General features: G+C 43.7%; 2 protein-coding genes, 1 long non-coding RNA gene and 1 pseudogene across 3 annotated transcripts; 1 reads left to right on the top strand and 3 right to left on the bottom strand.

The window, feature by feature from the left end:
- The first annotated feature begins 26,543 nt into the window (after nucleotides 1–26,543).
- On the top strand, nucleotides 26,544–27,068 carry LOC136488875 (putative serpin-Z5). Its single transcript, XM_066485663.1, has one exon. It carries the CDS (start codon nucleotides 26,544–26,546, stop codon nucleotides 27,066–27,068), a length of 525 nt encoding a protein of 174 aa, XP_066341760.1.
- Nucleotides 27,069–46,635: 19,567 nt separating this feature from the next.
- Nucleotides 46,636–47,504, bottom strand: LOC136488874 (serpin-Z2B-like). The gene is made up of 2 exons (XM_066485662.1): nucleotides 47,430–47,504; nucleotides 46,636–47,121 (listed from the first exon to the last, which is right to left on the bottom strand). The coding sequence occupies exons 1-2, from the start codon at nucleotides 47,502–47,504 to the stop codon at nucleotides 46,636–46,638; spliced, it is 561 nt and encodes a 186-aa protein (XP_066341759.1).
- A 9,676-nt stretch (nucleotides 47,505–57,180) lies between these two features.
- LOC136484901 (uncharacterized) lies at nucleotides 57,181–58,960 on the bottom strand. The gene is made up of 2 exons (XR_010766249.1): nucleotides 58,707–58,960; nucleotides 57,181–58,445 (listed from the first exon to the last, which is right to left on the bottom strand). It is a non-coding gene; the product is annotated as an uncharacterized lncRNA (long non-coding RNA).
- A 2,080-nt stretch (nucleotides 58,961–61,040) lies between these two features.
- On the bottom strand, nucleotides 61,041–67,707 carry LOC136486770 (disease resistance protein RPM1-like; annotated as a pseudogene).
- Between the last annotated feature and the right edge of the window lie 4,382 nt (nucleotides 67,708–72,089).

Raw genomic sequence — 72,089 nt, 5'->3', positions numbered from 1 at the left:
TAAGCATCGTGTTTATATTGTTCATCTGGTTCATAGCTCTTTGAGTGCTTTAATCTATAGGACCCTATAGGTTAAAGTAGCAATTGTAGGTGTAAACGTGGTGCTTAGACGGGGTTACCTGTGGATGTACCCTATATTCCGGATCGGTGGTAGCTCGCGAGGGTGACTCTTATAGCCTTATTGAATCCTCTGTAGTCCACCTCCCGTTTGTAGGCCTAGCATGACAGTTTTGCTATAGGAATCATACTCTATCTATGTTTTCTATAGTAATATCCCCAGTTGAACAATAGAAGACATAGCTTATTGAGATTAGAACTAGAAGACCTTAGCGATTTCCTCTACACTCCTGACTTTCTTAAGTCTTATTGCTACTTCGGGTTAAGTTGGACTGTAGTTAACCTCGCATGTTTCCCTGTAGATACGATAGTTGGAATACCTCCGGTTGAAAGCTACAACGGTATCCGTACGCTTGTGGATTTATCTGTGTGCATTAAATATATCAACATGGATCGTTTCACTTTTGATCCAGTTTATCCATTTGCTAGGAAACCCTTTATGCTACAAGATTTGAAGGATGAATTGAAGCTCAATTTTATTAAATGCTTTTTCAAAGTCTAGTTTCAGAATCGCTATCTCCTTTTTTGAGTGATGATAGAGGTGTAGAAATTGGAAAGCCCACCCTAAGCAGTCCTGGATGGTTCTACCTTTTATAAAACCATATTGGTTAACATGTATGAGCTGCTGAATGACTGACTGAAGTCTTAGTGATTGCCTTGAATGAGTAATTGAGGAGGGAGATGAGTCTGAAGTCATTAACAGTCTCTGGATTTGACTTTTTGGGAATGAGAGCTATGTGAGAGGCATTGATGCTACTGAGATCCAAGGTGGAGCTGTTAAAATCATTAAACAGCCTAAAAAACTCTTGCTTAGTAATCCCCCAACATTTTTTGATGAAGTATCCATTGAAGCCATCTGGACCTGGGGCATTGTTATTGGGCAAATTTTTTTATCACTAGAGCAATTTCATCAGGACTGAATTCATCATCAATATCATCTAAGTTCTAGCATTGAAGGAGAGAACTCAAGTTGTAGGATATGCCCTAAAACACTCTGACTCCAGGCCTGCTTTTGAAAGCCTCTAGGAGGATACCAGCTTTCTGATCATGCTTAGTGATAATTGTGTCATCAGATGCAACCAGAGCTGAAATGAAATTCCTGTTAAAGTTGTAGGTGGCCAAGGCCTGCAAGTAGCTGGTATTCTCATCCACCAAGATTCACCCACTGGATGGTGTTCCTCTATTGCTAATAAATTCTCTTGGATTCTAAGAGGGAAGCCAAATGATTCTTAACCAATAGCCTAAAAGAAGTTTCCAAGGGAGAAAGGGGCCTTTGATCTTCCAAGCCATCTAGGAGCCGAAGCACCCAATTGTTGTTATGGATGAGTTTGCTTAAGTTGGAAATATTTTTTCTCTAGGTCTTTAGTCCCTTTCTAAGCTGTTTGAATGTTGCAGAGAGAGTTTTTGCTGCATTTGCATAATAGGGATTGCTATGCCAGTGAAGGTCCACAATCTTGTTGAAGTCACAGTGTTCAGCCCAATAATTTTCAAACCTGAACCTTGAAGCTTTTGGGATGCTGCTACCAATATTTATGACAAAAGGCAGATGATCTGAAATAGGCCTGGATAGAGGTTAAACAGTCGTGGCTAGGAAGGACAGACCCGATGAAAAAGAAGTGGAGACCCAATCCAACTTGACAAGGAGAGGGTGCGTCTACATTTTACTCCATGTATAATTTCTGCCACCGAAGGGGATCTCCAAAAGATCTAAATCTAAAATAAGGTTGTTGAACATCTGCATCTCTGAGTGATCTCCTCCAGGTTTGTTTCTGTTCTCCACTATTCTAGTGAGGTTAAAGTCACCTGCTAATATCCACTCATCAAAACTGGATGTATCAAAATTCATAAGCCAAGTGATAAAAGCCATTTTTTCTGCAGAATGAGCTGGGCCATAAATGTTACTTAGAAGGAAGCTTTTATTATCTAACTTGCTGGTGAATTTCATAGAAATAACAAAGCTGTTAACCTGCACTGTAAAACTATCAAAAAGGTTACTGTTCCAAATCATGATAAGTCCCCCCCGATGCTCCAATTGAAGGAGAAAAAACAAAGGAGCCCAAATTTCTAGGACAGAACTTCTTTAAATAAAAGGGATCAAAGTGCTCTCTTTTGGTTTCCTAGAGGCAGACTATCTGACAAGAACTTTCAGAGATTTTTACTCTCAAGGCATCCCATTTTTCAGAAGAATTGATGCCCCTGATGTTCCAAATTAGGATGTTTGTGTTTCTATTGTTATTCATTGATGCTGCAGATCAAATAGGGGTTAGAGAATGACAAACAAGTTGCCAAACTTACCATCCAGTACTGTATAAAGGACATATAGCCTCCAAAGTTGATCTGTCTTTAGAGAAACTCCAAAATTGATGATGCAGTATGAGTATCAGGTGAGTAATCTGAGTAGTCTCCCCAAAGTGTTGATCAGAGATTGCTGAAAAAAGAGGTGAGCAGCAGCTAACCAGATTGGTTGAGTTTCCCCAAACATACAACAAAAAGAAAAACATGAAAGTGCGGGTCAAAAAAGTTCCAGGGGGCCAATGATAAACATTAATAAAGGGCTTCCTCGTTAGACTTGTAACAGAGATCATAGGCCCCCCCAAAAAATTGGAGAAAAGTGTACTCAGGTTTGGTGGACCAACAACAGGAGCACAGATAATGAAACCGATCAGACACACAGAGGGATTGCAGATAAGCAACATAACTTAAATAGAGGGTTTCAGCACAGCTTAAAAGGCAAACCACATGATGCTTGATAGACTTAAACTGTTTCTTACATCCAAAATATTTATTCCAGCTCACAGTCTAGGGGAAGAGGCAGTACGCAGACTGCAGATAAAGCAAATACCAAAAGCTAAAATACTCCTGAATGGGACTTGGAGTAGAGGGGCTTCTCTTCTTAAGCTTCACCATGGGAATCCTTCATCAGGATGGCTGTAGACACAGCCTTAGGCTAAATCTGAGAAAACCTATGGCAATGCCCTGCACTATCTCTAGAGTGAGGTGGGGGCTGGGAAGGCATTACCAACAGGGATGATGGCCAGAGGCTGAGGGGTCAGTGCTGCTTCTTTTACACTTGCCATGTCTTTGAAGCCATCGAGCTTCTCAGCGTTCCTCTTGCTACGCCTGAGAAATTGCTCGTCCATTGGCTCCCTAAGCTTCTTTGCCCTTCTCTTCCTAGGTGTGGCCATGGGTGGCTTGGAGATCTCAACCACATCGTCCTCATCATGATCCTAAACTTCCTCAACATTGATCAGATCCTTCCGAGTTTCCTTTGGGTTCAGGTCAGTGATCTATGGAGGAAGTAAATATTCCAGTCGAACCAGAGTAAGAGGGTCATTGAAATAACTAGGAATGAGAGTATAAGGATCCAAATCAAGTTGTGATAAAGAAGGAAGCAGACTATGCAGGATGGGTTTTGTGAAAAAAAATCTAGTACCTTGTTGAGATCCAGGACCAGAGGCTAGGTAGAGGAGCCAGGAGCATCAGCACTGATCACCACGGATTTGAGAACAGGCTTCAGCAGACCGGAAGGAAGCTAAACTTCAGAGGTAATTTGCATATGGATGGGCTGAATTTCAACAGCGACTGTTTTCTCTGGCAACTAAATACCCTGATTCTCAACTTCAACTTCTTCTACTCTGACAGCTGGTTCAATACCCTGAGCGGTAGCGTCCTCCATCTTGACATCAGTGGCGTTGTCGGCCTGAGATTCTGAGAACCAGCTGGAGATGTATCTGAGTGTCCCAGAGGGCTTGGTCCAGTCCAGCGAGGGGCTTGCACTGGCATTGGGTGCAGAACGGCCTTGGGTGCCAAAGGCCTCTTCTTCTAGTAGTTCTGGCCTCTGGGACACTCTTCTTGAGGACAAACACCGGAACAGTCCATGATCTGCCGTTGTTAGGGAGTCCAGCGTTAACCTTCACCGAGTCTGGGATTTTGGCATCGTCGTTCAGGTAAACCTTGACAACCACCCTCGCCAGGTTATTGTAACCGTGCCAATGCACCAGGATCCCAAAGGTGGAAACAACCTTGGCAATGATAGCACCATTGCGCAGATCTTCTAGAAACCCTACTAGCATCACCCATACCTCACGGTCTAGATCAAAAGCTCTTGCATTTTCAGCTTTGTCATGCTTGATCACAATCATACTGCAGCTATTGAACTTGAAGGCTGGACCTAGAAACTTCTCTCTCTAAGGGGCTCCCAAACCGAACAAAAGCATCACAAAGGGGACATGGCTAGATGCCAGTCACACGCACCTGATGAACATCTCTGAACAAGCTACGGATTTCTGTGGCCAGATCACCAAAGTCATCCTTGTGGACTTGGGGCCAGAGCTTGATAATCGCAAGGTCCTCGTTGCTCAGGGTGTAGAAACTTGTGACGAAAAATTCATGGCGAAGGGGAGGGTGGAGGGCTGGCTCCTCCAGGGTGAAACTGAGGGGCAGGTGCGGGGCGTGGATCAATTGCGAAGTTGGCCATCGACGTGCATGGAGAGCTCGAGGTGGAGGTTTGCATGGCGAAGGGGAGGGTGGAGCGGCGAAGGCGGATTGCTGCAAGTCTGAGTCAGGTACGGATGAAATAGCCCTAGCAGGTGAGACTACGTCTTCCAAGGAAGATTTGGGCCTGATTCGCCAGTGGTTGCGGGCCTTTGAAAGGCAAAATCTTTTCCTGTGTCCATAGTTGTAGCAGATTGAGCATCTTACTAAATCAGAGCAAGCTTTCCAAGTATGGCAATGGGCTAGACATTTGGAGCACCAGGGCCCAACAACTGCCGCTAATAAGATGATTGGGGGGAGTGGGCTGGGCCCATCAGCCAAAAACTGATTTGAATTCGAAAGGGGCTGAGGAGCTGGCGCCGATTCCGCCTAGGCAGACGCCCTTGGATTGCACGGATTAATGGCTTTGGGGATCCGGCGTCTCTAGAGAGCTTGCCTCATCAGCGGCGAGCTGGCCTTGGTCGGGACCTTGGCTGGGAAAGAAGACTAAGGTTGCTTGAGAAAATTTTTGTGATAATCTTTGTGAAAGCTAAGCCTCTTGAACACAGATAAGCTAGGCATACAAGAGGAAGCGCTGAATTTAACCACATCCGCGAAGGATTTCTTGCCCTTTGCACCAAACAGGGTCCATTAAGCTTCACACTCTCGAGTCCAACAATCATATAACTAGTCACAAGTAGTTGTGTGGTGTAGTGGCCTATATCCAGCCAATTGAGTCCAAAGGAGGAAGAAAACAGCAAAGCCTTTGCAAGAAAAACTCTTAAGCTTATAGATAAGAAGACCAACCTTCTTGCAAGAGACCGAGAAATGAAACATCCAGCCAGAGAGGTGGATGGCCCCGAAATCCTTAGTTGTGCCACAAAGACACGATTGGAGAAGAAGACTGACAGAGTCATCATTGAGTCTCACCGAGGAGCGGCCAAAAGAGGCGACCGGGGGAAAGCTTGAATCCAAGAGGGATGAGGAGGGACTAACCGTACATTGGAAGCAATTGGCTACCAACTTCTCAATCTCCAACCCTAGATGAAAGTCAAGGTTAGAGAAGCCAGCCATGACGAGGGATGACGGCACCACTAGAGGAGGCCATCACCGGCGGTGGGGGAGGCAGCGATGGAGGGGGAGGCGGCGGTGGAAGGGGTGGAGGCTCTCATGTTTCTCGGACATGGCTGATGGATCCATTTCTTAAAAACATGGTACCTGATCAATCGATCTAAAACTTTGTAGTCGATGAAAATTTTATTTGAGATCGTTTAAGAGCCCAGATATTTATATTAAGTTCTTAGATTTTAAATTTTTTATTTTTTCCAAATAATCTTGGATGGAAAAATGTCCTATATCAAAGTTGTAGTGCTCGATGAGATCTAAAACTTTGTAGTTGGAAGTTTTCTCATTTAAGATTGTTTACGAGTTAAAATATTGACTACAAGATTCGTACATATTAGTACAGATAGACAACATCATATAACTAGTCACGAGTAGTTGTGTGGTGTAGTGGCACGAAATGAGAGGTTGTGGGTTCAAATCCCCGGCGGGTGCGACTTGTCTAGGCAAGCGAAAAATAAATCTTGTGAGCTAGTTGGACCTCTTGGCTTTCGGCCACATTAAAAATATTTTTTTCTTATTTTTATTAGACTCTACATGATTTTTAAAAAGTTCTAAAAATTATTTTTATGGATGGTTGACTTGAGTCAACTGATACTGAAAATCGATTTTTAACTATAGTTGTCTTAAGAGAACCGTCCCTGAAAATCCATTTCTAACAACGGTTTTTAAACCGTCCATGGAAATCACTTTTTTTTAAATTATTTTTAGGGGTGGTTGGCTTAAGTCAATCGATACTAAAAATCGATTTTTAAGGACGGTTGTCTTAATAGAACCGTCCCTGAAAATCGATTTCTAAAAACGGTTTTACAATATAGTAGCGGGTTTTTAAACCGGCCCTGAATATCGTTTTTGACCGTGAGCAAAAATCATTTTCATTTATGTACTAGTGTACTTTGAAAAATATTTTGTCTTTCAATTGTAGTAGGTACATCCATGTTAAGATGATGATCCTTTCGTTTATAGGGTTTAGTGCATGCTAAAGGAAAAAAAAAACTGGTTTTTTTAAATAGTTTTTTTACCAACACACGAGCGGCGTGAACCGGTCCCCGTCGGACATGGATGGATGAGGAGCAGCGCAGCCCCACCCGGATGCGCGCGGAGGAAGTGGCAGTGCGGCCCAACTAGCGCATTGAGGCGATAGCGGCCCCGCCGGATGGAGCACAACGAGGAGCAGTGTGACCCTGACCCCAGCCCTCGTCTTTGGGGCACCGCGGCACTAGAAAGCGCGAACCTAGCCAGCGTTCACGCTGTGGTGGCACGGCAACGCAGGGGCACGTGCACCTCCATGCGCTCGACGGCAGCGCGGCAGATCAAGGGCGCACGGCGCTGTGGCATGGCAACAGCAGCGCGGCGTCGCATCTTTCTTGGCTGCATCTGTGGCACGGGGGTGTAGCTCGGTGCTCGGATATGACGGGCTCAGCAAGCCGTACGTCGTGCCAGCCCGGCCCGGCTAGAATTTTTTTTAATTTTAACATTTTTTCGAAACTAATTTTAAATCTAACCCTCTCGGATTTTTTTAAACTAACACTTTTGGCCGCGCCTATTGCCCTGGCACAGCCAAATGCCTGTGCCGCGCCATGCATGGTGGCACGACAGAGGGTTGACGTGGCGACGATCAGAAGCGTTGACCGCTGACGTGGCAGGGCTCTGCCGCGCCACCGATCTTGGCGTGGCAGTGCCGCGCCATGATCCATGGCGCGGCAGAGCCGGGTATAACCTCCGTCGTGGCCAAGCCCCTTGCCCGAGCAGCAAAGCGGCCTAGGCATCGCTCCCGCTCCCGCCCGTCGCCAAGCACGCCGGCCGCCGCTCCACGAACGGCGGCAGCCCGGCCCTCCATTGCTGCCTCCTTCCCTTTCCTTCCATTCCCCGGCCACCTCCCTCCCTCCTCGTCCTAGTTCAAGGTAATGACGTACATTTTATTTTCGTTTGAATGGTGGATAGGATATTATGAATGGGAGTTAAGGTTAGTAGGAAAATTATGTTTGGGAACTATGGTGAAGATATTAGTTTGATTTTGTCAATGTTAAAGTTAATTATGTAGTTAGAAGTATGTTTGCCATGTATATTTTTGTTGCTATAATTGTTGTTTACAATATTTTAGTTGCATTGCAAATGATTACATTTTACATTAATTTACGTTGTTTTGATTGATGTTTAATTTGAACCGTTTTATTAGATGAAAGACGTGTTTCAGGAGCAGTTATGGCGAAAACGGGATCGTCCTAGAGAAATGTACCCCGACAAGTCTAGCAAAGATGCCCCCGTCCCTCCTCAACTCCCTGTCCCTAATTCTGACTGTGGTCGTCCGGTCGACGTGTTTCAATCGAGACATCCAGACACAGCGGCTCGTTGCTTCTACACGTGCAGTCGTTTTAATGTAAGTAATTGTTTCCGTATATTTTTCTTCATTTGTATTACTAGGTTACTAATATTTTGTTGAATTTTTATTGTGTAGGCCCATGAGAGGTGTTTTTTCTTTCAGTGGATCGACGGTACAGACAAGTTTGACCCCAGGTACCTCCTTTTCGACGATTGGTGGAGAGGACAACATCCACGAGAGCACTTCGAGCGGTGGGTCCCACCTCCCCCTAACCCCCCTCCAATGACGGCTAAGGAGAAGCACTTAGCCACAGTTAGACGACTCGAGGAACCTCCTCTGTGCCATTGCGGAGACCGAGCCATGATAAACCCTGACAATACGTTGGAGTTTGTGTGTCCAAACAAGCATTAAGTAAGTGCAAAGTGTATGTGTTGAAATATTGAGCTATATGTGTCATGTACTAATGTCACGTTATTTAGGTGCATTCAATGGCGAAGTGTCGTTTCAAGGAGTGGTTGTATGGTCCTAAGAATAAATGGCCCGAAGAACCTCCAAAAGCAAAACAAAAGAAGAAAGAAAGGTTAATTTACAAAGCACCACCAGTCAAGTGTGAATGTGATGTTAATTCTAACTATGGCCTAGTCCCTTCGGAGCTTGGAATAGGCCATTATTGCGGCCATATGGTTGAGTACAAAGAGGTTCGTTATTTTTGTGGTAAACATGAAATCGTATTTTGTTTCTTTTGCTAAGACATATATGATATAATATTTCTTTTGAACAGAGCACTAGGAAATGCAGGTGGGAACATTACGATGGTCAAGCTAAGTTCTTGGATGAACTGAAGAAGAGGCAACTAATTGCAAGGAAGAGGGGATATGGACCTGACTACGTCAACCTATTCGTTAAAGATCACAAAGAAAAGATGCGTGAGTTTGCTAGACAGCGTGGTATTTGTAACCTGATCGATGTTAGGCTTAACAAATGGGGATTAAAGAGACGGATGACGTTAGAGGAGGAGAGGGCAAGGAAGGAGGCAAGGGAGGAGACAAGAGTACTGATGCAGGTCTTGAACGAGCATGTTGCTGTATTATGTGTCAGTGAGTGCTTGAACGCCTATTTTCGTTGCCTAATTTTAAATGTAATATAATCACGTTGCTAACTGATTGCATTTTATACATGAAGGGATTGGATGCAGCGAGGAACATGCTGCAGAGGTGGCTCGTGCAAGGTACGAGGAAAAGAAGTTAGATGAGCACAGAAAGCGAGCTAGTCGCACCGTTGAATCACCGATTGTGTTGTCTGATGAGGGGGACGAGGATGAGGACGACACTGCCAGACTTAGTGAGCTAATTGTTGTAGCAGAGGCGGGCTTGCAGGCGGAGGAGGATGAGGACGACATTGGCAGACTGGGCAAGCTCATCGCTCTAGCAGAGGCGAGCTTGCAGGTGAAGGAGGATGAGGACGACACTGGCAGACTGAGCGAGGTCATCGCTCTAGTAGAGGTGGGCTTATAGGCGGAGGAGGATGACGACGCGTTCTTCACTCAGACCGCAGCAGCCGCAAATGAAGCGGAGGCCGCTTACTACAAGCGACAAGCAGGTCAGAGCAACACAGGCGAGCCTAGCCACAGCAACAGGGTTGTGGTTGAGGATTGGTACTCGGACGACGAGTTGCTTACTTAGTATATTTCTGACTGAGGATTTTTTATTGCGCCGTCTGTTAGTTCCATGCTTTATTAATGATCAATGTAGCCATGTAGTAGAAATTCTATTGTGTTGTCTTATATTCCATTTGAACTACTAATGTATTTACCCATGTATCATGTACTCGGATTACCCATGATCGATCTTAAGTGATCACATCTATTTGTATCATGCATTCAAAATTTCTAAAACGAACGTAATCATTTGTCGCGCCATAGCCCACAGCGCGTCTGTGCTATACAAAACTATAGAACTACAAGCGGAGGTGGGCTTACAGGCGGAGGTGCTGTACAAAACTACAAGTGTTGTACAAAACGAACATGAAGCAAATAAATGGACGATAAGTTGCCATACAACATTTTCATTAGTTTATGAGTCTACAAGTTTCGACGACAATATTCGTTCGACATAAGTTTGACGTAATGAACTAAGTCCCACGACATAATGAACCTTGTCGTCCGGTACAAGAAGGGGGTCGTCGTACTCCACATCAAGAAGGGGGATCAGCTCGTGCAGCGTGGGAGGGGCCATCCTGTTATAAAATGATAAACAAAGGGTTGGAGTATTCAAATTAACAATTTTTAGATTAACATTATGTAGCATTGCAAAATTTGAACTACTTGTTATGCAATACGAACACAATATGAAATCACCTGTTGTCTTCTATGCCGGCTAGCCTTGTGGCCAGATTGTTTGCAAACGGAGCAAAGATTCCTACCATGGGTCTCGTTGAAGTCTCTCCCACCATATATGTCTTCGTCGTACCCTCTCATAGCGTCCATGTCCCCCTTCAGTCTCTTCTTCTTCCTCCTACCCTTCCCTACCTTTATTAGATCCGGATGCAGCACGTAGTCATAACCATTATAAGGTGGCCACTGTGTTGGGTCAAGGTATGGCTCGAAGCTCATCTCCCAAATACTAATGGTATTCGAACGGAGATACAAGGGTGACATATATGGCAGATCCTCATAGTTGTACCCACGAACCCTGCAGGCCGTGATCATATGAGAGCAAGGGGCATGCATGATCTGAGGGACGTTACAACTGCACTCTACATTTTCAAGATCAACTCGGTAGTTTCGTCCACCATAACGTTCGCCGCCTAGGCTTATGCCACCCTTGCCTCATACACTAAAGATATGGCGGCGGGGTCCATACGGCTCGGCGGTGTGCTGCTTGGCCAATTCCTCGGCCTCCTTCAAATGTTTAGCTCCGGCCATGCCAAAACGCCCCTGCTCAGCTATATTCCTCTGCGCAAGCTACCACCTCTTCACAAAATATTCGTTGCACTTATGAAAGGAGAACTCAACAATTCCAGACACAGGCAACGATCAAACTGTGGTGAATACACGGTTGAAGGACTCCGAGGAGTTAGTGGTCATGATGCCATACCTGAAATCCCCCTTGTCATATGTTAACGCGCACTGAGCCTTCTATTCCATCTGCGCCTCTAACCAAGTCTTTCCTGCTGCATTTACCATCTTGTCTAGTTCTCACTTTGTCTCCTTGAACTGGTGCTCTGTACATACACAACATAGAGCCTTTACCTTGTCACATACCTCCTGCTTCCGCTGACGCAGCTAGAAATTAGCGGCAGAGTGCCTCATGCACCATCTATGTACTAGAGGCAGGAACCCATCTATATGCTTAGCTGCAGCATTAAGAAGCCATGCGTGACGGTCGGAGATCAAACATATAGTGCGAGTTGGGCCAAGCACTTGCACATGTAGAAGCCGCATGAACCATGACCATGATTCATTGTTCTCTCCCTCTGCCAAAGCAAATGCCACGGGTACTATCTGGTCCTCAGGATCAACAGCAGCAACCATCATCAAGGTGCCCCTATACTTTCCTGTCAGGAAAGTGCAATCAACAAGTATGACTGGCTGACAAAACTAGAATGCATATTCCATTTGCGCAAATGACCTGAACACACGATAGAGGACATGCCACAATGGGTTCTGAAAAAACATCCCTCCGGTGTCCACAAACTATTTCAAGCTAGGGTTGTAATAATGCATTGCACATAAGATGCGGGGCACCCTGTTGTACGCTTCCTCCCAAGTACCCCATCGAATCGTCAGAGCAATTTGCTTAGCACGCCAAGCCTTTCTGTACATCACATCATACCTAACGAATCCAAATATGGACTGTTATAAAGAAGACACCGAGATGTCGTTATTGTCATCAATGAGCTCCAATATACGACGGGCAAGGTAACATACAGTGAGCTGCTGATGATTTTCCTTCCCCCTATTGTCTAGGCAAGTGTGGGGTTCAACAACTTTAGTTATCCTCCATTTGCCATCACGCTGTCTCCTTCGTGCATTTAACCTCCACAGACAACCATTTTTGCATATCAAGTGGTACCTCAACTCCTGGTCCGAATAAGTGATGGTGTACGGTCTATGGTGGCACACAGCATAGTCCTGAAGGAAGAGTTTCATCTCTGACATTGTGTTGAATATCATCCCCTTCCTAACGGTTTCTGTCTCATGGTTATACAATGAATTCCTACACATCTGGAGACCGATATCACAAACTGCCATATCCATCATGCTGACATCCCTATAGTTCGAAACACCCCTAAAAGGTATGTTCTTGGACCTTAGTTGCTCAAGCTTAGTCATTGTGTAAGGTGGTGGTGGAACATACTACTACGCTTTGCTAATTCTGGCCCATGAATCATAGGGGATATCATCTGCAGCCAAATCTGTGACTAGTCTACCCTGAGCATGGACACCTTGCAAAACCTTAGTTGGTACTGGTAATGGCATAGTATGTACCAGTACTAGCATGGCATCAGCCATTCTTGTCATAGCATATGTACCTCCTTGGTCATCATCAGAATCGTCTGAATCACTGCTAACAACATCACCGATCCTGTCCTCCTCCTCCTGCTCCTCCTCTTCCCATTCGAACTCATTCACATTGAAGTCATTGCTTATACAGCCTACTGAGTTGAATGAAACTGCCCCTACATCAACTAACCATCCAAATCCATGTTATCCTGAGTTGCTTTTCCTTTGACCCCTAATTCTTTTTCATTGCCTCCAAAACCATCAATGGATAGGCCGTCATGAACACCATGCATCCTGTACCCATTCTCCACCACCACCTCAGCCATGGGCACATTGGAACCTTGGAGAATCCTAGTGTAGCGGGACCAGTGATCAGGGTTGTGCAAAGGCATGAGGACATAGTGTGCCCTAGTCTTCCCAGTATCAAACCTCCCCTTTAGTGTGAAATCACCGCCAAACTTTATATTCAAACGGACACAAAGGTCGTTGAAGCTAGGAGGTTCATCAAACCATTCCAATTCTTCTTCCATATCCTCAAACATGCCATCCTCTCTCCTAACACTTCCTCCATACAAAACTCTAACACAACAATCCATCTGTAGAAGCATTTCAAGAAACTTCATTAAGTCGTCGAAATCATCGTACGTAATGTCCATACTAACATTAATATATTTTCTAACTATAACTATACTAACTAATCAAATATTAACATCTATACAAGGCATACTATAACTGTACTAACTAAACTACCTAACTTTACTACCTATACTAACTTATTATATTACATATACTAACTAAACTAACTAACTTTACTAACTATACTAACTATACTTTAATAATTTTACTAACTTTATTAACTGTGCTAACTATATTAGTGGATTACCTCGTTGCAGCGCGCAAGACCGGGCCAGGAGGCGCGGGCGCAGGGCAGCCGCCGTGCGTGACCGGAGGTTCTCGCTGGAGGGGGAGGCGCACCGGCATGCGGGTGCGGCGGCCGCACCCGGCGGCCGCTGGCATGGCTGCCTGGCTGTCTAGCTGGCGCGGGCGGGTGGACGCGGCCATAGCAGACGGCATGCACGGCGGCGGGTAGGCGCGGGCGAAGGCGAGCGCGATGGCTAGGCTGCCTTGCTGCGCTGCTCAGAGAACGGCGACTGCTCGGGCACGTGGGCCGCGGCGGAGGTTATACCCGGCTCTGCCGTGCCATGGATCAGGGCGCGGCACTGCCGCGCTAAGATCGGTGGCGCGGCAGAGCCCTACCACGTCAGCGGTCAGCGCTTCTGGTCACCGCCATGTTAGCCCTCTGTCGCGCCACCATGCAAGGCGCGGCACAGACATTTGGCCACACCAGGGCAATAGACGCGGCCAAAAGTGTTCACTACTACAGGATGGCCTTGTTGTCCCGGACGATAACGGCCTTTAGTCTTGGTTACCGCGCCGGGACAACGATCCCGGGACTAAAGGTGGAACCTTTAGTCCCGGGTCATCGAGCCAGGACTAAAGAGGGACCTTTAGTCCCGGTGGTGTTACCAACCGGGACTAAAGGCCCTCCAGCTGAGCAAACGTGGCCGCACCCTTTAGTCCCGGTTGGTAACCCCAACCAGGACTAAAGGTTCCTTTTCTTTTTCTTTTTTTTTTGTTTAATTTGTTTTCAGTTCAGTTACACATATTTGTTTAATATATAATATGTTTTTATGTACGTATTCTACGCTGCTAATATAAATACACGCACACATATAATTACATCTAATTCTCATCTCGAGCATTATTATATTCGAATAAAGTATGAAACTATATATATTATAGATATATGTATATATACAACACTTTCATAATCTTGTTCTCGAAAATAACGATATCAATAAACATTTAATTTACATCATTTATTCCTTAGGATCAAAGTAGAACTCGCCGTTGGGATTTAGCACTTTTTCTAGAAGAAATCCTGCTATTGACTCTTGAACTGCTTTCAGATGGTCTTTTTGCATGACCCTTTGTTTCAACCATTCAGTCTTGCATTTGAAATAAAAGGAAAAGTATTAATACATATACATATATATATATATATTCATTTAAAAATAAATAAAAAATTGATATATACGTACTCTGATGACATCTTCAGGAGTTCTTCTTATGTGTGCAGTGATAAATTCACAAACATAGTATCTACACAAGTTATTACTTGGTTGCTGCCGCAAACACCACTGTACGAGAAGAAGATTATTCTCATCATCTCACACGTAAATTGAAGTACGATATAGTAATTAAACACATGGGGAAGTATATATAGTACAACTTACTGGTATTTCAACTACATTAAGTGGTGCCTTGCAATCCTTGCGGTGTTGCCGAATAAACTCTTTCCAAACCCTGTGCGACCAATAATGTATGATCGTTAATAAATTATGGCAAAGTCTATTCAATAATAGTTGTGCGCGAGAGATCAAAATTACCCCTGGATAATATCTATCATATCTTGGTATAGTGCCCGCTCTTTTCTCAATGAGTCCAAGATTACTAACCGACTTGAGTTTAACTCAATGACAATGAGTATCCAGTGAAACCTGCATTGATTTATACACACACGTACATGCATATAAGTTGTATTGATATTACATAAAATGTGTAGACTACATTATTATTAACACTTACTCAAAGTTGTATGGAAAAAGTATTGTTGTCTTGTCGTGCTGCTTCACGAAGAACCTCATGGTATTCTTCTGTGCTTCAGATACCCACTGCTCCTTGACAATAATATTGGTTTTGAATACGATATATGGATCAATGAAGCCAACACTGGTGTCTTGTATTCTTTGCAGCTCTGACATCTGGAATCTGTATATAAATATAAGTTACATGTGAGGATAATTATATACACGTACGCATGGAAGTGAGTTTATTAAATAAAAGTAAGAATCACTTACAAACAAAAGCAGCTAATGATTGATTTGTCCAGAGCGTCCATGTGGTATAGTTGATGCAATTCTTCGAAACTAATATGTAAGATGTCATCGCCATGGAAGTAATGATGGTCTCTAATTCTGACAAAGATCCACTCCTCACCCCTGCCACACGCCTGCATGTACCACTTGTTGAGCAAGTATATTTGCGTACCCAATTCATTCAGAGCCGCAGGGTTGTACAGACTTTTGCCAAATTTATAAGTCTTCTAGGTATCAACTTCTAGGTTCTGGATTGGAGCTTTGCCCATCAATTGATCCAAGGTTAAACCAGTTAGTTCAAAAAAAGCATTAAGGTCTTGAACCGACACTTCTCTAGAGTTGTCTAGTCGATAGACTTCTATGTTGGAACCATATTCATTAGCAACAATAAGATTTTGCATTGGTTGCTTCTGTTGTCTGAGCTGTGGGACATCCTTCCCTGATGCTATTTTCCTTTTCTTATCTGCATCATATGACTTCACAAGGGAGCGGTCATAGTCTAATAGTGGTGGAGGCTTATGAACTTTAAGCATCTTTTTCTTGTGAGCTTCGACCTTCTGCCTCAGCAGATCTCGTGGTATGTAAAAGTACGGCTTCTCCTTAAGCTTCGCTTGTCTCTGCTTTTGGATATCTATAAAAAAAATCTTTCACTTTTTTGTCTTCTTCAGCTGCTATTTGCTCATCAGTCTTTTCAGGAAGTATTTCTTGAGAAATAACTCTTTTTTCGGGGTCTTCTTTGCTGCTGGGACCTTAGACATCTTTGTAGTGCGTCGCTGTGGAGGGGGTGGGGGTGGTGTTGGAGACTGGCGTGGAGGCGATGAGGCCGGTGTTGGAGACCGGCGTGGAGGCGTTGGAGCTCATTGTGGAGGCGGTGGGGCCGGTGTAGGAGTTGGAGATCGTTGTGGAGGCGATGGGGCCGGTGTAGGAGTTGGAGATCACCGTGGGGATGAAGTCATCTCGCCCCCCGCGACGCTGTGATGAGATGGGGAATGAATGATTGGGCTAGGCTAGGGGGAGACCCTACTACAAAAACAAGTTGTGAGTCAGTTATTTTTGAAGCCAATATAAAATTAATGGAAAATAATATTTCATTCACTTTCATTCGTACCTAGGGTGAGGTAGGGGAAGCGGTGGCACCCCAGGAATCATGATGAAGCGTTTGCGCCATTGAATAAATGTCTTCTCTGCTTCTCCTAGTGTCTTCTCCCCATCACCGCCTTCAATGTCAAGAGGAACATTGTTGTAACCTTTAAGCACTCTATCGACCGAGACGCTAGCATATCCAGATTGAATAACTAAACCATGGATTCTTAGTGTCTTCGTTCGGTCTATTGGAGATACAACCCCGACAGCCACCATGATTGATGTATTATTACCATCTGGAATGTGCAGCTCACATTTTGTTAGAGGCTCGGTAATGTCATCAATAGGGAAGTGCAACCCAGCGTCATCTTGAATAACTAGCAGCTCCGTGGAAGCACAACTGCTTTTCATCTGACCAACGGGGCTAATGGTGACTCCCGGTGTTGATTGCGATTGCATTTGACTCATTGCTAGCTACACTTGCCTCTTGATCTTCTCCTGCATTCTTGCCTCAAGAGATTTTTCTCGTTCATGTGATTCAAGCAATGTTTGTCGTGATTCATTAACAAATTGCTCCAATACACGGATTCTTTCTGCCTCCTCATCCTTCTTTCTCTAGCGGCTTTTGTAGGTATCCTTGTCTGCTAGGAATGCTTGTAGCCACGGAACCGCCCCATAGCCTCTTGTTCGACCACCATGTTCGGGATTCTCTAGGGCATATGTCAATTCATCCTTCTCTCTGTTGGGCTTGAAAACACCACTATCAGCTTCTTCCCTAGCACGAGCTAGTCTCTGTGTTGCTCTCTCAATTTTTTAGCTGAAAATTAGCTTGCCAGTGTCTGGGTCTAGGCTTCCCCCATGAGCGTAGAACCAATTCTTCGCGCGTTGAGGCCAGTTCTTCTCTATTGTTTCAGGTATGATTCCCTTGGCAGTAATATCTGCTTCTAGGTTCTACCACTTGGGAATAGCACTCCTATAACCACCTGATCCCATACGATGATGGTATTGCTTCTATCGGGCATTCTGCTGATTCCTCATCACACGTTCCTCACTCTCTTGAGATGTCTTGTATTGTACGAAGTCATCCCAATGGGACTCCAACTTGACAAACGCCTTAGCATTAAAATCTGACGTATCATTCTTCAAGATAAACTTTTATACAATGTCTTCTTCCAACTCTGGAACAATGTTGCCATCTTCTTCATTGTCCAATCCCTCACCAGCTCCTTCAAAGCATCATCTGCTTGTAATGTGAAATACTGAGTGATATCTCTCCAACCTAGGTTCTTATCATGATCAGATACAAAACTAACATTAGGAGCGGATATCTTCTGCTTCCATTCACGAGCACTAACTGGGATCCTATCCCTTACAATGAACCCACATTGATTGACATATGTCTGAGCATGTGGTCCCAATGGTTTGCTAGTGTCGGTGTCGAATTCTGATATTATGAAATGGCCCTCTAATGGCTTTTTTGGCCCTCGGACTTTCCTACTCTTGTCGGTGGTTGATGTAGATCCAGAGACCGGCTACATGAGTAGAAACACAACGATTAACAACAAATATACGTACACATGTATCTATAAGAGATGATAGATAATCGAATATACCTCGCCAGTATTTTCTTGTGCGACAATTTGTTGATCTTCAACCACCGGGATATTCAAGATATCCTCATAATCAGCAAAGTACTGACTCGTGTCATCTACATCCGCATTGGTGCCGACATTGATAATATCCGCCATTATGTCATCATTCAAGTTATCATCTGGAGCAGTCATTTGTATCTTCAAGATAACACATAGATAGAATTACTATGGCACATAACATAAGTACATGTGATAACACATATAGAATTACTAAATCCAATTAAATATAATAACACATAATATTTCATAAGGATAAACAATAATAAGGTATAGGCTTTGGAATCGAATCAAAAACACTTTCGATCCAAAAACATGAAAATAAGTACATGCATATATACACATAGAATGATACAATTTTCTCTCTCTCTCTCTCTCAACACATAGAAATAAGTGCATATGTATATATCTCTAGATATGCATGTGATAACACATAGAATGTCTCTCTAGATACAATTTTCTCTCTCTCTCAACATATGTATACATATAGAATCTCTCTCTAGATATGCATGTGATATAGATAGAATTACTAATAAAATATACAAGTGATATATAGATAGAATTACTAAAATAAAATATGCATGTAATATAGAGACAGAATTACTAATAAAATATGCATGTGTCAATTACTAAAACAAAATTAAATCTAACACATATATAGAGAGATAGAATAATAATTACTAAATATATCAAAAACTATAATAAAAACTATCTAAATAAAGTACTAATTAAATTTTAATACATTTAAATCTAATTAACATATATCAAAAACTATCTAAAAAACTAACTAAAAACTAAGAATAAACTACTAATTAAATTTTAATATATTTTAATCTAACATATATATCAAAAACTATCTAAAAACTATCTAAATAAACTAGCTGGGGCGGATGGCGGGCTGGGCATGGGCGTGCTGGCCGACCACGGGGCCGAGCTGAGCACCTCGCGTGAGGCGTACGACTACGACGGAGACGGCGAGATCGCATGGCCGGGCGAGACGATGACGGCGCGGCGCGGCAGATGAGAGCTCGACGGCTGCCGGGCGGGGCTCGACGACGAGGCCAGGCGGGAAGCGATGCGTGCGGATTGGCATGGCTGGGTAGGGGTAGACGACGACGGCGGCGCGGCAGAGACGAGCTTGACACGGCTAGGCGCAGCAGAGACGAGATCGACGTTTAGATCGAAAAGTAGAAGATGAACAGGCAGGAACCGTTCGATATATATAGGCCGGGACCCTTTAGTCCCGGCTGGTAAGCCGAACCGGGACTAAAGGTCCAACTCTTTAGTCCCGGCTCGGCTTACCAGCCGGGACTAAAGGAGCTTTAGTCCCAGTTGGTGTTACCAGCCGGGACTAAAGGTATTTTTAGGCGGGCAACTCCGCCCACCCTTTAGTCCTGGTTCCTGGCCTGGGCTAGGACTGAAGGCCTGAAAATTTTGGCAACCCACCAGAGTAATTGGAAAGACCTGGGATTTTGATTTTGTTCTCCTTGTTTAATACTAGGTTAATCAATTAATTCTATAGCAACTTCAATACTTTGCAATATTTATTTTAAAAAATACTATTGATTAACTAATTATTTATTGTAAATAGGAAAATTTTGTAACCTAAAGTTTTTAATTTCTTTTATGAATATAGAATATAAATGTTACTAATACTACGTATTTTGTTAATGCAAAAATATATTTGTAACTTAAAATTAATAAAACTAATATTTTTCGATAGGAAATTTATTATCACATTATTGTAACGTCAATGTTTCAATTTTTTCTCGGTTTTTGACCAAAATGATAGGAAATTTTTGTTGAACCTATAAAAATAAAGAAAATATAGTATTTTTATTCTACAACTTTTTTAAATGAAAAAATGACCTATATAAGGATTGTAGATCTTGATGAGCTGAACAAACTTGGTATTTAAAACTTTTCAATTTGAGACAATCTAGGGTTCCGAAAACTAGTTTGTAGGCGTCGGAATTTAAAAATCACAAATTTGAACCATCTAAACTTTCTCAAATGGAAAGTTTACCAAAACAACAATTGTATATCTTGATGAGCTGAACAAACTTGGTACTCAAAACTTTTCAATTTGAGACAATCTAGGGTTCCGAAAACTAGTTTGTAGGCATCAAAATTTAAAAATCATAAATTTAAACCGTCCAAACTATCTCAAATGGAAAGTTGACCAAAACAACAATTGTAGATCTTGATGAGTTTAACAAACTTGGTATTCAAAACTTTTCAATTTGAAGTCATTTAGAGTTCATAATACTAGAGTCAAAGTGTTGTTTTTTCATTTGACCAAATTTGACTTGTCAAACTTGCTCAAATGAGACACTAAATGACCTCAGATGAAAAAACTCTGAATACCAAGTTTGATCATCTCAGCAAGATCTACAATTGTTATATAGCTCATTTTCCTATTTGAGAAAGTTTTATCAAACATTAGTCACAAATTCTTGAATCTCATATAGACTTTCTAAAACTATGTCACACACTTGTGAAATTTGAACTACATTTTGTTCAAACTTTCTCAAATGAAAAAATGGCCTATATAAGGATTGTAGATCTTGATGAGCTGAACAAACTTGGTACTCGAACTTTTCAATTTGAGACAATCTAGGGTTCTGAAAACTAGTTTGTAGGCGTCGAAATTTAAAAATCATAAATTTGAACCATCCAAACTATCTCAAATGGAAAGTTGACCAAAACAACAATTGTAGATATTGATGAGTTTAACAAACTTGGTATTCAAAACTTTTCAATTTGAAGTCATTTAGAGTTCATAATACTAGAGTCAAAGTGTTGTTTTTTCATTTGACCAAATTTGACTTGGTCAAACTTGCTCAAATGAGACACTAACCGACCTCAGATGAAAAAACTCTGAATACCAAGTTTGATCATCTCAGCAAGATCTACAATTGTTGCATAGCTCATTTTCCCATTTGAGAAAGTTTTATCAAACACTAGTCACAAATTCTTGAATCTCATATAGACTTTCTAAAACTATGTCACACACTTGTGAAATTTGAAACATGTATTAAACATATTACAATGTGAAGTCATAACATATTACATAATATCCATCTCTAAAACATAATATATTAAACATGCATCGTTGTATCATGCGGGCACAACAATGAATTTCTTCTTGACGTATGACCCTTGGTTATGATCTTGTCGTAACCATGGAGTGTCTTTATCATTTAACATGATGCTTAGATCTTTCTTCACTATAAAGGGTGGAATTCGGACATTTCTTTCATAATCTTTTGACATGTCTAACTTGTCTTCAATTCCCACTATATTTATTTTCTCAGAAAGAACTATGTGGCGCATTGGCTCATTGATCATTGAGTTGATGTCTTCGTTTTTTCCTCTCTTTGATTTTGTAGACATGTCTTTCACATAGAACACCTAACTCACATCGGCAGCAAGGACAAATGGTTCGTCTTTGTACCCAATATTGTTGAGGTCCACTGTTGTCATTCCATACTCTTTCTCGACTGTTACCCCTCCTCCGGTCAGCTTCACCCATTGGCACCGGAACAAAGGGACTTTAAAATTAGGTGCGTAGTCTAGTTCCTATATCTCTTCTATGCGGCCATAATATGTTTGTATATTCCTATTTGGATCTATGCCATCTATGCGAACACCACTATTTTGATTGGTGCTCCTTTTATCTTGGGCAACTGTGTAAAATGTATTCCCATTTATCTCGTACCCTTGGTACGTGAGGATATGCCACGATGGTTGCCTAGCCAACAAATACAGTTGCTCATTAATATTGTCATCGCCTTGACATTCTTTTCGCAACCAACCACTGAAACTTTCCATGTGCTGACGCCTAATCCAAGCTTCAGTCTTCCCTGGAAACTTAGATCATAAGAACTCCTTATGTATCTCGATGTACGGATGCACCAATGACGAGTTCTGAAGAACTGTGTAGTGTGCTTTACTGAAATAATCTTCTTCCATGCCAATATATGTTTTCTTCCCTAAAGTTCCTTTACCACTGAGTCTCCCCTCGTGTCGCGATTCGGGAACGCCAATCGGGGCAAGGTCAGGAATAAAGTCAACACTGACCTCAATGATCTCCTCTGTTCCATAGCCCTAGGCGATGCTTCCTTTAGGCTTAGAATGGACTTTCACATATTTCTTCAAGACTCCCATTAACCTCTCGAAGGGGAACATGTTATATAAGAACACAGGTCCAAGAATACTAATCTCCTTCACCAAATAAACTAGGAGGTGTGTCATGATATTAAAGAAGGATGGAGGGAACACCAACTCAAAGCTGACAAGACATTGAACCATATCATTATGTAGAGTAGCTAGTTCCACTAGATTGATTGCCTTCTGAGAAATTGCATTGAGGAATGCACATAGCTTCACGGTGGCTAGACGTACATGTGGAGGTAGAATTCCTCTTAAAGCAACTAGAAGCAATTGCATCATAAGCACGTGGCAGTCGTGGAACTTTAAGTTTAGGAATTTCTTCTCTGACACATTTATTATACCCTTTATATTGGAGGAGAATCCTGATGAGACCATGATGCTGCTTAGACATTCGAACATGCTGTCCCTCTCTTCTTTGCTAAGCGTGTAGCTAGCAGGACTTAAGTAATGACGTCCATCATCTGTCTTCTCTAGATGAAGGTTGTCTCGTTCTTTCATGTTCTGCAAGTCCTGGTGTGCTTCAAGTGCATCCTTTGGCTTCCCGTACACACCCATGAATCCTAATAGGTTCACATAAAGATTCTTTGTCAGGTGCATCACGTCGATTGTGTTGCGGACCTCTAGGACTTGCCAATAGGGTAGCTCCCAAAAGATGGACTTCTTCCACATGGGTGCGTGTCTCTTAGCATCTTTGGGAACAGATTCACTGCCTTATCCCTTTCCAAATACTACTTTCACATCCTTGACCATTGCGAGTACATCTTCCCCGGTTCGGTTATGAGGCTTCTTCCGGTGGTCTGGCTTACCTTTAAAATGCTTCCCTTTCTTTCTTACTTGGTGATTCAAAGGAAGGAATCGACGATGGCCAAGGTACACGACCTTTCGACATCTTTTCAAATATATATTGTCAAGTTCATCAAAACAATGTGTGCATGCATTATATCCTTTGTTTGTCTGACCTAAAAGATTACTTAAAGTAGGCCAATCATTGATTGTTACGAACAATATTGCTTGTAGGTCAAAGTGTTCTTGTTTGTACTCATCCCAGACACGTACACCTGGTTTGTTTCATAAAACTAGAAGTTCTTCAACTAATGGCTTCAGATAGACATCAATGTCGTTGCCAGGTTGCCTCGGACCTTGGATGAGGATCGGCATCATAATGAACTTCCGCTTCATGCATAACCATGGAGGAAGGTTGTAGATACATATAGTAACTGGCCAAGTGCTATGACTAGTGCTCTGCTCCCCAAAAGAATTCATACCATCTGTACTTAAGGCGAACCTTAAGTTTCTAGCCTCATTTGCAAACTCTAGAAATTCCCTGTCTATCGCTCTCCACTAGGACCCATTAGCTGGGTGTCTCAGCATATTGTCTACCTTACGGTCTTCTTTATGCCACCGCAATAACTTTGCATGGTCTTTATTTCTGAACAAATGTTTTAAGCGTGGTATTATAGGAGCATACCACATAACCTTGATAGGGATTTTCTTTCTAGGACGTTGTTCACCCTCGACGTCACCAGGATCATCGTGCCTGATCTTATACCGTGATGCTTTACATACCGGGCATTCATCCAAATTCTCGTATTCATTGCCATGGTAGAGGATGCAGTCATTAGGACATGCATGTATCTTCTGGATTTTTAATCCCAAAGGGCAGACAACCTTTTTTGCTTCGTACGTAGTGGTGGGCAATTCATTTGGCTTCGGAAGCATCTTCTTTATGAGGTTCAATAAATTCCCAAATACCTTGTCGGATACACCATTCTTTGTCTTTCACTGTAACAATTCTAGTGTTGTACCCAGCTTTTTTTGCCCCTCTTTGGCCGTTGGGTATAGCAACTTCCTATGATCCTCAAGCATGCGCTCGAACTTAACTTTCTCTTTTTCACTTTCGCATTCTTATTGTGCATCACGAATGGCATCGTCAAGAGCATCACCGAGATCATCTTCTGCCGCTACCTCTTCTTCATCTCCCCCCATTGTAGTATCATCAAAGGCACCATACTGAGCAATAATGTCATCAATGTCTAAATCTTCTCCTTCACCTTCTTCCATCATGACCCTGATTTCTCCATACTTAGTCCAACATATATAGTTTGACATGAAACCTGACTTAAGCAAATGTGAACGAAGACTCATTGCGCTTGAATATTCCTTTAAATTCTTACATAGGGCACATGGACAACACATGAAACCATCCCGCTTATTTGCCTCAGCCACACCTAAGAAATAATGCACGCCCTCAATAAAGTCTTGGGAGTGGCGATCGGCATTGTACATCCAATGACGTGACATAATCTGCATTACACAACAAATTATGAAAACCTTGAACATAATTAGGTATTTTATTACACAACATAGATGACACACACACGGTTGATTAATTAACTAAGCCTGGCTACAACGTAAGCAATCCCAACTATCACTAAACAAACTAAAACTACAATGCACTTCAGTAACATAATTATTTCATAACCGTACGCAACTAAAATAGACAAATCATTCATCTGTTAAATATCAATAAGCTTCTCCTGCTGGCTCACTGCCTCATCATCAGCAGCCGCTACCTCAAGTGCACCCGAATTCTGCACGTATGTAGCATAATCTTCCTCCCAGTACCAACCATCGTATCCATTGCCCTCCCACTGAAATTAAAGCCAAAAATATTTAGTCAAAAAAATTCAAGAAAAGCAGGTAAATTAGCCATAATAATCAAATGCGTAAGAAACTCACATCACAATCTGGGCACTTGTAGAAAACACGACCCTTGTTGGGTCCCTGTCTCTTGACTCGGTACTCCATCACAATCTTCTGCTTACACTTGCCACAGATAATGAGAGGGAGTTCTAGCCTCAGTCGTTTCACAACCGAACGAGAGACCGAGGATCTGGTACCAGTTGTCATTTACTTTCTATACTTATTTTTGCAAACTAGTGTAAATTTCACATTTTCTAAAATAATATATTTAAACAAAACTAAAATTATTTATTTATCTAACTAAACCATGAAATATGTACTATGTATAACAGTAAAATACCAAACTATCAAGTGATTTTACTATTGTAAATCATCATGTGATTTTGAGCTAAAAATGATATAGAAATCACATAGCTCAAAAACATGTTTCAATAAATAACCATCCGTACTAGTTGACCTTGCTTACGTGATCATCTCGATGAGCATTTCTCCACCGAACGGCACCGTACTTGGCCAAGGAAGAGCTCCGATTCTATGAGGAAGGGAACATGGTCTTTCACGACCGTTGCCGCTCTCCCTCGTAGAATCAAAGCTACTCTTTGACGTCCGTTACCACTCGGCAGAAAACATGCTCACCGAGATATACACGGTCCGCAAGTTCAACTAGTACGGATTTTCTATAATTTTCTAACTATTTTCTAAGTTTTTTATTTCATGGAAAATTTAATTCTAAAAAATAAAATGCATCATTTCATGGCGCGTGCGCCAGCGAGGACGAGCGAGGCGTGATTTTGATGAACTAATTTAACTTTTGTTTATCCAAACATATATGCAAATCATCATGTGATTTTGAGCTAAAAATGACATAAAATCATAATAAAGTCCAACATATAAAGTTACACATGCATCTACATCGCAAAATGAGATAAGCTACTGATAAAACATAAAAGGATTAAGTTTGTTACCTCCAAAATCAAAGAGCAACACCAGTGGAGGGGGAGAGAGCAAGAACAACAGCAAGCTGAAGAACAGAGCCAGTGAATTTGAATGGAATGGCTCGGGCTCGGGGAGGAAGAAATGAGCTGGTCTATAGGCCGGGATAATTAGTCCCGATTAGGGGGCCAAACCGAGACTAAAGATTAATCTTTATTCCCGGGGCATCATCCAAACCGAGACTAAAACCTTTAGTCCCGGTTGGTATATCAGCCAGGACTAAAGATCCCTGCCCTGTGGACGACCGTTGAGCAGGAACCTTTAGTCCCGGTTGGTATTACCAACCGGGACTAGAGAAACCTTTAGTCACGGGGGCAAAAAAATGTCGAAGCTAATGTCAAATTGGGACATCGTTCTAAAGTATGTTCTCTAGTAGTGTCGTACCAGTACATCGACTGCCACTCTGGGTTCAAGGTGCTCAAGCTGCCCTACGAGATGATGGACGAGTCCAACTAGGACTGGATGCTCTACCACAGCCTACCCAAGTTCTGCATGTGTGTCTTACTCCCCGACGACCGCAAGGGTCTTCAAGGCATGGTAGAGGAGATAGCGTCGTCCCCGAAGTTCTTCCACGACCATCTGCCGCTGAAGTGTGTCCCCGTCGGCCAGTTCTGGCTACCGAAGTTCAAGCTGAGCTTTGAGACAAGAATAGTCACCGAGGACCTTAAACATCTGGGGCTTCATCTGCCCTTCGATGAAGCAGAGGAGAACATGACCGACAGGCTCCTTGAGGAAGACGAGCGTTGTGTGTTTGTCAGCCATGTCATCCACAAGGCAGTTATCGAGATGACCGAGGCGGGGAGCGAGGCAGCAGCGGTCACCGTGGAGTGCGATGATATGGGTTGCTCGCTGTATGATGACTCTCCGCCACCGCCGAAGCCGGTGGATTTCGTCGCCGAGCACCCGTTCGCCTTCTTCATCGTGGAGGAGACGTCAGGCGCCGTTGTCTTTTCTAGGCATGTTCTTGACCCTTCTAAGGAAGAGTAGACCTTGGCCTCCAGCCCTCCACCCCCACATTATTGCATCAGATGACTAGGGAAGGCCAGAAGGGCAGAATCATACATGCCAACAGGGCTGAAAGTTTAGACTAAGTCGTATGTGCTCCCTGAATCTGAAATTTTTAGCATAGCTTAAGCATACTATGATTAGCCTATTATCAAAATTTCACCATAATTGAAGCATAGTAGCTGCAATTGTGAATTAAACACATAAACACATAGATTTACAGCTACAACAAAAACTTTAAACTAAAGCATGTCATATCGTAGGGTCGAGATGGCGTTCTAGAGGAGGTGAATAGTTCTTTATAAAATTAATCGTGCCGGCTAACCGAAACAAATGCGTAATTAAAACTATCGGTCTATCCAACACTACACCCCTCTATCTAAGTTCTTAGGCACCTTATAAAAGATCCTAATTAGCCAACAAAAGTGCCAGGTTACGTAGAGCTCACCTAACCAATTCTAAAAATAAGATCACACAAACCCATACAACTAGTACTTCAAGCACCGGAGAAGCTCCTACACAAACTAGTAAGCAAAAGCACAAAGCTCCTAAACTCACTAGCAATGCTCAAAAACAATGCTACACAAGCCAAATTAGAGAGCAAATTACTTAGCTACACAAACTAAGCAATGTGACTAACAAGGCTACTCAAGCCAATTAGTCACGCAAGAGAGCTACTTCTATGCTACACAAGCAATAAGGTAACTAGCAAGCTACACAAGCTAACTAATTACAAAAGCAACTACACAAGCACAATATATATGAAAGTAAATACAAGCTTGTGTATGGGGAATGCAAACCAACGGGAAGAACAAGGATGACACGGTGATTTTCTTGCTAAGGTTCACATGTTTGCCAACACGCTAGTCCCTGTTGTGTCGACCGCTCACTTTGTGGTTCGGCGGCTAATAGGTGTTTCACAAACCTAGCCCACACGTTGGACGCCATAAGAACCTACCCCAAAAAGTGAGGGTAACTCAATGACATGCTCTACTAGAGTTGCTCTTCGCGATCCTCGCGGGACGAGCACAACACCCCTCACAAGCACTTCTTCAGAGCACCGCACAATCTTCTTGCGTGCTTCGACGGAGCCACAAGCCACCAAGCCGTCTAGGAGGTGGCAACCTCCAAGAGTAACAAGCACCACCGGCTTGCAACATGAACATCTAGTGCCACTCGATACAATCTCATAAAGCAACGCACTAGAGATCAGTCACTCGTAATCGATTCACACTCTTGTAAGCACAAGTGAGTTAGAGGGCTTCCAAGCACAACTACACAAGCCACCAAGGCTGAAGGGTGCTCAGCCACTAGCCCAAGGCCAGTTAGTGCTTGGTTATATAGCCCCCAAAAGAATACACTACTACAATAAACTTAATGGAGGCGGGCCGGTTGCTTTGCCCGCCTCGGTTAATCGATTAACCGAGGCGGTCGGCTTAAGGCAACCACCTCAGTTAATACTTATTAACCGAGGCAGGCATCGAGACGGGTGGTTAAAGACGCCCGCCTCTGTTAAACAATTAACGAAGGCGGTTGTTATTACTTGTCCGCCTCAGTTAAAGATTTTCTATATTAAAAATACTTTTTTTTGAATTTGAATTTGAATTTGAATTTAAATTTAAATTAAACATAGGTCAAAGCACCCAAATACGCATACATAGCGTAAACATATATCACATCATTCAAGTTAACACCAAAATATGATCGAACAATCAAGTTACGTTACAAACATATGTCATATGTTCACTGCTTCTTTTCTTTCCCTACTCCAAAGTCTAGCAACATGTAATCTAGGACGCGTAGCATGTTGCTCAAGTTTTGGAGCCTCTCGTACTTCTCCGCAGTCGCTAACTCACCCTCCTCATTGAAAAACGGTCGCCCAACATGCACGCAGGAGTCCATGACAAATTTACAAATGTCCGCTACTGTGGCTGTATTTGTCGCACGCTCTGAGGTACTCGCAAACGTAGTATCCACATAATACTATTTTAGGATGTTGTTTAGTGCACCACACGATATATAATACACAATCATATAGAGAGCATGCACGACATATAATCCACATATAGAGAGCATGCACGATATAGTAGCACATATGACTTTTGATATGTACCGGGAATTGTCGCCTGATTTTTAGTTTTGTGCCATTCTTCTTCTTCTTCATAGATCTTCGATCGAGGCACTCGGGATCCTCCACGTACTTCTTGTAAGTGTTGTACGAAAACCACTAGTGTGAATGACAAATTTGACACATATGTTAAGTGTAAAAGAATAAGTACCGTCACTTACTATCACAATGCGCTTTCAAAGTCCTTGTACCCTTCTTTGTTTGTTTGCCGTGAAGAGTCGAATACAACGGCCCTTTCATCCTAAGGATAGATCATAAATGCAATCCAGTGGCCCATGTTGCCCCCGCTGCACCATTCAAACAATATAGATTTCAAATCTCAAATATGAAAAGTATTGATCCTAGTAGCTACATATATGTTCCAAGTATCCTTTTGACTTACTCGAACTGGTGGGTGGCAAGGATACACCCATCTCCTCCCCCGAGCTTCCTCATGGCTCTGTACATGTACATTCCCATGTTATACTTTAACTCATTGCACAGTTCTGCCCAAGCTTGCTCTTTGTCTTGTGGGTTCAAGTTAATCAACTTTTCATTAGTGTCCGGTATATCATAACCCGAAATGACCCTCTAGGTTAAATGCATCAGACAGAGATAAATAATATTTATACCCATTTGCTTGCATACATAGGATTGCATCCTGCAAGGACAAGTCGTCATGGCATTATTAGTTTCTTCCTAAAGTACCTACAGCGATGCAAAGGTGTGAAAATCGTGTTTAACTTATAGGGCAAACAGGGTCACTTGAGCGACGTCGAGGTCCTTGCGGCGCAGTTGCCTATGCATGTCATGGAAATCTACGACGACTTGAACATCGTCGAGCAAGTGGAAGTACTCCGCCAGGACCTTGACAACAAAAGTACGCAGGCCTACTTTCGCCGCCTCCATGTACCAGAGATGGAACCTCCTCACCTCCCACGGCTCATCGTTGATGAGCTAGCCCCTAGTCACCATGAACTTCCCATGCTCGTAGTTGTTGGGGCAATCATCCAAAAGGGGCCAAATCGACACTGGTGTTCATGGCCTATGCTTGAGATATCAGGGAGTGAAAAGTCTGCTAGCATCTCTGCATAAATTATACTTTGACTATGCTTGCCAGTAGCATACCTTTCAAACGAAGTTGAGCTTTGGTACTCATTGGCTACTTGATAGGCTGCCCAACTCGTCTTGGTGTGGTGGGCGGGTATGGTCTCCTCTTTTTTTGCAGGCTTCCTCGGCGCGGGAGGACATTGCCCTTTGCCCTCCTTCGGACCACTTCTAGGCGATGTAACATTGCCCGGTGCTACCCCTGTACCTCCCTATGGATTGCTCATGCCAGAAGGACTACCTGGAGGACTGCTGCCTAGGCCAGCATTGTCGTTGTCATCGCTGCCGTAGTCATCATCACCTAGAGGACTGCTGCCTGGGCTAGCATTGTCATCGCCGCCGTAGTCGTAGGCGAGGGTTATGAGGGGTGTGACGACATTGGCTCATCCAAGATAATGTCGCTCTTGTTCTAGAGTACTTCAGAGCCGATAACACCTTGGAGGTACATGATCCCCTCTGGAGTGGGAATGTCGATTTCATCATCGTCAAATTCCGAGTTGGTCCACATCACGTCCACCCTAGCATAGTCGGGCGGGATCGGCTTGTTGTCATACATGCTTCCACTTTCGGGTAGCAGTGCCACTCCCTTGGCCACTTCCTTCTTCTTTGACATCATCCTGTCGTAGGGCACCACGAGCATGCAGGGCGTTCATTTCACGATATCATCGACCGGGTACCCGGGGAGTCCTCCGGTCAGCGGCACCATTGTCTGCCCTTGTACGGTGGCTTCACCCTATGGCAGCAGCACGCCAGCCTAGCGAAACATCTGTGTCCTCAGCTCCACCATCTTGGGGTCGTTGCTCGTGAACGCGTCTTGTATCGACCCCATGACAAAGTTCATCATTGCCTCATCCTAGCCTTGCTGGACGAGCCCTTCTTTGTACGCCTACCTCATGTGGTACGAGCTCACGTCGGTCTGCCAGGACTCCATAGTCTTCTAGCTCTTTCTCGAGGATACGCCACGGACGTGGTAGCGGTGCTCGGGGTTCCTAGGGCCTCGGCTAGCACGTCCCTCTCTCTGCGAGGTTCGAATGACCTGCTCTGCTCAGCCATAGCGACCGCCAAGATCCTCTTCTCTGCCTCCTTGGTTTGTGGGTCTTCAACTTGGTCTTTCCCTCCTTCAACTTTTTCGGCTTGCGGGCATAAAGGTAGTCCCATGACCTCTCATCAAGGCCATCATACGGATTCGGCCGCCTAGCCTCAGCTGCCACCCTTTCTTCCTCTCACCACTTCACCTTCTTAGCGGCGTACCCTGTCATGCCCAAGTGGTGGTAGAGCACGTTCCTCTTTGCGAGCTCAGAGAACTTCTCCCCCTTGGCCTTTGCTTCATCGGTTTGTTTTTGAGTGACGAAGGCTTCCCAGACGTCACGCGTGATGAAATTATAATGCTCGAAGGGTGTCTTCCCTATCTTCACGTAATACTTATTGAGCATGGACCTGAAGTTGCAAAGCGCTTTGCCTACAACATACAACGCATCCGCCGTGCACTTTTCTTCATCATAGCCCTATGCTGGATACGTGAACCGCCTCTTCACCTCTCCCCACATAGTTCCCTTGATGTCGTTTGGGATGTCCTTCCAATTATCATATGTGATAGCCACCTTCTCCATGACTATATAGGAGCATTGGTTGTTGAAGGTGCCGATGATAGTCTTTGGCTCCAAGGGCTCTCCCTACAGCCCCAGCTGGTGTATCGCATGCATTTTATTGCGCATCTAGTGCCTCCCGTGTTGGGCCCTTTTCAACTGTGGCTTGCCACCGGCCGTTGTGGTTGAAGAAGTGCCCGAGGAGGGGCGGGTGGTTCCTCCACCGCTTGTTCCCCCGCTTTGAACTCCAGACTATGAGGCACCACAGGTATCTGTCGAGGACAAGAACTCGCATTGATCATACACTTGCGCGAGGCCCTCGAACGTTGTGTTTATTAATGTGCACTGCTGTAAGTATGTACCTCAAGCCTTGGTGTTTTGGTATCCTCGTTTGGATCATTCGCTCGTGCCTCCGCACAAGAACATCGTGTTTCACCCCTCGGATCAAAGTCCGGATCATCTTCGTGCTCTCCACGAGGCCTCTTTTGCGGCCTCGGTGTTAGGGGCTCCTCGCTCTCGTACTCGGTGCTCCCGCCTGACTCTGATGCTGAGCCTTCATCACACGCATCAAGAGCAGGCTCGCGCCATTTTTTAGTAGGCTCGTTCGCCATTGGAAGCTAAGAAAAATCAAGTTATATGGACATTTCATAATTATAAACACAATGTTATATTCATCTCAAAATATATATAATGAAATCATTATATTCATCTCAAAACACAATTACATGCTTTTTCAATTATACATTGGGAGTAGGGATATAAAAATTGAAGGAAAGTACAAAATTGTAGAAGAAAAGTACAAAATTGTAGAAGAAAATTACAAAATTTTAGAAGCAAAAAAATCATTTACATAGTTGGCTTAGATTTGCCCCATTGTCATCTCATTGCTTCTAAACTGGTTGCTTGTATATGGTACTAGTCCATCACATGTGCCATCGCGCGCGCCGGTAAATTAGCTGGTTAAGGCCACAAATTTGTCTATGCATAGACGATAAACAACAATAATAAGGATAAGCAAACAGTGTTGCACAAATTGGAGTGGAAATAAGAGATAACATAGTTTGTTCGCATCAATTATGAAGGGAGACATTTTCTTCTTTTTTTTCAAGAACACAAATCGTATGTGTAAGCAAACTACATCCATACATATAGAAAACAAAATCAAGGGATCAGAGACATAAGGTGGCAAAGGAGATATAGGGGATTTTTTAGTTTACCATGGCAGGACCAAGCAAGGTTAGGGAGGACGAAATAGAGAAGAAGATGCAGCTGGACTGGCATCGGTCGCGTCAAGGGGGCCGGTGACGACGTAGGCGGGGTCGGGCTACGCTGGGTGCGGCCACATCAGCGGAAGCCGATCGCGTAGCCGATGCGGCCAGGGCAGGGCGGTCACGGCGGCCGACGGCTCCCCGAGCTGGTGCGCCATTCGATCTGGCCGCATGGAGCGCTTCCCGCACCGGTACGGCAACCGATCCAGAATGAGAAGGGAGAGGCATCGATAGATCAGGAGAAGGAGAGGCACCTAGGGTTTCCTATTGCACAGGAGCAGCCGTGCAACATCGGTAGGAGGCCGCGCGGGGGGGGGCCACGCCGGTGGCCAAGGGCGGGGCCCACTCGCGTAGCGTCGTGGGTGGTGGCGGCCACGACCAGTGACCCACGCGCGACGAGTGGATGACACGAGGAACAATGGATCCGTGCGGAGCACTCACAACAGGCCGCGCTGGGGGAGGGGGGGCGCGGCCAGCAGCGGTGGCCGGCACCATGCCATGCCGAGGGCCATAGACCGGCTGGGCGTGCTCGCGCCGGTGCAGCGCGCATGGGGGCGATGTCTCCCCGCCACAGGAGGGGCGGAGCAGGTGTTGGAGAGGGCACAAACCAATGGGAATGTGTATGGGGAATGCAAACCAATGGGAAGAACAAGGATGACGCGGTGATTTTTCTGCTAAGGTTCACATGTTTGCCAACACGCTAGTCCCCGTTGTGTCGACCGCTCACTTTGTGGTTCAGCGGCTAATAGGTGTTTCACAAACCTAGCCCACACATTGGGCGCCGCAAGAACCTACCCCAAAAAGTGAGGGTAACTCAATGACACGCTCTACTAGAGTTGCTCTTCGCGATCCTCGCGGGGCGAGCAGAACACCCCTCACAAGCACTTCTTCAGAGCATCGCACAATCTTCTTGCGTGCTTCGACGGAGCCACAAGCTATCAAGCCATCTAGGAGGTGGCAACCTCCAAGAGTAACAAGCACCACCATCTTGCAACACGAACACCTAGTGCCACTCGATACAATCTCACAAAGCAACACACTAGAGATCACTCACTCACAATCGATTCACACTCTTGTAAGCACAAGTGAGTTAGAGGGTTTCCAAGCACACCTACATAAGCCACCAAGGCTCAAGGGTGCTCAGCCACCACCCCAAGGCCAGTTAGTGCTTGGTTATATAGCCCACAAAAGAATAGAGCCGTTATACCCCTTCATTGGGCTGACTGCGTACTGACCGGATGCGTTGGTACTGACCGAACGTGTCCGGTCACCAGTTCCGGTCACTAGATGGACACCACGTGTTCTTTGTGTTCGAAGCCAACCGTTGCTCTCCAACGGCTAACTCACGCGCATGCACTGCCATTTCGATCGAACGTGCCAAGCCAACTGACCAGACACACAATGCCTCAGCGTCCCGTCTAATCCAGAGAGCTTCTAGAGCTGGCATTTCTTAACCAAACGTGTCTGGTCGCCTTGACCGGACTCTCACCAGGATCTGGTCACCACTGCACCGTGTTGCTCAACAGCGGCATAGGCATGTTCGGTCGCACCTTGCACCAGCATCCGATCGCAGCCGTGCCCGCTCAGTAGAGGCGCCGTGTGATTGGCTGGACTAGTGAGCCAGCGTCCGGTCGCTGCGCGGCCAGAGTCTGGTCGCTTCACAATGCCAGCGTCTAGTCCACGTGCGCTGCTGCCCCCGCTCCTAGGGTTTGCTACCAGATGCGTTCGATCACTCTGGAGACAACGTCTGGTCACTGCAGTGACCCTATTCTTTCTCCTTTTAACCTCAAGTTTCTTCTCCTTTGCAAATGTGCCAACACCACCAAATGTACACTACCATGTGCATATGTGTTAGCTTTTTTGAAACATTTTTCAAAGGATTTTCACATGCTCTTTCCACGCCACTCGATCCTAGCATATCGCAATGTTAGATCGCTCAAGTGGCACTAGATGACCAATACGCAAACAAGTTTGCCACTCTTGATAGTACGGCCATCTATCCTAAACCTGGTCATAAACTTCTCTACACACCTATGACAGGTGAAATGAAATGCCCTATAAGTTATACCATTGCCTTGCGCATTCCATTCCATCTCCTCCAATGTTGATGCAACACATGCACCAACACAATTAACAAATGATATGATCCACTTCATATCATCACGTGACCTTATTGGTTCACCGATCTTGACCTCACTTGCTCTTCACCATTGCCTTAGTCCATCGGCGCCAAGTCTTTGCTCAAGCTTCACCGCCACGCGGTCCGTCACTTCAAAGCCTCCGACTTGCCCTTCACACTTGCAACCGGTCCATCAAGCCAAGTCTTGTCTTGATCTTCTTCACCTAGTCACATGACTCAATGTCATGTCTCATATGCAATGAGCTCCTTCATCACATATTTACCTGTGGACTAATCTCCTATGTATTTCATATAAACACATATTAGTCCACCAAAATTGTCACTCAATTACCAAAACCAAACAAAAACCTTTCACATATTATGTATCTATTGCATAGATCTATTCATGTGGAGTCTAACAGAACTAGATTTTCCTTCTTACGATTTTACTATGATTTTATACATTTTTTTCAAAGTTTTAGCCGGTTTATGAAATTAAAAAAAAAACATGTCAGCGGCCACGTAGGCAGCAGAGTCCTATGTGGATTGCTGTGGCCCAAGGTGAGAAGTGGAAAAAACTTCATGGACCCAGATGAGGGAAAAAAGTTCATGGACCTAGGTGAGAAGTGGGAAAAAGTTCATGGACCCAGATAAGCAAAAAAAAAGTTCATGGTCCTAGGTGAGAAGTGGAGAAAAGTTTAAGGACCCACAGTGCATTTCACTCTAATATAATGACAAAGTTACTGAAGACTTCTCAATGTTGACAGTTTGCAATATGTATTTTTCAAGAACATACAAGGATAAATTTAGACTAAATACATCTGTAAGGATCAAATGACCTAAAGAGGGTGTGCTGCATCGAGGCTTAAGAAATTAAAACAACAAACCTTAACATAACAAAATAATTCACTCCTCGACAAGAACCAACTCTAAAATTGCTACAAAAACCAAACGAACGTAAGTCCTTAGTGCCAGTAAACTAAGCCATGTCCTTAGCAAGAACACACTAGCAAAGGGGACCTAAGAATTTGCAAGAAAGTAACTCAGCTAGTGTATCACACCAGGACAAAACCAAGTCTAGCAAATATTCGGACAGTGTCTCAAGCACACAAAAAGATGACGGATGCAAGCAATACTCATGAAAGAAAGAGATGGACAAAGACAACTCTAGATTTTTCTCATGGTCTAAAGTAGTTGTCACTACCTCTAGTTCACGTTGGAGTACCAACTAAGGGTTGAGCTTCCTTGAGTCACCAAGGCTCAAGATCCACTAAGAGTACCCATTATCCACTCTGGAGCGGCGGGTCTCAAACCAAGCACAAAGATTGGAGAAACAATCTTTGATATTCATTTGATCAACTTCAGTCTAAGTGTTCTGTAACCACCTCATACTCAGATACTGTTTATTATAAACATATGTGTCGCGTGTACACCTATTCTCATACGAACATGCACACTCACAATATGAACGTGCTAACATACACCCATCCCCATAGAGAATATATCTTAAGAATCACAAAGTCACTACAGACATCTTGATGTAAAAAGTTTGCAATATTTTGTTGACTTATTTGCACATTATTCTCTTGTGTTGTTGTGTCCATTCTGTGCTAATAGTTAAAATATAAACAAACATAATCTTTTGCTAATAATTCAAATCACTAAACATAATTCGTTTGCATGTTTGTAAACATGGAACATGAGGACATTTCTTTGCGATATGGTGGTATCTAGTGGGGCCTGTCCAAGTCAATCTAGACTAATTATAACAAATAGCAAGAGCATCTACTAGCCAATAAATATCAAAACGATGCCATACAATATTTAAGTAATTCCAAGTTAGGTTCCATAAAATAGATCATGATTTTAAGAAAAATTCAAAACTAATTACATATTTTTCCGAGATAACAAAATTCTATGAATTTTCTAAAAGAAGACCCGAGTTTAGGATTTTGAGTTGCATAGTTTTTCTAGAAAAATATTTGGATTCCTTTTTATAAAATATTTTTATAACTTTTTTGGTAAAGTATAATTGACCCCTTCAAACTGCCAACATAGTCCGATTAACCTCCCTTGCGTCCTACGTGGCATAACATTGGGCATCTGATGTGACAACACATTGGCCAAAACGGCTGTCATAATCAACCTAGGAGTAAATTTGGACGTTTCACAAGATAGATGAGGATAGAAAATAGGTTTTCCGATTGGGGAAAGTGAATCAGAGTTTGAGATACTTGGGGAGGTCAACTAGACTTTTTTCTAATAGAAATTAGGTTGGGATTTTTGTAGAGGTATTACATAACATAGATTACAATCTTTCATGATTTTCAAAGTTTGTTCTCTCAAACTCACCTTGAAGCTAGGTTTAAATAGTCTAAAAAACTATTTTTAGCCTTTTCTTAAATAAGATCTCAAACTAAATTTTCAAGTTGAATTTGAACCCATTTCAAAAAAAAATTGATACTTCATATAAACTTGTGTTGGAAACAAACTTTTGGAAATAAATTTTTGATAAATAGGTCAAAACCTTTTTTTGACATTTAAATGCAGATTTTTAAAATTCATTTCACATAATAAAATTTATACAAAGTCATGCATGCAATAAAACTGTTAAATTAAATTGTAAAAATGCTAGAAAACCATAGTTATCACTATGTAAATTAACGTAAACTTCAAAAAAGGAAGGAAGATTTTTAGAAAAATAATAATTATTTTTGGTGTTTCCTTCTCACAACCTTGAACAAAATTCTGATGTATGATAATCAATTTCAACTTCGACTAGGTTTAAAGAAAATAGTGTTCATATTTGTATCTCAAAATATGTTTAATATGAAAATATATGACTTGATATAATATATATATATATATATATAAATAATAAAGAGGCAAAATTTCTATCCATTTTTTTGGTATGGCCTCTCCTAACTGCCTTCGTGAATTTGAAAACTGTTGTGTACGATCCTCCTATTTTATATGACATATGTTGGGCTTTGTTAAGTAACCTGGATAGGAATCCTAATTCTAGACCTAATCCAGATAGATCCTAAATACCTAAATAGGAATCCAAATCATAATATTGTTGGGTGAGTGTGGAGATAGAAAAAATCGAACGATAGCAGCGTCGGCACGGCTGAATTCTGAACGGGCTCGAACGGTGGTTAACCAAAGAGAAACTAACGGGATTCTCGGACGGTCAATCAAACAGAAAAAGGTACGCACACGACCCGACCAAATTAAACAGAAGAAGGACGTACAGAAACGACGCAAGAGAAAATTCCGAATGGAACTTCTGCGGATGCACGGATACGCCTCTTTTTTCGGTTTTTTATTTCTTTTCCGATATTTTTTTTCTTCTTATAAAAGCTAAAAAAATATATCTAATCTATCTATATCTACTTCGGACCGGGTCGCACACTCCGTATCTCATATATAAATCGGATTCATTACGTATGTTCATACAAGTTAGAACAACTTACGTCTAGCGATGATACGGATCCGATTCCTATACGTTTTGGATTTCGTTACAACGCTAGCACACTATTACTATCTATAATACTTAATATTAGGTGTGGCTGTGGAGATTCGAACCCAAGGCTTCTCACTTTAGCTCTTACGTGTTACCATCTCAACCCCCCCCCCCCACCCCCCCACACACACACACATCTAACTTATATAAGATACGCTTTTCTTTTAAATTCACTCTGTAGGCACCTTTAGTCTAGGTTTGAGATACAAACCGGGACTAAATGTACCTTAAGTCCGGGTTCGTGTCCAATCCGGGACTAAACACTTTTAGTCCGGGTTCGTGTCTCAAACCAGGACTAAATCTTTTGGCACTAACGCACCTTGGCAACCGTTACAACCGGGACTAAATGGTGAAATTAGTCCCGGTTTGTAATTCAAACCGAGACTAAAAGTTCAGTCCTCCTTTTAGTCACGGATGTAATTTTTAAACTAGGACTAAATACTTTTTAGCCATTGATGAAGGGTCGTTTCTCCACTGGTGCGTGGCTTCTCTTTTCTTCTATCGTTACTCCGTTTTCGTTTTTTTATTTTGAATTGTTATGCACAAGTTACACAGATTAGCAAATGGTCCAACTAATCAATACGTGAACTGAAATCTATTAAATAGGTTGTTACCTAATTCAGTCTAAATAAATATAACCCTATAATCCCCGACAAGGGCTGGCATAGACCGGCCGTCATAATCATCAATGCCCATCAGTTGTTCACAGGTCAACAACTAACTACTTGCTGACTCTAATTAAGTATTAGAACTATGAACTGTCACTACGTGAAAAACGGTTTATAGCAACGGAGTAATTTTTTTGTAGGGGCGGTTGATGATAAAGTAGCCTCTATAATGGCGTGCTCGGGAGACCAGAGACCAGCCACTCCTACAAAACAGGGGCGGCTGGTGATACGAGCAGCCCCTACAAATGGGTCTGATTTGTAGGGGCAGCTTACTCACCAGCCGCCCCTACAAATGACCCACATATAAATAAACTGCAGCGCCTTCTTCCTCCTTGGGTTACTCACTCCAACCCGTGAAAGAAAGGTGGGGAGGCCTTAGACACCTCCCAAAAATTGCTCTACTAAGGGGGGAAGGTTTTGGTCTCAAATTCTTTGGTGGAGAGGTTGTAGAAGGTAAGAAAATGTTATTCTACACTTTTTTTGAAGTTTTAATGGTTGGTTAGTGAGTAATTAGAGTTTTGTTTTTCTCTCTCTTCTATGGTGCTTGAGCTACTTATGAAGCAAATTAGACCCAAGTTTTGAATGTACTAAGGTAAATTAGGTAGGTGAATAAGATTATACCCTTATTTGGTCCATGTTTTTTATTTTAGTGAACAATTAGTTAGTTTTATGGATGTTTCATGTGCATGTAGATCTAGATCTAGAGTTTGGTTTTTTTTATTAATTTTGTTTTTTAAATTTGTGTTTGATGAAATTGGACTGTGGTTTGTATGAAAGATATTGGGTAAAATATAATTGTTGCTAATTGTTGTCTTTGAAATTGTTTATTGTAATCAACAAATATGTATTTTAATTATTTATGGATAAATGGGCCATTAATTAATTTTCCTCTACCATGGTGTGTTTGTATGCTTCATGTAATTATATTTGATTTATATTCATATATATCTGAAGTATATACAATTATTCTCAAGTAATTATTAATTTGATTCATTTTTATATATATCTGAATAAGTAGTCCTTTAATGTTTGTTTTGTTGTTGTTGTAAAAGATGGAGTACAGGAACTCTTGGATGTATGGTTCGTTAAGGCTCAAGGTAGGTTTTCGTGAAGAAGTGGATAAATTTATTGAAGCCGCAAAGAAGCATGCAACAACATTGACAGAGAATAAGGATACAATTATTTGTCCCTGTAAAGATTGCTAGAACCGTATGGCATGGACAGATGTGACTATCATCAGATCACATTTGATTATGTAAGGATTTGTTGAGGACTACACAGTGTGGATTCATCATGGTCAAACGGTTATTGTTAACGACGAGGATGAGGAGGAACACGACGACGAAACCATAGAATTCCTGTCCCAATATTCAGCAGAGCTTGATGCACGAATGGATTTCGACTTTGGCAATGAACAAGGTGGTGATGCTGGTGGGTGGGATAGTAACGACGAAGGTGGTGCCAATAATGATGGTGGAGCACGTGTCAGGGATGAAGATGATTTGGAGGACATGATTTGAACCCTTAGACCAGAGATTTTACTAAATAGCCCAAAAGGTCTAGAAAATTTGGAAAGGGTAACAAAAGCATCGAAGGAGACTATGTATGGTGTTGAAAAGGGTTATCCGACACATTGTACATTGCTACGTTTTATGCTTGAGCTACTCATCCTAAAGGCTAAGCATGACTGGTCAGACTGTAGTTTCAATGATCTATTGCATCTCTTGTCATGGGTGCTGCCACAACCAAACTCAGTTCCCGCCAACACATACCAAGCGAAGAAGGTCATAAGTCCATTGACAATGAGGGTTGAAAAAATCCATGCATGCTCCAACCACTGTATACTTTTTTGTGGTGAAACATTCAAGTCACTAGATAAATGTCCTCGGTGTGGGGCCAGCTGGTACAAGAACAATGACCTTTATGATGGGGATGAAGCCTCCATAAGGAAAAAGAGGAATAAAAAGGGTACAAAAAAGGTGGTACAAGAATCTCAGCCCCCAAAGGACACTCTATTAGGCAACAATGCAAAGCAGAGAAGAATTCCTGCCTTGGTAATGTGGTACCTGCCAGTGACCGACCGCTTGAGACGTATCTTCCTAAACCCTAAAGCAGCCGCACTCATGACATGGTGGGATGATGAGCGCAAGGTGGATGATGATAAGATTGCACACCCGGCTGATTGTAGTCAGTGGCATAGATTCGATGACAAGCACAAAGAATTTAGCGATGACCCAAGGAATGTACGATTTGGCTTGAGCACCGATGGAATGAATCCCTTCAATGAGAGAATGAGCGACCACAACACTTGGCCAGTGATCTTGACCATGTACAACATCCCAACATGGTTGTGTCAGAAGAGAAAGTATCTTCTCCTCACTATTCTTATTTCTGGCCCTAAACAACCAGGCGTTGATATAGACGTGTTTCTCGAGCCTTTGATGCAAGAAATGGAGAGGCTATGGAGGCATGGGGAGCCAATGTATGATGCATTCCGAAAGGAGAACTTCATATATAGAGCAATAATATTTGTTACTACCAATGATTACCCCACGGTGTTTGCTTTGTCTGGACAGATCAAATGGAAGACGGGATGCTTGGTTTGCTTGGATGGTACTATGTGGGTGTACCTAGATGCATCCAAGAAGATAGTTTACCTAAGGAACCGACGCTTCTTAAAGACAAGTCATAAGTACCGTAGCAAATTATTCTTTAGATTTTATGACAACACCCCAAAGATTGAACCCCCTCTGGAGAGATGTCATAACGGAGAACACGTGTACAGAATGGTGAAAAACATATGCGTTGTCTATGAAAAGAAGAATTCGGATGGGACGAATAGAGATAGAAGCACACCTCCTGTCGAAGGTGTACCTTTTAAGAAACAATCGATCTTCTTTCAGTATCTGCCTTATTGACCAGACTTGGAGGTTCCCCATGCCATTGATGCTATGCACGTGCAGAAGAATGTCGTTGAGAGTCTCATTGCTACCTTGATGGACACAGGCAAGTCAAAGGATGGTCTGAAAGCATGAAAAGACATGATGCAGCTAAACGTGATGCCACAGCTTCACCCGGTACCTGAGGCTAATGGAAAATACACTCTACCCATGGCGTGCTTCAACCTAACACTAGACGAGAAGAGAGCTATATGCACTTTCCTGAGGGGGTCAAAGTCCCAACTGGGTTTTCAGCAAATGTGAAGAAGCTAGTGTTGATGAAGGACTTGTCAATAACACACTGCAAGGCTCACGATTATCATGTGATGTTGACAGTGTTTCTACCTATTACAATCAGGGCTATAAAGCCAGAGTTCTTGAAAATGGCCATCACCTGCATGTGCTACTTCTTTTCGAAGATCTCACAGAAGACAATTGGCAAGCAAGAGCTGAGTGACCTACATGAATTTGTGGTAGAGACACAAACCAACTAGAGATGTGTTTACCTCCTGCTTTTTTTGATATAATGCAACATCTCATGATTCACATGGTTCATCAGATATAGGCGTTGGGCCCTTGCTACTTGCATGAAATGTGATCCTACGAGCAGTTCATGTCGGTTCTAAGTCGATACGTGCATAATCGAGCATACCCAGAGGGCTCCATGATAGAGGGTTACAGTACTGAAGAAGTCAGACTGTGGCACATCCTCCCGGTGGCTTACACCACAATAATAAGATACCGCCGGACTACACTAGGGTCGAGGTGCATACCGTGAAGCCCGAGTTCATGCAGTGGAGGATAGACTACGCAACTCCCGAGGGGCTGGTGTTACTCGGAGATGTAATGGGGCAGTTCATCCTCTGGCACAAACGGGACATTATATTGACTGCTTCTTCGCCGCCTCCCCCTCTCCCAAATTTGGAGCGAGTTGTTGAGGTTGGGGAGATATTTTCACCGTCTTGCGACCACCACATTCCTAAGATGCCACATTCTTCCCTGCCTCCTAGCGAGCATGTGCCTACTCCAACTCGTACCGAGTAAGTGCATGATGAGATGCCACAGTCTTCTCAACAAGCACAGCTGATACATGAACAACGAGTGCCTTCTAAAGAAGGTGATGCACAAGAAGATGAGGACATGCCTAAATGGGAACTTCAAAAGAAGCATCCAATCACCATAAGACCAGTTTATGTTTCGATGAAAGACGTCTCATCGGTGCACAAGTGGTATTCCCATGACCAGTTCAAGCCTGAGAACCAAGTTAAAAAAGTCACATCATGGGGTTCTGAGGAGGCCATCACTAGCAAACTCCACCAAACAATAAAGCAGTATCCAAATGTTGATGCCATCAAATGGTCAAAGGATTGCCAAAAACATATGAAAGAGGCAAGCCCTTCCTACCAAACCAGGACATCTAGCTCCTACCACTTGGAATGAGAAGGTTTCATGATTGGTACTTGCGTGTTCTCCCAACGAGCATAGACCTCATACAAGCATGCTTCCCCACCGGCACATTTGGAAGTCCAGCCGGGAAAATTGTCTTTGACTTCAATGACATGCAGACATGCTTTTACCTCAGAGCAATGGAGATGAATCTAATTCGCACGTGGTGCCTGTAAGTCCTTATCCTCCCGATATGATATGAATGTAATCTTTGAATTTTATTGTAACTAACCCACGTCGTGATTTGTACAATGCAAGTGCACATTGTCAAACAAATGTCAAGTGTGAAAGCCGGGTATATAGACCCTCAAGCTATAGCATAGACAAATTTTAATTACCCTAAACAGTGGCTACTAGATGCCAAAGAGCTAGCTGCTGGAAAGACTCTTCGGGAGAAAGAGCACATCCGTACGGCAAAACTAAGGAAAGAGTCACTTAAGGTTGCGGCATACATTGCCCTGGCTTTCAAAATTCTCCAACAACATTCTACTATATGGCTACCATACAACTTCGAGTAAGTTCAACTCTATACTTAAAGCTTTGTTCGATATATTTTATTCAATGCAAAAGAGCTTATCTAGTTTTATGATTAAATCCATGCAGCAACCACTGGATTTGTATAGGCATCGATGTCGGGAGGAGCATGGCATGGGTCTTTGATTCAATAGATAGGGACCCGGTGACATACAAAGACTTCATATTGATTATCAAGACGTATACATGTCGATAATCCTCATTAACTTATATATTTGTATACATACTTGTAACGTTCACTTTTGGATACTAACAAGTTGTATTTGCTAAAATAATTCGAACATGGCATTTAGGATCTATGTCACTAAACATCACGGAAGGCATGATCCAGCAAAGAAGGAAAAGTTTGCAATAAAAACACTATGTGCGGTAAGTGTAACTTACTTCTTCAGTACTTTACATGGCTGTCAAAAGCATTACTTAACATTTTCATATGCAAAACACACAGTGCCCCAAGCAGAAGCCTGGAAGTGTACATTGTGGATACTATATATGTTCTATGATGAGTAACACCGGTGCCTATAGGAGACACCCCTTAAGGGTAAGTTTGAACCTCTTCACCCGTAGTATAAAAACTTCGTACATAATATGAAATACTAAACCGAAACTTGTTCTCTTATAGTGAAAATAAGAGAAAGAAATGAAAAGAGATCCATATAAGGATGACCAACTCTTAGAGCTCATCGGCGACCTTTGCAACTTCATATTGGACCAGATTGTACACGTCAAAGGCACCTACCATGACCGAGAGTCTGACTTAGGTAGAAATCCTCAGTACCAACACCTTCGTGAGACTGAAAGGCTAGCTCTAGGACGTTGATAACAATGTGTATGGAATTTGACATTGGTTTTACCTTATGAATTATGTTTATTTAATGATGGATTGTATATATTCTTATGAATTGGACTTGTGCTTGTAGTTTATATAATACTCTTGTGCTTGTAGTTTATATAGTACTCTTGAGCGAACGCGGTTCGGAACGTTGGTCGTGGGGCGTTCGGCAACGCGAACGCTGGTCGCGGGGCATTCGGCGGAACGTTGGTCGCGGGGCGTTCGGCAACGCGAACGCTGGATGGAATACGCGGAAACAAACAGTGTTCTTATCGAAATTGAATTGTAAATTTGATTTATTTATTTTTTTGCAGAAAAATATACTGTATGGGCGATTCTAGACTGAACCGCCCCTACAAATAGGTATTATAGAGGCGGCTGGTACTACAGCCACCCCTACAAATCGATTTATAGAGACGGTTTGGTAGGGGCGGCTTGTCAAACCGCCTCTACAAATGGTCTTGAGCCGCCCCTACAAATGATATCTGTAGTAGTATGGATAGTTTGAAAATGAAAGTCAATAAGTTAAGATGATACGTCTAAATTTTTCCATATTTTACACTGGGAGAAAAAGATATCTATCAAGATTGTATTTTAATTTGATACTTGTTAATAGGATATTGATATATTATTACCATCATTAACTTATATTATTGTGTGTGCGCGCATGTGGGTCTGTACCATTCGTTGCTGTTTCCGTAAATATATGATAGGTTTTTCTCCTATTGCAACACATGAGCATGTTTTGCTAGTTAATCTAATGATGCTTATTTGGTGTCAGTATTATGGATCATGACTCACGAGTATCCTCACTGCCTGGAAAAAAAGCCCAATAGGAACAAGGTGGACCGAGTTCGTCGAAGAAGAGGCCGCATGATCGACATGGAAAGCAAGATATCAACTACAAAGCCTTGGAAGCCCACTTATTTGTACTGATCCGACAAGATCCAAGTATATTTCCTTATAACAAGCTATGACTTTATCTATAATCCTATCCCCTGGACTATATAAAACAAGGTAGTTAGTATCGTAGGGAGCCCCTTATTTTGGGTCGAGACTGAGGTCTACTCTTCCTTAGAAGGGTCAACAACATGCCCAGCAAAGACAACGGCACCAGACGTCTCCTCCACGATGAAGAAGGCGAACAGGTGATCGGCGACGAAGTTCACTGGCTTCGGCGGTGGTGGGTAGTCATCAAACATCAAGTAACCCATATCATCGTCCGACTCCACGGTGACGGCGGCCGCCTCGCTTCCCTCCTCGTTCATCTCGATAACCGCCTTGTGGATGACCCTGTTGACATGCACGCGCCGCTTGTCTTCCTCAAGGAGGAAGTCGCCCATATTCGCCTTCTTTCTATCTAAGGGCAGATGAAGGCCTAGATGTTTAAGGTCGTCTTCTATGGCTCTCTCAAAGCTCAGCTTGAACTTTGGCAGCCGGAACTGGCCGACGGGGACATACTCCTTGGGTAGGTGGTCGTGCAGGAACGCCGGGGAGACGCAATCTTCTCCACGATGTTTCTCAGACCCTTCTTGCCGTCGGGGAGGAAGACGGACATGTAGAACCTGGGCAGGCTGTCGTAGAGGTTCCAGTTGTACTCGTTCATCATCTCGTAGGGCAGCTTGAGCACCTTGAACCCGGAGTGCCAGGCGATGCACTGGTAGGACCAGCTCTGCAGGAAGGGCACCTCCACGGAGCTCCCGTCCAGGCGGTGGAACTCACGGTCGACGGTGTTCTCCTTCTTGAACGGGTTGCGCCACTCCCCCTTGAAGTAGATGGCATTGGCGATGACGTGCACGGTGTCAGCGTTGTCGTCATCCTCGGGGTTGAACACCTGGGCGTTGATCTGCTTTCTTGTGGCCTTGGCTACCCAAGCGTTGATCTGCTTTCTTGATTCTTTTGGCTTTATACACACAAGAAAAACACACTTCAGATTTGATGTTAAGTGTTAGCTACATAAAGTACGTATATAGATCCACAAAAAAAAAGTTTGACGAAGCAATTGAATTGGTAGATATATATCGAACATCAAGCATAGGCACGTTTTCATTTAGTTAGTAACCTCGTTTTGGAAGTCGACGGCCCAAGAGTTGCCCTTGAACGTCCCGACGATTGCCCAGCCCGAATTTTTTATTTTCCAGCCCTTTTTTTTTTTGAAAGATTTTCACAAATACGCCCCTGGCATTATCCTTTCAAAAAATAGACCCTGACCTTGGCGTCGTGACAATTGGCGCCGAGCTTACACGTCTCGGCGTCAACTGCTTTGGCGCCGAGGTCCAGGGTCATTTTCTGCGTGTCGTTGACATGGCTGCTTGCGTGGCGCGTGTCGCAAAAAAAAGATATGATTTTTCTAAGATATATTAATCATATCAAATCATATTTTTTTGCGGAATTAAATGAAGATAATTTTTATATAAAAATTATAGATCTCGACGAGATCTACAACTTTCTAGTTTTGAGTTTTTTCATTTGAAGTCGTTAAGATGCTCAAAAAAATTAATGACATATTTAAACATAAGGGTATTTTCGACTTTTTACACCTGTGGTTTGACGGCGGTAGAACCCAAACTGACGGCAGTGACATGGAAGGCACAAAAAAGTTGGAGCAGTAGCGCTGAAGACCACTGAACTTTTCTAGGGACACACAGAGCATTGCTATCTTTTTTAATGGTACACAAGGAATTCCCCCAAATATCAAATCGGCCTTATAGATCTTGGCTACGTTCTTCAAGTCAATAACCACGGTGCCAAGCTCGGCGCCAATAACCCCAGCATCGTGATGTCTGCTAGGTCCGCGTCCATGCCGTCAACGTGATCTAGGCACCAAACCCTTTGACGCCGAGACATGTAAGTGTATTCTTTCAAAATCCTTTCATTCTTCGGGGCCAATATCCACGGCGCCGAACTCGGTGCCAAGATCCACGGCGCCGAGCTCATGCCATGTCCACGCCACGCAAGCAGCCACGTCAACGACACGCAGAAAATGACCCTGGACCTCGGCGCCAAAGCAATTGGCGCCGAGACGTGTAAGCTCGGCGTCAATTATCACGGCGCCGAGGTCAGGGTCTATTTTTTGAAAGGCGTATTTGTGAAAATATTTTTAAAAAGGGCTGAAAAACAAAAATAAAATTTGGCGACGATGGCGTCCACGGACGCGGGCCGGAGCGGCCATGCCTTGTCAGTCCACGTGCCGCAGGCAAACGAGATGCTGGGCCCGTCGATGCCGGACTGGTGGGCGAGGACGTCATCCACTACCGTGTCCCTCACGAACGCAGCGAGCTCCTCCCGTAACGGCGTCCGACCAGTCGAACGCGACATCCCACTCCGCTTCGCCCGCTTCTCCTATATTCGTCCACCTCTCATAAAAAACATTCCTGACTCCGCCTCATGCCGCCTCGGCTTCACCGCGTCGTGCAGCCGTTCGCCCGCCCCACTCCGCCGCGCCGCCGCCGCCATCCCCTGCGACGCCCAGCCCCATACCCCTCAGCGCCTTTGTCCCCGCAGAGGAGGAATCCTCCGCCAAGGTACGCTACCAGCCGCCCCACCGACTGATGCTGGTGCTAGACTCGATCGCTGGTCGGCCTCCAAACTCCAGGCAGGTGCTTGGTGACTACAGCGGTGCCTTTGTCCCCGCCACACCATGTCGTGCTCCGTCCACTGTCGCGCCTAGGCCAGGCGCCAGGAGAAGGGGTTGTCGCTGGCCAGGCCCAGGCCAGGCGCACTCACAACTTGCTGCTGCCAGGCCGCACCCCCATCCTTGGCCGTCGGTGGCCGAAACCGACCGTCGTTCCCCGCTCTACTCTGCACCCCACGGAAGAAGGGTGAAAAACACATGTTGCAAGCATACATTTCAAGTGTTTCATGTTATTTCAGAGGTATGTTGCAATTGTTTGAGATGGATGTTGCAATAGTAGATTGGGATGTTGCATATGTTGCAATGGTTCTACATGTATGTTGCAAGCTTCTGTTCTCAATGTTTCATCTTTTTTTCAACGTATGTTGCAATGTGTTTATCTGGATGTTGCATATGTTTTCACACATATGTTGCAAGTGTTTTATCTGAATGTTGCGTATGTTTTACAATGGTTTCAAATGTTTTTCACGTGTGTTTTGCAAGTGTTTCAGACGTATATTTCAAATGTTTCATTGTCTTTAAACGTATGTTGCAATTGTTGCATCTGGATGTTTCAAAACTAGATCGGGTGCTGCATCTCCCTACTCGTCTTCTACTGCCTCGCCTCGGTGTCAGGCGCGGAAAGCAAGGGCAGGCGGAGGCGGTCCCGCTGACACGAGTGGTGCCCATGTGCATGCATGGGTGCGCGACGACATGCAACATGCAGCAGCAGCAGGCGTGGGCTGGTAGGCACAGCAGGTGTGGGCAAGCGCAGCTGACGAGGAGTGGGCGGGCAGGCGCAGCGGCGCAAGTGCAGCAGGCTGAGGCAGGCGCAGCGGCGCGGGCATCCGAACGGAGGGCTAGCGTCTGGACGTTCGGGCGCTAGCCACGCCCGAAATATTAATACATATTCCCTTTTCTAAAAAAACAGGCGAATAACTGAAATTCGTGAATTTTGGCAATTTTTGGATCTTCCGATATAAAAATGTCAAACTAGGGTTAGAACTTATAGGATCTTAATTGTCTTGCTCACCCTTAGAACAACTACGATTTAGAGATTAAGATTTCTTAGGTTCATACCTTTGTGTGCGGATGAAGCCGATCCACCACTGTGAGCTGATGGTGTAGCAGGCATCCTCGTTGTAGACTTGCGGTTTACAACGTCAAAGCTCAGTGTAGACTCGTGGTTCGCGTCATCTTCTCATTAGGTCGTCGGTGCAGAGCGGTGGCGGGCTCCTGGTCGGTTATAGCACTCCCTAGATCGAGTTAGGGTTAGGAGTGTCGGACGCGTGGCTAAGCTCATGGGAAACGTTGGTTTCCATGAGGGACCGAGTCTCCCATTTAAGTTATTATTGTGATGTGTAATAGGGACCGTAACCATGAGTTGGTTGGACGTCCTCTATCAGGGCGCTTGAGTGGCTGGGACTTGGTCCTTTAGGCCTTGTCGCGAGAGATTATTCCAACATTAATCCTCCTCTAGTCTAATACATATAACCACTCTTCAATGAAACAACACACCAAGACCAAAGAATTACAATATTTAGTTAAGTGCTATTGAACTCAGTGACTACAGTTCACCATTCCATATCTCAAAATGATCAATCTTAATCTTTTAGAGAGATGATTGCATTAATGGTCCCCTTTTACTAGAGTCGAAGGTTTGCCAATAAACACATTCTGGCTACATGATACTTAAATATTTGGGTGGTTAGCTTTTAGTTAGCTGATCTGCGAGCATTTCTTTTGTACTTTACACTTATTGTCTGATCATGGACTGTATCTTTCACAACATGGTACTAGAATTTAGTGTGTTTCGCGTCAAAAAAGAAGTTAGTGTGTTTGGTAGCACCGCTTGACTTGGCACTTGCATAGAGAATTGCTGGCAAATTATCACAATATAAGGTTAGTCGTTTAGATATGTTGTTGACCACTCAGTCCAGGAATAAAGTTCTTCCGCCACTTTGGCCTATCGCGTTGCTTCAAATAAAGCTATGAATTCTGCATGCATTGTTTATGTCGCAATAATACTTTGTTTGGAGCTCTTCTACGAAATAGCTACCTTGATAAGGTGAAATAGCTACTTGATTTTTTTTAGTCTGGTTGAGAAAGGCCACAAGCATCTCAGACCAGCTACAAGAACACAATGACACACTAATGAATGTTTAAATACGATATAAACTAGAACCTGCAAACAAACCACTAACTACAGGAACTTAAAAAAACTAGTTATCATTCAAACTCTGAAAACAAATTATCAGATGTCTCCGAAGAGACAACTCTGAAAACAAATTATGACCTAAATCAAACGGATTCATCAACTGGTGCAGTGCCATCATCCTGAAACCATGGTTTTCATGACAACTTTTGCTATCAGGCGAAAACTATTTTTTGAGAGGCCTATAATACCAATTTGCGTCACACCGACACTCTTTTGAGCAGTACACAATACACAGGAAGCTCAGTCTGTGACGCACCAACAGATAAAACAGATCAAGCTTAACTTGTGAGTTATAACACACTGACAGACACAAACTGTTTTTCAGAGGTAGGCTACACATAATCTGTACATACTGAATTGTAATGCTTCTGCTGGCTGAATGGCCTCTGAATTCGATAAGCACATTCAAAATAAAACGCTGTAGTTCCCATGTACTTTTAGATTACACAACACACTCAGTCCATGTACAGCTGTAGTTCCCATGTACATGGTACTGCAAGCCCTTTGAGCCACGTATATGCATATATATACTACCATTCCAAGCTGAGGCTTTTGCAGCCTGATAAAACTATTAAGTGGTTCAAATAATAGTGATGGAATATGCATGCCTATGCCCTATAGTACAATGGTTGGCATCTGATGCCCATAGCAAGATTCAAAACATCAGCTTTCCCATAAAAGGGGAACAATCTACTATATATAAAGAAAAGAGTTAAATGCATCGTTGGTCCATTAACTTTTACCCATGTTTCACTTAGGTCCATCAACTACGAAAGTGATTTTTCAGGTCCATAAACTTTTGAAGTGATGCATCTCTAGTCCATACATCTTTGTTTATCTTTTTAATCTGATGTGGCAGTCCACGTTGTCGCTGATCTGGAGGTCCACGGTCAGCACAGGCAGCGGCGCCGCGTCCGGCTGCTCCATAGGGGCGGCGGCGATACCTGGCCTTCTCCCAGTGAAGCTTATGCGCACGCTAGCCCGAGACCTCTGTCCGCTGCTTCCTGGATGCAACGCACGCCGAGCTCGCGCTGCCCCCATCACGTGCTGACGCCCTCACCCTTGCCCTCTCCCTCTCCCAGCTGCCGCAGCCCCATCCTCCCTGCCTCCCTTCCTAGCCCAAGGCCACCATGGCCGAGACGCCCTGAGGCCATGACGGCGCGACCACGCCGCCGCCGCGGAGCTCTGCCTGCAGCCCTGCACCGAGCCTTCGTCGCCACGGAGCCGCGCGACCCCTCCTCCATCCTCGTCGAGTAGCCTGTGACCCTGGCCGCGCCCTCGACCTGCGACCGCGACTCCGAGCCAGCCCACCGCTGTACCTCCACCCGCAAGTCGTCGGCGAGCCTCCCCAAGATCAAAGCTTCCCCTTTTCCTGCCATAGAAGCCTTGTCGTCTGTCCCAGCCTTCACCATCGTCTTGTTCGCAGCACAAGAACGCGTCGACCTCGCCGAGCCCTGCCGTTCCTCTACGCCACGCCATGAGACGCCGTCCGCGACGCTACGCTGTGGACCGCCGGCGTCCTGCCGCCTCTGCTCCGTGATCGGCAACCTCCCGAACCACCGGTGAGCCGCTCTATGACCCAAGGCCCAACCTATCTGTATCTAGCCATCGACGCCCGCTCATCCGACCGCCTGCAAGAGTTTCCTCGCCCCGGCGCCGGCTCTCCTTCGACCACGGTAACCGCCGCAACCACTGAAGTCACGCCGCTCAGGGACACGCCTTCCCCTGCATCGGCCCTACCTACACCGAACCCTCCCTGCACCAGGCGCCCTGCTGTCACCAAGCCCGCTGGTGAGCACACCCGAGACCCGCCCTTTTTCCTTGTTTCCGCCTTGGCCTATCTGCTCGGTCTTCGAGCCGCCTCGTGACCTCGCCTGGATGCGCGCGTACGCGGTTCCCGCAAGCTCACGTTGCCTAGTCCGTTCGGACACCATCGACACACGATGTCGTGCACTTCGCACGGACCGTGCACTTCACGGTCGCTCGCACGACACTGCCGCAGGCACATAGTGCCCCGCCACCCTTCGCACGGACCGTGCACTTCACGGTCGCTTACACGACGCTGCTGTGGCCGCAGTGGCGTCAGCGCGGCTTTTCCCGCGAAGGCGTCCCACACTGCGGCACACTTGCACAGCACGACGCTGCTGCGCCACTCGCGGCAGCCATGTCCATGTCCTCCGCGGACCCCGTGATAACCAAGGCCAAGTCTTTGAAGGCCGCACTGGATCACGGACACGCACTAGCACAAGCCCGAGCCCTTCAGTGGAGCTAGGATTGCCCCTTCCGCGGCGGTGGGCTAGCTCGGAGTCGCGGTTGCAAGTCGAGGGCGCGGCCAGGGTCATAGGCTACTCGACGAGGATGGAGGCGGGGTCGCGCGGCTCCGTGGCGACGAAGGCTCGGTGCAGGGCTGCAGGCAGAGCTCCGCGGCGGCGGCGTGGTCGCGCCGTCGCGGCCTCAGGGCGTCTCGGCCATGGCGGCCTTGGGCTGGGAAGGGAGGCAGGGAGGATGGGGTTGCGGCAGCTGGGAGAGGGAGAGGGCAAGGGTGAGGGCGGCAGCACATTATGGGGGCAACGCGAGCGCGGCGTGCGTTGCGTCGGGGAAGCAGCGGACAGAGGTCTCGGGCTAGTGTGCGCATAAGCTTCACCGGGAGAAGGCTAGGTATCGCCGCCGCCCCTGTGGAGCAGCCGGACATGGCGCCGCTACCTATGCTGACCGTGGACCTCCAGATCAGCGACAACATGGACTGCCACATCAGATTAAAAAGATAAACGAAGAGGTATGGACTAGAGATGCATCACTTCAAAAGTTTATGGACCTGAAAAACCACTTTCGTAGTTGATGGACCTAAGTGAAACATGGGTAAAAGTTAATGCACCAACGATGCATTTAACTCTAAAGAAAATGAATCTGCATCATAGGATTCAGACTGTCTTAGCAAACAAGCTTGCCTCTGTATTTCATCAATGCTATGTGCACAACATATATGATTGAGCATCTGTCTTCCACTTGTAGTCGGTGAAGACTTGCCTGAACCGGGTCATTCATCCTTGTTGAACATAACCTGCACTTGAACATTATGACGTTAGATATCATACATATGTTGACAGGTCCAAGTAAACGCATCCTTCTCGAGTGAAATAATTTCAAGAAAAGGATTGCACTTCTAACAATGTTCAGATGCTTAGTGCTGATTCAACATGGACTCATGATCTTTTGTAATCAAGTCAGGTTGTTAAATATATGAAAGACATTCGCATTTAATTTCACAGCTAAAAGATGGGTCATGTGACAAAAGAATTTACATGTTGTAAAATCAAGAAATGGTCAAACACAGTGAAACTATCGTGCAATGCACCCAATCAACGACTGTACTAACAAAAGAAACTAAGAAAGCAACATACACTAGTAAAATTGTAAACAGAACAATCCACGCTATAAACAATGACAGAAATACAACGCAGGGAGCAGCAACATGAAAATGCTCCTAGATTCTAGCATCGAGGAGAGGATAACCTACACTAGAAAGATCTTTAACGAGCAAGTCGATCACCTGAAACATTAAGAATTGTGGACTCACTGTTCTATAAAAGATAGATTGAACAAAGATTTGAAAATCATACCATTTAGTAGCTAAACCAGAAACACCTTAAGCATCTTCCAGTTTCCATTGGTGCCTAAACAAATTGGAAACAGAAGTCTTGCACAGGCAAAGAAATCTGTGCCAAACCATATGGGCCACAGACAACAATATATGGAACCTAACATCCAGATATTTTCTGTTTCAAAATTTAATATTTCAGATTTCAGATACTTACAGCTGCACAATTGAACAGTTACAACATTAAAGATGCTGAATCAAAGATATGGTCCGAAGGGGGAGGGCATGTACCTTGAGCAAGGAGAGCAACAACACTAAACACTAAATAGAGACTTGAATAATGGGTTAGAAAATGCACCTGGGGCCAGCAAGCAAACACATACCACATGCACGGACCAAAACAAATACATCCACACTCAGCTTACCATGATACACACATCCTGGGCACCAGCAAAGTGCAAATTATTTTTGTGGCTAGCCATGCTGGATGGCGGACCGATTGGCCAAGAGAGGATTACCTCACCCAACCCACTGCCCCTTGTGTGATCAGGAAGATGAGACGGTCCAGCATCTGCTTACTACATGTGTCCTTGCTCGAGAATTTTGGTCACGGATTCTGACTCCTTTGGGACTGCAAGATTGGACTCCCACAAGGCGAGAGAAATCATTCGTTGATTGGTGGCGAAAAGCAACCAAGAGAATTCCAAAGGAGAAGAAAAAGGGGCTGAATACAATGATCATTCTAGGTTCCTAGATCCTTTGGAAGCATAGAAATGCTTGCGTTTTTGAAGGGTCTCACCCCTGCATCACCAGGATGCTTGAAGAGTTCAGAAACGAATATCACCTTTGGTGCATGGCGGGAGCACGTGGCCTGCTCACGCTAGGTCTGGGTCACGATGTTGGGCTAGGATAGATTACATTGGTTTAGTTGGTTGGTGTTCTTTGTGGTCAGGTCTCATCTCTTTCTTAGTTCCTTTAGTTTAAATGATTCGATGTATTGAAACAACCCCTCACAGTCCGGCCAGGAGTGAGGTGGTGGTGCTTAAAAGGGGCCAATCCTTTTCTCTCTATAATGCAATGATACGCAGATGCGTATTCGATAAAAATACACACATCCCCTTGAATTTTCATCGAGCTCTTCTTTCAAATCAGCGTTGTGAAAAAACAATTGTTCTAGCAGCCTGCAATCAGAATTAAGCCATCTTGATCAACCAGGAGCACCCTACACTGTCATTCTCCAAGGCAATCAAACAGAAAAATCCTTGGCAACCACAATTCACAAAACAAGTAAATGCTTCCATAACCAAAATCATGAACACCTGTCACCTTACATCTGTATTAAATCGCAGGTGGTCACAAAATGTGAACCCCTGGCATGTAAGATCGAGTATCATCTAACAAAACCAGGCCATGGTGTGACTCCATGATCAATTTCCTACCCTGTTCAGCCAAAACAGCATGCCCTAATTCCTTCTAAAAGAGCAAGAAGAAACACTTAGCAGATTAGGTAACAATTTCCCCAACTGGTTACAAGCCGCCATTAACCAGGTGCCCTGCAATGCCTCAGTAAAAGCAGTACATGTATGGACTGAGTGCACTGAATGGATCCTTAGCAAACCAAATCATACTTGCCAATGCCATTTGATTGCTATTACTTGGGCATAATATGATGCATGTCTCAAGCTTCTACCTTCTCATAGAAAAGAAGGAAAGCCTCGCACTTGAGAACTTCGTCTAGGGAGACTTCTCTAATGCTTTTATCATTTGCACGAAACCATGAGGAAGAGCTATTGCTTCTCTCCACCTCACTGACAATCCTGCTTTCTCTCACATAAGCGACAAAGTGCCCCCCTGTTATGGTCCTCCGGCAATGCTCAATGACACCAACTACACGATATTTGGCATTATCTTTGTCCCCGGACCTGAAGGTTTGCAAAATAATAATTCAAAAGGTCACGCAAACAAAATGTTAGATTAGCTATCAGCATCACTAACAAGAAAATACTATCAGATTAGCAGTTTTGGCATATATCAAGTAACTACATGATTCCAAAACATGAAACAGAATTAGTGTGACACAGTACAATTGTATTAATAGTCAGTTCATTTCATTTTTTATGCGCACAGAAAGGGAAAATAAAATCCTTAGCTGTTCCATTTTGCGGAAAGGGATCACGTAGCCATTGGCACATGTCGCATATCACCTCTGTGTGAGACCCAACACCACCAGTCAGGCACTAACCACAATTCAATTAGACTTCCCAATCAGCGTGCAATGGAAATACCAGATGCTAGTTGCCTATTGTCCCATTTTCACATTACAGTCAGATACTAAAATGCATGTAACTAATAAACTATAGAAATCTTTGTTCTGCACCATTTTAAAAAAAAAAATCAGACCTTTTTCAACACTAGTAATATTTCTGTGCATATACTACAGAGGTCACACTTGGGTCACCAGGAGTGACAAAAACCCAGCAGAAACAACACAGAAAACAAAAGAAACCCAAGTAACAAGAGACAAAGTGATAAATTATTAAGAACTCAAACAAATTTATTTCCAGCACTACTCCAGGACAGACAATGGCAACTGGAAATTCTTTTAGAGACATAAAAAACTATATCTTATTCAATCTTTCCTAAAGATACTGAACAAACTATGAAATAAAAAGTAGCTATTGCAAATGAGAAACTTCGAACTGCACAAAAGTAATAGCTATTCCAGTTAAAAACTTCGAACTTGGTTCTTCTCCCACTTGGTTTGCAGTATTTTCCAGCTCTACTTGAGTTCTGTCCTGATTTAGCGCGCTGGCATTTTTGTTATCATGGCACTCAACAGGTTGCTCTTTTACTTCACTTCTATGTGATGGTCACGTTCAGATCGGGCCATCAAGTGATGTGCTTCCACTGATGTTTGCCACCATCTATCTTCTATCTTTCCTTCGGCAGGTAAGGGCAAGAGAAAGCAAAATCTTTTCAGCACGCTGGTCCTTCCCATTGTTCCTTTCATCACAAAGCCTGTTTATCACAAATAACACAAAAGACAGAAAGTAATAAACGCGGAAAAACATACTAATAAATTTCTATCCACTGAAGTGCTCCCACAATGCAACTACTTAAGTAAGAATACATTGTGGATTCATTGTTTTATAAAAGATAGATTGAGCATAGAATTGAAAAACATACCATTTAATGGCTAAACCAGAAGCGCCTAAAGCATCTTCGAATTTCTAGTGGTGCCTAAACAAATCGAAAACAGATTGCAAGCAAAGAAATCTGCACCAAATCATATGGGCAACAGACAACTATATTATATATGGAACCTAAAATCCGTTTGAAAACTTAGTATTTCAGATTTCAGATACTTATAGCTGCATAATTAAGCAATACGACATTAAAGATGCTGAATATAATCAAAGATAGGGCCGGGATTGGGAGGGAATGTACCTTTTGAACAAGGAGAGCAGCAACACCTGTAATTAAGCAACTAAAACAGATACTTGAAGAATGGGTTAGAGAAGGCACCTGGGGCCAGCAAGAAAACACATACCGCACACACGGACCAAACCTAACACATGTCCATCTCCGGAGGGGGAGGTGGGAGCTGCTCCGCTGCCGCTGCGGGCGCCAGGTGCTGCTGCGGCGGATCGAACGTCACGTGGTACTCCCCATACACGCGCATGTAGTAGCGGATGAACACGCACGTGATGAGCGTGCACATGATGAGCGTCGTGGAGGCGTAGCAGAGGGACTGCACGACGCGGCTGACGATTGTCCAGAAGCGGGCCTGCTCACCGTCTGTGTAGGAGAGGAGATTGACCATGATAAGCACATAGTGGATCCCGACGCAAGCGGCGAGGAGGTTCTCCCCGGTGCGGCCCATGCCACCGAACACGCAGTACACGGCGTACGGAAAACGCTTCATCTTAATCGGCGGCCATGGCCGCTCCTCATCCTCCGCCACCGCGGGTGGGGCCGGAGGAGGGCTCGGCATCGCAACGGGATCCGAAGGGGCGACGATTCGAGGGGAGAGGGGATCGGGCGAGGAGGGAGGAGCACCTGCGGACATCGGGCGAGGAGGGAGGAGCACCAGCGGGCGGCCTTGCCGGAATCGATCGAGGGAGCCGCCGGGTCGAGATCGCGAAGCGTGCGCGCGGAGCTGTGGTCAGGAGATCGAGATCAGGCAGGGGAATCGAAAACTCTGGGGATTGCTCTGGGAGGCGATGCCGATGCCGATGCCGATGCGCTACAGGGTTTTATTGCCCGGAAGATGAGTTTTGTATCCTTCACGCGCCAGGCTGGTTGGAGGCTGGTTGCTGCTGGAAGCGGAAGAAGGAGAACGGGCTTTTTTTTCATTACCGTCTTTATCCCTTGAGCTTTTTTTTTTACAAAAATCAATAAATAAAATAGGTGCATGTGTAATAACCCATAAATAAATCTCGTATACATATTGATGTTGAGAATAGCTGGATATATTGATTCCAAGCTCGTAAGAGTTGTTCTGCCAGCATCATACAATGGTCTAGTACATTTTTATGATTTTTTCAACAACGCAAAATGACCTTTCAGACTTCAAGGGTATACTAGGTAACTAATTTCGTGCATTGCCGCAAAAACTAAAAAATTGATTTCTCATAGATAAAAGTTGAAATATAGATACAGATCAGCCGTACGGGAGCCTCGCATTGGTGTTGGTGTAGCCATTCGATGGATGCAGTCTGGGCGGGTGAGCTACGAGCGCCCGATGCAGGCAAGTGGGTGACTCTGCGTGTGGGGGGAGGGCTGTGTTAACAGTAGATTTGAGAAAATGGTGGAGAAATTGGGGACAGAGGAGGATGAACAACACGAGGAAGACGATGCATCGGCGAGGACAGGGTTAACGAGTATTCAGAGTTTGTTTACAAATTTCGTGATGCCTGTCTCTCCACTCTCCGCAGCTCATATACATGGGCCTTGCCCACCTCGTGCACATAGGCACTGGTCAAACCCACACGGCACACGCTGGGTCGACGGGCTCGTCGCTCCTGCGAGGCCCATGATTCTCCACATCCTGTGGCTGGAAGTAGAAGGGCTAGTAGCAGTTCCCGATGCTTGAAGGCCGGCGTGCTTGTCCCCAGGCAGGAGCTCTAGGAAACGTCTGGCGCAGATGATCCAATGTCTCCCAGGTCGCCATATGAGCCGGCCAATTGGACCACTGAATGAGACCCTATTCGACTGAACCGACCTCCGTGGGATGGGAACAGCGCTGCAACACAGCTATAGGCACCGGAGGCAGATCAATATCTATTGGCAGAGGAGAGGAAACTGGAGTACCTGATGTGACTACCGACTTCAATTGTGAAACGTGAAACACCGAGTGAATGGCAGAGGTAACTGGCAGCTCGAGCTTCTAAGCAACAGAACCAATGTGAGCGATCATCGGATAGGGACCATAGAACTTGAATGGAAGCTTCTGGTTAGCCCTCGGCGCCAAGGTAGACTAAACACAAGGTTGGAGCTTGACAAACACCAGATCACCCCTTGGAATTGGCGCTCGGATCGTTTCTTGTCGGTTTGCTGCTTCATACGCTCCTTAGCACAACACAAATGCTGGTGGATAAGGTCAGTCATTAATCAGCACATCAACTGAGTCCAAAGCAGAGATGCCAAAATGACACGGAGGGTATCCATACAGAGCTTCAAAGGGTGAACGCGCAGTCGCTGCGCAAGAGGCAACCAGGCATAGCACTTCGTCAGACAAGCATTGGAGAAACAACGAAGGAAAGTTTCCATCCAACGGATTGAGGATGGTAGCTAGAACACATTTGCAACTGGACATCTGCCAACACGAACAATTCCCTCCATAACTGACTCGTGAATATGCTATCACGATCTGAGACATTAGCAGTGGGCAACCCATGTAGGTGATAAACATTGTTGAGGAATACCTTAGCAACGTCGGCCGACGTAAACGGGTGAGACAGAGGAAGGAAGTGGTTGTATTTGGTGAAGGAATCGACGACCACCAATATAGAGTTGGCATGATATATTAGAGCGGGCCAAACCCTTCACGAAATCCATAGAGATCACTTGCCACGCTGAGGCAGCCACATGCAAGGGTTAAAGAAGACCCGGAAGACGGGCCCTATCCAGAAAACCCAAATGGCCACCGAGCATGCTGGAATGGGTGGCTTCGATGATTTTCTTCTAGAGAACAAGATTGGCACCGATCCAAATGCGATGATAATTTGGAATAGATGGAGCAGATAATTTGGAATAAAAAAGCTATGTATATAAAAAACCCAAACGGCTTATAATTTGGAATAGATGGAGTAGATAATAATGAACATATAAGGAACGGCACTGTAAGGCCTTACTAGTTCATTTCAACAGAAGCATATGTGTGATACAAGAAAAAGTTTTAGCTGACATAGTAATAACATTGCAAATTCAGTAGGAATAGAGTAATGTTCTTAAATGAACTGGCGCCTTAGATACAACTAGAAAAAAGAACATCGACATTGGTAAGTCTAGATTGCATACTGATGGCAAAGACAGCAAACCATGTTTCAGGAATTATTATTTCGAAAACATCTGACAAATGATCCAGATTGACAAATGCAGCTATCCCTAATGTCTAACTGCAAACTTGATGGATTTTGGAGTGGACACAGTTGCATCGTGGCACACTTTTACTACTGAAAGAGCAGCCACGTTTGACAAACACAAACAAAGCTTCTGCTGTTAGGCACGTATCTCCAGAACATGCTGTAGATCCTTCTGCATTCCAGCCATGTCCCATTGAGCCTTGAAGTTACTGTGGAGATCCAGCAGCCAGAGCTTTTTCAAGGAGCCCAGGGATTTGATGCCTCGAGGGACTATCTCCAATTTTGGCAGTGATGTGATATATAGGCATTCTATGACTGGAAGTGCACCATTACTAATTTTCAGAAGGCTGACATCATTCATGTTCTTCAAAACAAGTGTCTTCAGGTGTGGGAAGGATCCTTCCGGAAGGTCCAAAGTAGGTGGACTAGGTATATTGTTAAGTCTCAGATACGTGATGTTCGGTACAGTAGATGCTAGAACCACCAGCGGGTCTCCTACAAAATGGCATCTGCTTAGGGCAAGATACTTGAGATATCTGCCATGGTTCTGAAATATCGGACAATCCGTTAGAGACCAAAATCCTCTTACAATTAGCTTGTGGAGCTTCATGCAAGTTGGATTGAAATGATTCAAGAGAAGTGTCTCATTTTCATCAGCTGCAGATAGAAGCAAACTGGAAAGAAGTAGAATAGTTGACAAGGTAGCAAAAAGCCCTGCACAGTGGGAAGAAGTGATGTTATCTATCCACAGGCTTCTTAGATGCAAAAGCTTATCAAGTTGCTCTGGCAAGTCCATGCTTGCTTGCACAGTCTCAAGAGTCTGTAAATCTTCAAGGTTCGAAAGCCCTTCCGGAGCTTCCACTCCGATGAAGTACCGAAACTCTGACTGGTTCTTATCAGCAAATTTGTCAGCAAGAAGGTGCCTTAGCTTAGTGAGCTTCACTATACCAGGTGGCAGTGCTTTTATGCTAGTTGATTTCACATCAAGAGTTTGAAGATTGCAGAGATTCTTAATGGAGTCTGGCAGCGATGTTATTCTTGTATTTCTTAGGCCAATGTATTTCAGATTAAACAGGCAGTTCCTGGAAATCAGAGTTCTGCAGCTCAAGGACAGTAAGGTACTTTGATTCAGATAGTATTGATGGCACATAGTCCACAATGGTATCACTTGCCATCAGAGTTCGGAGGTGCGGAAATTTCATCTTGGATTTATTCTTTTTCATCTTCTTCCATCCATATGAAGATATGCGACGAACATCTGTGTCCATCTGCACCATTGCACCAAAATCATTTACTGTACCAAATATTTCTGCTTTAGAGATGCAAAGGGCCAACTCTCTTAAAATGTCATGCATTTTGCATGTATTCACCCTGCCAAGCTCATCATTTTCCACAAGTTGCAGCATATTGCGGTGGATCAGCTCGGAAAGATAGCCCTCTGCTACCTCCTCAGGAGTGCTATCCCCTTTCTTTTCAACAAATCCTTCAGCAACCCACAGTCGCACAAGGTCATCCTTTGAGAAGTGGTAATCTTCTGGAAACAGGCTGCAGTATACGAAGCAGTTTCGAAGGTCACTTGGCAAGTCATAGTAGCTAAGATTTAGAATTCGTTGAACCTGGTCATCTTTTTCCAGCTCACAAGGAAGCTCATTGCACATCTGCCTCCAAACTGGCACTATTTGCTTCCTTGAAGACAACCTACTGCCTACTGATAAAATAGCCAGCGGCAAACCCCTACATTTCTTTACAATATCGATAGCAATCTCCTGAAGCTTTGATGGACACTTTACCAGAGGTAAATCCTCATACTGTTTTACAATAAGAGTAGCTAGATTCTGAAGCTCTGATGGGAATGCTGATAGTGACAAGCCCTTAAATTTGTTGACAGTATAAGTAGCAAGATCCTGAAGCTCAGATGGACACTTTGCCACCGAGGAGTCCTCACATTTCCTAACAATATGATTAGCATGCTCTTGAAGCTCTAGTGGGCACTTTTCCAATGGAAGACCCTCAGAAGTCTTCATCATATCATTAGCACACTCAAGAAGTTCTGATATCCAATCAAAGTGGGTTTTGTTGAGAAAAGCCTTTGTACAGAAGAGCTGGAGTGCATCCTTGATGTCTAATGGATTCAGGTTGAGCTGGTAACCTGGTGTGGCAAGAGCAGCTACATCCTTTTTCCTTGTTGTGATGACAATGCGACTTTCCTTCCCACAATCTTCAAACACATCGCTTATTCCATCATGAACTCGACGATCCCATATATGCATCATCTAACACAACAATATATTTCTTATGTTTTAGGACTGCCTTTAAATTACTCTTCAAGTCTAAGATGCCCATTTTGTCGATATCATCTGGGTTCAGCTGTTTCTTGTGTCCTATACCAATATCAACTGATACAGTTGCTTCCTTCTGATTGACACTGTTAATATGAGCTGTTGTTGTGTGCTCAGAGGCACTAACAATCTTTAGTAGCTTCTTCAGCAAAGCATCTACACTTCTGTATGTTTGTGAGACAGTGAGCCTGTTCGCTGGTTGATTTCTGGGCTGATAAGTCCGGCTGATGCTGGTTTGTTGTGAGAGGAAAACACTGTTGGCTGACTGATAAGCCCTGGCTGAAACCAACAAGCGAACAGGCTGAGTGAGCCAAGCATGGATTTCGAAGATATCTTTCAGTTTATCATACACACTAGTGAGCAGGGTGGTCTTTCCCATCCCACCCATACCCAACAAAGCTACCACCTTGAGAGCTGGTATATATTTCATGTTGACAGGTGCATTGGGAATAAACCATTCCTTTGATTGCTCTCTTTCTTCCTTTAACCCCACTAGGTTTTCATCCTTTACATGTTGGGGCAAACTGTATTGAGGGAATTGCTGTTCAGGACTGCTAACTTGAGTAGGAAGAAGCTCATGGACTGAGTTAACCACAGATTCTTCAACTTCGAAACATGCTCAATATCCTTCTCTATCTGAGCAAGATCATCAGCAATTCCACGACCATAGCTTAACCCATTGGCCAACTTTTTCCCTTTAGGGTCTTGCTTGAATTGAAGAGAATGATATGAAAAGTTGTCCATTATGTCCTCGACACGGTAGGCCAGTATTCTCACTTCTGTGATCCAAGCCTTGAGGCATCACTGAGATAGGATGCGCCTGTCTTCCGTATAAAGATGTTCATCATCAGAAGTTCCCAACGAATACGCCACACAGTGTTTGGTAGCTCGATCAAATTAGAAAATTTGGTTGCAATGAAGGTAGCTGCTTCACCTCCTAAATAGGACCCAATCTTCGAGAGAGCAAGGAGTGCTGCCTCTGTCATCTCTGCTGAATGGGAAAAAACATAAATTTGTTGCAGATTGCATAATAAGCTATTGTAAGTAATGGAATTAAATGAACTGGAAATGTCCATGGGATTGCTTCCAGTGTAACATTGGTCGTTAATTTTCCTACAGTGGGAAGAGAACCATTTTTAGAAACAGTAACCTTATGTAGTTTGATTTAGAGAATTCATCATAACTATCATTGTTATTCGGTTGCGCTCCCAGTATATTTGGTTTGCAATATTTACATTTTGCACATTGTGCTATGCGTTAAATAAGTTTCAACACATGACAATGAGACTGGGATGTTTTAGAGCTATATATGTTCTATCTGTACATCATCAATGTACTTATGTACATATATTGTTTTTCATTTGAATTTTGATCTAAGATGCTACAACCTTGCAAAGAGAATGAAATTCAGAAACTGAGTTTGCCGATTTTCCAATGTGAGTTATATGTGAAATTACTTAGTGAAAGCTATGTTTGTCTTGCATGGCCAGTTATATGCAGTACCTATATTTTTGAGATTTCAGTTCTGCAACACATTTATAATAATTTCTAGAAGAATATCATTATACTGTGATCATGGCTCGTTACCTATATAGCATGATATTCTCTATCTGTGAGACCAGTTGCTATTGTCATGCGGTTTCAGTTTTTTTATTCTCAGTGATAAGAGCCTTTTTCCCCTGAATTTAGGGCTGTTTGTTAAAACAGAGCTTGAACTTGATTAGCTCTAGGAACAAGCAGTTAATCTATTGCATCTGTGTATGTCATGGAAAAAGATTTCAGTCCTGTTCATGTGAAGGTTCAGTATATGCAGCTGAAGCTCTCCATTTCAGTCACTGGCCAGTTTCTTGCAAGTGCTGTCCATGATCAGAAAATTGCATGATCTTTTGTCCAGCACCAGACTCGCAGAAATTCAGAATGTAGCATAATGCCCGTGCTAAGGTTTTATATCTGGATGATAGCATCAGCCAGGTGTGCTGTATAAGTGAGGGAAAGAAAAATCTTGACTTGCTAGAAATTGGTAGTACATGAACTGCAATACTATAATAATTTCATTATAGTAGCATTTGTACTGCATATGCAGCTAAGTTGTGGCTCCCTCGGATCAAGGCTTTCAGGCTTTTAAATCTCCACTTCTGCAGGTGTGTGTGCTATTTGTCCTCATTCCTATTTAAATATTTTTTGTTGGCATGTGCAAAATATCTGAATTCCCTCATAGATTGGTTCTAATGAAAGGCCTTGTTTTAGATTTTCAAACTATGCAGGCTTATTTTTATACATAGTTCTGAGTAATGTGTGGCCTCGTTTGCGCCTAGGTGATGACGCAAACTACACCTGATCCTTACTAGGAGCTCACGCCGATTACTGCAAGTGGAACGGAAAATTTCTTCTAATGTAGTTCTTATTAACGTTCAATCAAGATACAGGTAAGCATGATCACTTATGCTACTATCATTTTTCATATATACGTATATTTGATTCTCAATCATGTACGTAAGGTATTATCGAGATAATGCATCATTAGTATTACTCATTACTCACCCATTGAGTAGTCGAGATGTCGCTCCACCTATGTGTCACATCTGATAGTAGATCTTTTAGTGTTGTTCCAAACGTACACCAAAGCAAGAGTGATTGGCTGTAAAACAAAAATGATTACCATTACCAACAATGAAATGTAGTGGTGCCATGATGGGCTAAGAACAGTTCATAAATGAAAAGAGTAATGCAGTGGACAAAATCTGGAAAATTGCAGAGATACTGAGTAGTATTGCTTGACATTAAAGGATGATCTTTTACATAGACACGCATGCAATTATGCTACTAAAATACAGGCTAAATGAACCACCATTACTAATGGTAGAAGCATCATTTGAGAAGGCAAATAGCATACTAACTAATTAATCTGTTTGCACCCTAACAGGATGGACAAACATTGGTTCATGGCAAATTCAGTCATACAATTTGAGAAGGCAAATAGCATACTAACACCTGGCAGTTTGTCTCCATCAGTGCCAGTAATGAACAAATTATAGCACCACTACTTCCAACTTTCCATCACTACACAACAGAAAAAGTTTCATTAACAGTGTGTCTATAATGAAATCTTATGAAGGAAAATGCATTAAAATACTGACCAGAAGAACAGAATTGGTGTGATGCTAAAGACAGACTCTAAATTAAAGTGACAAATACATGTTGATATCAGCGATCAAAGGAGTTGCATAAATGCTGGAACTAACTTCACTCTGCCATCTCAGCAGTAGTGCCTGCAAAAAAATTAATGTAGCATTTCTCAAGGTGATAAATATTATTAGTCTAAACTGTAATCGGTGCTCTAGAAAGTTAGTAAACTGCATAAATGGTTCCTTACATTTGAATGGCACAATACAGTTATTCCATTGCTGAATTTTTGAAATTTATAAAGCATCTCAACCTGCAGAGCTGATCAGACATGAAGTCCACCACCACAACCTGCCAACATTCAGAAACCAGTCCAGTTTGGTTCAAAAAGATCAAGTGAGCCAAGGAATACAGATTGCTTCCTGTCAAAAAGATCAAATGAAATTCTCTATTTATGGTTTCAATAATACACACTCTTGATTCAAGGGGCTAACCTGAAAGGCAGAGTAAAAGAATTATTATCCAACAAAATTTCCTAATTAACACTTCCTATCTTCTATTCTAAGTTACCAAGTGTATGATCTGAAATCCTCAAAAATTTAGTGCATCTCTTTTATGGTCCTAAATCCTCAAAAATTCATTGATGCATACAACATCAGCAGGGCCACACACCAGGGCCTCACCGGCGGTGCTGCAGGCACTGAGGCAGTGCTTGGAGGAGAGGGACGAGGAGCAGCGGTGGATCTGCCCGTGCACAAGCAAATGGAGCTTGTGGTGAGCTCGAGCGGCAGAAACGGAGGGGACACGGCAAGGGGCAACCTCGAGCAGTGCTGACGGATGACGCGACGCAGCCGGATGCGAGATCGAGCTGCAGCGGAGGGGACCACGGCCGGGATCAGAGGAGGGGGAGCAACCACGGCGGGATCGAGTGGCGGCGTCCGAGGGGGCGAATGAGGGGCCGCGACCGAGGGATGGGGAGGGGGCTTGGCCGATGACAAAGAAGGACCGACACGGAGTGAGAGTTCCCATGTACTTTTAGATTACACAACACACTCAGTCCATGTACAGCTGTAGTTCCCATGTACATGGTACTGCAAGCCCATTGAGCCACGTATATGCATATATATACTACCATTCCAAGCTGAGGCTTTTGCAGCCTGATAAAACTATTAAGTGGTTCAAATAATAGTGATGGAATATGCATGCCTATGCCCTATAGTACAATGGTTGGCATCTGTTGCCCATAGCGAGATTCAAAACATCAGCTTTCCCATAAAAGGGGAACAATCTACTATATATAAAGAAAATAAATCTGCGTCATAGGATTCAGACTGTCTTAGCAAACAAGCTTGCCTCAGTATTTCATCAATGCTATGTGCACAACATATATGATTGAGCATCTGTCTTCCACTTGTAGTCGGTGAAGACTTGCCTGAACCGGGTCATTCATCCTTGTTGAACATAACCTGCACTTGAACATTATGACGTTAGATATCATACATATGTTGACAGGTCCAAGTAAATGCATCCTTCTCGAGTGAAATAATTTCTAGAAAAGGATTGCACTTCTAACAATGTTCAGATGCTTAGTGCTGATTCAACATGGACTCATGATCTTTTGTAATCAAGTCAGGTTGTTAAATATATGAAAGACATTCGCATTTAATTTCACAGCTAAAAGATGGGTCATGTGACAAAAGAATTTACATGCTGTAAAATCAAGAAATGGTCAAACACAGTGAAACTATCGCGCAATGCACCCAATCAACGACTGTACTAACAAAAGAAACTAAGAAAGCAACATACACTAGTAGAATTTGTAAACAGAACAATCCACGCTATAAACACTGACAGAAATACAACGCAGGGAGCAGCAACATGAAAATGCTCCCAGATTCTAGCATCGAGGAGAGGATAACCTACACTAGGAAGATCTAAAACGAGCATGTCGATCATCTACAACATTAAGAATTGTGGACTCATTGTTCTATAAAAGATAGATTGAACAAAGATTTGAAAAACATACCATTTAATAGCTAAACCAGAAACACCTTAAGCATCTTCCAGTTTCCATTGGTGCCTAAACAAATTGGAAACAGAAGTCTTGTACAGGCAAAGAAATCTGTGCCAAACCATATGGGCCACAGACAACTATATATGGAACCTAACATCCAGATATTTTCTGTTTCAAAATTTAATATTTCAGATTTCAAATATTTACAGCTGCACAATTGAACAGTTACAACATTAAAGATGCTGAATCAAAGATATGGTCCGAAGGGGGAGGGCATGTACCTTGAGCAAGGAGAGCAACAACACTAAACACTAAACAGAGACTTGAATAATGGGTTAGAAAATGCACCTGGGGCCAGCAAGCAAACACATACCACATGCACAGACCAAAACAAATACATCCACACTCAGCTTACCATGATACACACATCCTGGGCACCAGCAAAGTGCAAATTATTTTTGTGGCTAGCCGTGCTGGATGGCGGACCGATTGGCCAAGAGAGGATTACCTCACCCAACCCACTGCCCCTTGTGTGATCAAGAAGATGAGACGGTCCAGCATCTGCTTACTACATGTGTCCTTGCTCGAGAATTTTGGCCACGGATTCTGACTCCTTTGGGACTGCAAGATTGGACTCCCACAAGGCGAGAGAAATCATTCGCTGATTGGTGGCGAAAAGCAACCAAGAGAATTCCAAAGGAGAAGAAAAAGGGGCTGAACACAATGATCATTCTAGGTTCCTAGATCCTTTGGAAGCATAGAAATGCTTGCGTTTTTGATGGGTCCCACCCCTGCATCACCAGGACGCTTGAAGAGTTCAGAAACAAATATCACCTTTGGTGCTTGGCAGGAGCGCGTGGCCTGCTCACGCTAGGTCTGGGTCACGATGTTGGGCTAGGATCGATTACATTGGTTTAGTTGGTTGGTGTTCTTTGTGGTCAGGTCTCATCTCTTTCTTAGTTCCTTTAGTTTAAGTGATTCAATGTATTGAAACAACCCCTCACAGTCCGGCCAGGAGTGAGGTGGTGGTGCTTGTAAGGGGCTAATCCTTTTCGCTAGGAGTGAGGTGGTGGTGCTTGTAAGGGGCTAATCCTTTTCGCTCTATAATGCAATGATACGCAGATCTCCTGCGTATTCAAGAAAAATACACACATCCCCTTGAATTTTCATCGAGCTCTTCGTTCAAATCAGCGTTGTGAAAAAACGATTGTTCTAGCAGCCTGCAATCAGAATTAAGCCATCTTGATCAACCAGGAGCACCCTACACTGTCATTCTCCAAGGCAATCAAACAGAAAAATCCTTGGCAACCACAATTCACAAAACAAGTAAATGCTTCCATAACCAAAATCATGAACACCTGTCACCTTACATCTGTATTAAATCGCAGGTGGTCACAAAATGTGAACCCATGGCATGTAAGATCGAGTATCATCTAACAAAACCAGGCCATGGTGTGACTCTATGATCAATTTCCTACCCTGTTCAGCCAATACAGCATGCCCTAATTCCTTCTAAAAGAGCAAGAACAGATTAGGTAACAATTTCCCCAACTGGTTACAAGCCGCCATTAACCAGGTGCCCTGCAATGCCTCAGCAAAAGCAGTACATGTATGGACTGAGTGCACTGAATGGATCCTTAGCAAATCAAATCATACTTGCCAATGCCATTTGATTGCTATTACTTGGGCATAATATGATGCATGTCTCAAGCTTCTACCTTCTCATAAAAAAGAAGGAAAAAGCCTCGCACTTGAGAACTTCGTCTAGGGAGACTTCTCTAATGCTTTTATCATTTGCACGAAACCATGAGGAAGAGCTATTGCTCGTCTCCACCTCACTGACAATCCTGCTTTCTCTCACATAAGCGACAAAGTGCCCCCATGTTATGGTCCTCCGGCAATGCTCAATGACACCAACTAGACGATATTTGGCATTATCTTTGTCCCCAGACCTGAAGGTTTGCAAAATAATAATTCAAAAGGTCACGCAAACAAAATGTTAGATTAGCTATCAGCATCACTAACAAGAAAATACTATCAGATTAGCAGTTTTGGCATATATCAAGTAACTACATGATTCCAAAACATGAAACAGAATTAGTGTGACACAGTACAATTGTATTAATAGTCAGTTCATTTCATTTTTTATGCGCACAGAAAGGGAAAATAAAATCCTTAGCTGTTCCATTTTGCGGAAAGGGATCACGTAGCCATTGGCACATGTTGCATATCACCTCTGTGTGAGACCCAACACCACCAGTCAGGCAGTAACCACAATTCAATTAGAAGCGTGCAATGGAAGTACCGGATGCTAGTTGTCTATTGTCGCATTTTCACATTACAGTCAGATACTGAAAAACATGTAACTAATAAACTATAGAAATCTTTGTTCTGCACAATTTTAAAAAAAAAAAATCAGACCTTTTTCAACACTAGTAATATTTCTTTGCATATACTACAGAGGTCACACTTGGGTCACCAGGAGTGACAAAAACCCAGCAGAAACAACACAGAAAACAAAAGAAAGCCAAGTAACTAGAGACAAAGTGATAAATTATTAAGAACTCAAACAAATTTATTTCTAGCAGACTACTCCAGGACAGACAATGGCAACTGGAAATTCTTTTAGAGACATAAAAAACTATATCTTATTCAATATTTCCTAAAGATACTGAACAAACTATGAAATAAAAAGTAGCTATTGCAAATGAGAAACTTCGAACTGCACAAAAGTAATAGCTATTCCAGTTAAAAACTTCGAACTTGGTTCTTCTCCCACTTAGTTTGCAGTATTTTCCAGCTCTACTTGAGTTCTGTCCTGATTTAGCGCGCTAGCATTTTTGTTATCATGGCACTCAACAGGTTGCTCTTTTACTTCACTTCTCTGTGATGGTCACGTTCAGATCGGGCCATCAAGTGATGTGCTTCCACTGATGTTTGCCACCATTTATCTTCTATCTTTCCTTCGGCAGGTAAGGGCAAGAGAAAGCAAAATCTTTTCAGCACGCTGGTCCTTCCCATTGTTCCTTTCATCACAAAGCCTGTTTATCACAAATAACACAAAAGACAGAAAGTAATAAACGCGGAAAAACATACCACAATGCAACTACTTAAGTATGAATACATTGTGGATTCATTGTTTTATAAAAGATAGATTGAGCATAGAATTGAAAAACATACCATTTAATGGCTAAACCAGAAGCGCCTAAAGCATCTTCGAATTTCTAGTGGTGCCTAAACAAATCGAAAACAGATTGTCTAGCAGAAGCAAAGAAATCTGCACCAAATCATATGGGCAACAGAAAACTATATTATATATGGAACCTAAAATCCGTTTGAAAACTTAGTATTTCAGATTTCAGATACTTATAGCTGCATA

This window comes from Miscanthus floridulus, chromosome 10, assembly GCF_019320115.1.
Source record: "Miscanthus floridulus cultivar M001 chromosome 10, ASM1932011v1, whole genome shotgun sequence".
Taxonomy (NCBI): domain Eukaryota; kingdom Viridiplantae; phylum Streptophyta; class Magnoliopsida; order Poales; family Poaceae; genus Miscanthus; species Miscanthus floridulus.
The sequence above is the reverse complement of the archived record's forward strand: the minus strand, read 5'-3'. Positions and strand labels throughout refer to the sequence as shown.

Excerpts from the sequence above, each read along its gene's own strand:
- LOC136488875 (XM_066485663.1), top strand. The coding sequence starts at position 26,544 with ATGCTCTACCACAGCCTACCCAAGTTCTGCATGTGTGTCTTACTCCCC.
- LOC136488874 (XM_066485662.1), bottom strand. The coding sequence starts at position 47,504 with ATGACCCTGGACCTCGGCGCCAAAGCAGTTGACGCCGAGACGTGTAAG. Across the intron at positions 47,122-47,429 it reads CCAATTGTCACGACGCCAAG|CCAAAAGAATCAAGAAAGCA; the intron begins GTCAGGGTCTAT and ends GTGTGTATAAAG.